The sequence below is a fragment of the Protopterus annectens genome, chromosome 3.part0, assembly GCF_019279795.1.
Source record: "Protopterus annectens isolate FY-2018-M chromosome 3.part0, PAN1.0, whole genome shotgun sequence".
In the NCBI taxonomy this organism is placed as follows: domain Eukaryota; kingdom Metazoa; phylum Chordata; order Ceratodontiformes; family Protopteridae; genus Protopterus; species Protopterus annectens.
This window is the reverse complement of record NC_056731.1, coordinates 1,351,951,786-1,352,023,874: the sequence shown is the minus strand read 5'-3', so window position 1 is coordinate 1,352,023,874 and position 72,089 is coordinate 1,351,951,786.

The window sequence follows — 72,089 nt, the reverse complement described above, 5'->3', positions numbered from 1 at the left end:
CAAAGCGGCCAATCAGAGAAATGTGCGGGAAAAGCGGCATATATAAGCCCCATAGGCGGGAATACACAGCATAACTGATTGTAGAACAGACTTGCAGTCAGCATGAGTGGAGTAGGTGAGGGCGTTGCTTTCGAGCACAGCGTTGGGGCGTTGAGGAGTCCAGATACATGGTCTGGCTCCTTGTCCATAATCACGAGGCCCAACTCATGCAGGGCCAGGTCTCATGGGGAGTATATAGGGCTGAGGCGTGGGACCAGTTGGCTCGTGAGCTGACCAGTGCGACTGGCATTCCACGCACTGGTGAGCAGGTCCGTCACCACCATGCGGACCTGAAGAGGCATAAGCAGGACCAATTGAACCGTTGGATCCAGGAGGCCCGGCAAATGCCCAGCGCCCACGACTGAGTAAGTCACATTTTACACATGTATGTAAGGATTTCAACCAGCTGATACCATGGAGATGTGTAGTCAATATTATTCCCTTTGTATTACAGCTGCAGGTGTCCGCTCTGCGAATGTCGAGATGCGCCAGAAGGCTGGTGCGGCTGCGCCACCATGCAGGTTAGTAACCCCACCCAGTACTTGTAAATAAATATTATTATGTACCATGTATCAGAACAGTGCAGTGTATTGATTAAAAGTAATATAATGTGCAATCAGGAATTGAGCGTCTGCAGGTATGGCTGCAACAAGTTCATCAGTATGCAAGTGTAACTGGAAATATAATTGATAGGATTAAACAGTGCTGTAATACAGATGTCCCATCATTAATTAAATATACTGTAACCTGCAGTATAGTCTCAAGAGTACAGCTTCAGAATCTGAGGTAGTCACATGTCAGATATATCCCTGTTGAAATGCTGAATCATGACAGAAGTGAGGCTGTTGGAAAGTGTTTGAATCACCACAGGTCTAATATGTGAACAAAGCCTAGAAGTACCAACCTGAACTGTGAAGTTGCAGAATGTGTGAGAGTGACAGAAAGGCTCATGTATGAATAAAGAAAGTAGTAATAACCCCTGAATATATAAGCCTCAGTGTGTTTTCACAGAACTAAATGCATGTGGGAAGTACAAATTAACATCCCAAACTGATTTCAGTGTGTCTGAATCTGAATGTCTAGCTCAAAATCTGTATATGGTGATAACAGTAAACAATTTGCAGATAGAATGAATGATTATCTGACAGACTAAACAGCCATAGTTGTCCCCTGTCCTGTCATCAAAGTGTAGCAGGATGATGTATCTGATCAAATTCAAAATAAGTAGGATAGTGATGTATGTGTAACAGGTGTAGCATGACAGTCAAATAAAGATTATTTTGAAACATCAGCCTCAACTTAATTGTGTATCTATGATAAATGTGAATTAATGTTTAACATATGAATGTGTCATCACTTTCTATCCCCACCCAACCCTGTAATTCCATATAACAACATCCACTAAATAATGGTATGTGAACATTTCATTAATCATGGACATTTGTCCGTTCAAACATATATGCATGTCTGTTCGTGCATGTGCCCTGTTTATACCTGCAAATCGATGGCCTGTTGCCATTAATCAACCCTGCATGTCGTTTGACTGTGTTTTGCTGTTCAAATAATGCATGTGATATTGATATGCCCCTTGTTCAATGGTGTCCATATCTGGGTGTTTGTTTGATGGGAATACCAATGCATGCTGTTACAACTAATCTGAATGGAATAAAATGCCACTAACCCAAACTAACATAACTACTCACAAACCTAGAGCGCTTGGGAAGGCAGGTCCCAGCGGACCCACCTCTCCCACCTCAGCTGGTGACTGCACCTGGCACTAGTGCCCAGGCGGACCCCCTCCGGTGGCCCTGTGCCACCTTGGGTGGAAGCGCTGCAGGGGATGGGGCCCGTCCCCCTCTGCAAGTGTGGCGGAGGGTTCGTCCACTCACCCTCCAGCGGTGTCCGGTCTGTGGTGCGTGGGAGATCCAAGACACTGTTCTTGGACCCCTCGCCAGCTCGAGGCTCGTGTGGCACAGCTAACGGCCCGGCCGTTGCCCGCCTACACAGCCCCAGCACAGCCCGTCCTGGGCTGTGAAGGAACAGTGGCAACTGCCTATGGGTGGGGATATCAGTTCCACTGTTGCCATCTGTGGGCTCGTGCATCTCAGATATCCCAACCTCCGTCCCGTCAATTGTGTAACCCCCGTGTGTCATACACCGTCCCTGTATCGTCTTGTCTGTCTTGTCTGTTAACCTACCCAACCTACCTCCCCAGCTTTACCGACTTCCTTCACCTGTCATACCACTCTCACCTGTAAAAAAAAAAAAAAGGGCACTCTGTCCCACAAAAATTCGCCCCATACATAGCTGTCCATGTCGCAGACATGTCCGCTGGACATCTAAACTGTTAATTACAATTGGCTGTACAACAAATATTAATGTTGTCCTGACACCTCTCTCAGAGGTGGAAGGTTTCAAATGTCTCACCAAAATACATAGAAATATACAGCTGTTGCTGCAAAAGACATGGGCATCTATGGGCCTTACCTACACCCTTCCTGCAAATCACGCTTCTTTCCCTACTGTCTTACCCTCTTTGTGACCCCTTTTCACCACTTTCCTGTCACCCCTTTTCTTTTCTTTCAAAGAAAATAAGCGGGTGTCTTGTGTTAAGCGGAGCTCACCGCCAGTCTTGCATCGTGAGCTCCAGCATAAGCGCAGACCTGGTTTAAAGTGCTTAAAAGTGCCTTTATGGCACTTTGATTGACAGGTCCTGTACTCAGTTCCAAAGTTTGCTAAGAAAAATAAATTCCCACTGTCAGTCTCGAACCCAGGACCTTGGTAACATTAGTCCGTATGACCTACCACTAAGCCATGCCTGCTTTACAAGAACACACTGCTAAAATAAATATAACATGTAATAGTAGGAATCAGTATAAAGGTAATATAGGAGATGTACTATTCAAAGCATGTTTGGTAGAGTTTTAATGGCCAAATTACTGGATTCCCATACTAGTTCAGTGTGAGCAGAAACAGCACTGCTACCTGTTAGCTTGTACATAATAATGTAAGGTAATGTACATATGTGAAGGTATGTATATCTACACATACATATATATAAATATATATTAATACATATGAAATATAATCGTAGGTCTCAGTAGCCATACACACTCACTACAGGAAAAAGTTAACATAATTGCTGCAACCTGAATCTGCAACACAGCCTGACCCCTGTGTGACCTACTTACCCTTCTAACTGCTTACAGGTGGCCTCAACACTTTGATTGACAGGTCCTGTACTCAGTTTGAAAGTTTGCAAAGTAAAAATTCCCACTGTCAGTCTTGAAACCAGGACCTAGGTAACATTAGTCTGTTTGACCTACCACTAAGCCATGCCTGCTTTGGAAGAGCACACTGCTAAAATAAATATAACATGTAATAGTAGGAATCAGTATAAAGGCAATATAGGAGATGTACTATCCAAAGCATGTTTGGTAGAGTTTTAATGGCCAAATTACTGGATTCCCATACTAGTTCAGTGTGAGCAGAAACAGCCCTGCTACCTGTTAGCTTGTACATAATAATGTAAGGTAATGTACATATTTGAAGGTATGTATATCAACACATACATATATATAAATATATATTAATACATATGAAATATAATCGTAGGTCTCAGTAGCCATACACACTCACTACAGGAAACAGTGAAGATATATGCAGCAACCAGAATCTGCAACACAGCCTGGCTCCTGTGAGACCTACTAAGCCCTTTAACTGCTTAAAGGTGCCTCTAGCACTGTGATTGATAGGCCCTATACTCAACCCAAAAGCAGAATATGAGCATACTAGTAGGCCCTACCACAAGACCATTGTAACACTAGTCTGTATGACCTACCACTAAGCCATGACTCTCATACAGGAATATAGTGCTAAATAAGTGGAACATGTAATAGTAGGAATGAAGATAAAGGCAATATAGTATGTCTACTACCCAAAGCATGTCAGGCAGACTTTTATAGTCCCAATTACTGGATTCCCATACTAGAGTAGTGTTAATGGAAACAGCCCTGCTAATTGTTAGCTTGTACCCAATAATGTCAGCTAATGTACATATATGAAAGTATGTATATGTACACAGATATATATATATATATATGCATATAGCAATACATATGACATATAGTTGTAGGTGTCAGTATGCATACACACTCACTACAGGGAACAGGCAAGATAAATGCAGCAACCTGAATCTACAACACAGCATGAAGCATGGGAGATGTACTAACCTTCACACTCACAGAACACTGTCAACAGCATACCAGCATGGTCCACGCCCTACAATCTGAAAGGGCATCGCCTATCTCACATACCCTTTTATAGCAGTGTCCTAAAATCACAGTGAGACATGCAATTAATGCGCACCCAGCTGCTTGCAATTAGCAAATGCTGCCTTACAATTGGTGCAGAGGCCATCACATGGATCCATGCAGATACCTACAAAAGTATTCAGTACCCACACTCCACTCATGCAATACAGTCATTGCACTAACCCAATGAGAAAGAGAGAGAGAGCGAGACAGAGAGAAAAAAATATATATACTGACAGCAAGCAGCAAAACAGCAGCAGCAGCAGCAGCAACAGCAGCAAAATACAAGCAGCACGACTGACTCACCAAAAGCTGCCACAAACACAGGTAATGCAAAGTAGCAGGTTAATCCTGTGTATACTGTGACACCTCAAATGTATCATAGTTCACTATCAATAGGTATGTCCATGAGATAGGTTGTGTGTAGATAGTCATGAAATATAAACATATGTAAAATTGTTGTACATGTGGGCCATAACTAACACTTCCATAGCTTAGAACACAAGGCCAGTTGTGCATATGATGCAGTAGTTCCCAGGGTCAGTAGAGGTTCCTCCTCATTGGTGTGGGACCACTGTGTATGTATGGCACTGTTCAGGTACATATCCTGTAGTATGGCCATGGATTAATATCAGTCTGTCATGTGGTGCTATGTCCTCCAGGGGTGAATGTAGCACACATCCAGGGATACCATTCCGTAACAGTGATGATATGTGTTCTGCAATGATGAGGTGGCTCTCACCTGGACATGTGAGAGGGTAGGGGGGTTACAGTCATCTGGGATAAGTAGTAACACATGTGTAGGACAATGGGCGGGTACCTGCACCTAAACTGTCTGCAAAATTGTTGGCAATATCTGTGCATTTGGTGAATGTGAAGCATCTTAACACTGCAGACAACAGATGCCTTCCCGTCATGTGAATCTGCCCTGTGCTGCAGTAGCCTCCTACTATTGTTATACAATATGCCTGTATCTGTAGTCCACTGGACAGGATTAATAAGTGGTGTGCAGTTGTTCTGGGTTAGATAACTGTGTGCACAGTACATGCAGTATGTGGGATGTCTGTGGTAAGCATATGCAAATGTGCTGGCGGTGTGTGTTGTGGCTTCCACTGGCCCAGTGGGCTGCATGGATAGCATCACTGTCATAACTACTGAATAACTGTGTAATCACATGCATACATAGCAAGGTAGTGTATTGTGCTTGTGGTGTTGTTCAGATATGTATATCCAGGCTGAGTAATTTGTGTCCACATCACAGTGTTGGATGGCAGCACACATCCAGTATGTATGGATGAACACCCAGAATGTGTCACACGTGTCACCTGTGCAGGCGTATCTGGCCGTTACCTGTGCATCCCCACAACACACACACATGCAACATATGGCAGAAGTACTATAGCAGTACACACATGTTCATAGGTTCATACTAGGCTATCTGCCGAGGGCATTTACAAGACTAGCCCATAGTTTTGTGGCTTATGCCACCCCTTTAGTATGGGGAACCATACCCATTATTTTGCTGTGCCTCTGTCGAGCAGTGACACTGAGGTAATCCCTGGGGTATATCTGCGATCTCCCATCCATTGGTCAAGATTTCTCTAGAACAAGGCCATCGAGGTGCTCTGCCTCACATATACCGTGATTTTGTTCCACAGCATAGGGAGTCTTTGGTTGATGAATCTATCCCTCCAGCATGTCCTATTAATAGCCGTGTGGAGGTTTAAGTCTCCTGGCCTTGTGGCTCTGATGGATCTAGATTTTTTAGGTGAAGCATATTCATCAAATCTGGGTCTGACATGGCCTTGTATGTTGGGCAAAGGTCACCTCTGAGCAAGCGGTGGCGACTGACTACAACATACATGGACATGCTGGAGGGGCAAATTCTAACTGAGAGGCTCCCTTTACTCTGTAATGAGCTCGAACAGTTGAGAATGAACAGTTCATAGGTTCATACTAGGCTATTTGCCCTAGGGCATTGGTAAGCCTAGTAGAATGTGTTTGTCTTTTGCCACCCAATCAGAAGTTATGCTGCTATGCCCTTGTCCGACTTTAGTATACTACGCCTCTGTCTAACAGTGACATAGAAGTGATACCTGGGGTACAACTATGATCTCCATCCACTCATCCAGATTCCTATGGAAGAGAGTCAATGAGGGACTCTGCCTAACCAGTAGTGTGAGCTCATTACAGAGTGAAGGGAGCCTCTCGGTTAGGAATATGCCCCTCCAGCATGTCCATGTATGTCAGTGCTGAGGTCCAGCTCTCCTGAGCATGTGGCTGTATGGGACTCTGATTGCCTGAGGTACATCACGTTCATTACTGCTAGGTAGGACATGGCTGTATATGGCATGCACAGATTGCCCCTGAACAGGCAGTATGCCACTGAGTCCAGCTGGATTCACTTTACCTGGGCAGCATATGACATCTGTGTGAGCCATTGCATCCCCTTGATGATGTACTGTTGTCCTGTACCAGTTGCTGTAGGTGTCTGGTTAGGTACATCCCAAAAGGTGCATTGTATGCAATTATAGGCCTGATGATGGATGAGTACAGAGGCACAATGACCTCCCCTGCCATACATGTGAATCAGTCATGATTAGCTGGGCTATATAACATGTCTGTCAATCCACGTTGCCCATGTGGTAGACAAATGACAGACTGCTACCATGTTTCTTCCCCAGGTCCCCAACTTCGTCTACTGTACTCAATGGCCTAACACCTATGTTGTACTGTGCCACCAATGTGGGCGTGGGAATCTGCATTGAATACTGATACTCCCCTCCCTGTTCAAGTGTTGTGGCCGACAAGAATGGTAACAGCTATAGCGTGGTAGTACTGGTGTGCTCCTGTGAAACCTGAAACAGGTTCATGTTACTGCACAGATATCGATGTCCATAATGCTAGGTAGGGTTTTGGGTGCGTGCATCCTTGGGTCTAGGCGTCCAGTGTTGAGTAGCATCACTCTTACTTCCTCATCCTTTGTGATACAAATGGATGTGGGTTTGCCTTATGAGCCTTGCCTAATACAGGCACAATGGGTGTAACAGGAGGCTCCGCCAAATGTCAATAGGACTGTGGTGACAGGTGCAAGCTGTCCCTAGCAAAACATACCACCCCAAGATGGCAGGGATTGGCACACCTGTGAATGACACCAGTATGTCAGTCAATTGTTGGAAGGGATAATTGTGCCTTGATATTGTGGCATTGTTCTAGGTGAGGGTAGGATGCTACTCAAGGTCAGGGTCAAACTGTCCTGGGCTACGTGCTCAGAGAGCTCTGTAATGTCTCATGTCATGTAGTCAGGGAGGAATGTGTCAGGCCATTCACAGCAGCATGGACATTGACTGAGTCATACCTGTACCTGCCTTGGGGTTACCTGACTGTTTGTGTTATGTGGCAGGTCATACTGCCTGACAGGCTGCACACCGTGACCCTCACCTCGTTAAGCCTGGTGAGCGTGATGTGAGTGTGCCTGATCATAGAGGCACCTAGTACAGGTGTATGAGGTGTGTTGTTAACTGTTAATGGCTGTGAGTGTTCAGCACATTGGCTTTGTGTGATATGTGTTGCACATGTTAGTTCATGTGGTAGTGGTTGCCTGGATGTCTGCATAGGAGGTCTCTGCTGCATAGGCAGAGCTGTGGTCTGAGCCTACAAGTATGATCATGTGTGATCATGTGTTAGGTCCACTGTTGTGTTAGGTCTCGTGAGACTGGAAGTGTAGTGAGTGATCCCCTTTGCCACGTGACTGGTTATGGCGGTATTGAGTAGACAGAGCCTAGCCTCCAGTCTGGTATATGGTTGCATCACTCACATGAGTTTGAATTTGTCGTTAGGAGGACTTGATTGTCTGTGTACATGCATCTGTTCTAACATTGTCTCTGGAGTACCACACTCACCAGCTGGACTGAGGAGGGAACTGACAACTGACCTCTGGACATGCTAGAATACTATTGTGAACTCTGTAATCACTAATGATTGAAAACAAGGTGCAGTGGGGAGTGAGGGTGTACTGACATTACCTACAACTGCTGACTGACATAAAAGCGTCAGTGAGCAAATGCCAGGTAACCTAAGTGCAATGTGTCACAATGAAGTAAATGCAACAATGACAAGCAGTCACTTGCTGTCATGTGTAACATGGAAGAACGTACAGTAAGCAATGCAGATAACAGTAGTGAGTCACAGATGTGTTTTAAAGATGTGTACTATGTGGAAGTAGCATACCAGTGAAATAACAAGCTAACAGATAACAAGCATATAAACAAAGGTAGATGCAGGAGGCCTGGATGTAGTGTTTGCTACAACAAACAAGGTGTAGCAATGTCAGTAAGATACAGCTCAGATATGCATGCACTATAAACCTGATACCAGATGTCCCCAGCTATGAATGGCAGAGTACAGCCTATTGTCACACATGACTGCAGACCACAAACCTCGTTAATGTTAAATAACTGGCCTAAAGGACAACTGCCCATACCAGAAGTAATACACTTGTACACTGGGCCCACAATCAGCAGTTCCCAACTTCAATGGATGAAAGATATGTGTCCTGCCACCACAGTGCTTGCCACCAACCTCCCTAATGTAAAACAACTGGTCTGAAGGCCAAGTACTTAGTACAAATGACATAGAATGATAGCTACACTGTAATCAGGTTTTAACCAATCAGTAATAAGTAGAAGTTAACACTCCCTGTATAGAATGTGTACCATGTATTGTTGAGATACTATGCTGATAACCTGTTTGTGTACCTTTCCAGATAGACATGGCACCGAAGAGAAATCCGGCGTACTCTGCTGCAGAGGATGGCGTGATCCACCAGAGCCTGGTGCGTGAGTATGCCATCCTGTTTTCACGCACCACCCAGAACCAGCAGGAGAGGTCTGCACTGTGGCAAAGCCTTGTTAGCAGGATAAATGATGTTGGCATGCATGATAGGACATATGAGCAGGTGAGACATCACTGCAGTGATTTGATTAGAAATGTCCGCCAGCGTGCTGCAGATATCCGCAGGCAACAGGCTGCCACAGGTGGGGGGGTGGCCACACATCCCCCCCTCACCAGACAGGAGGGGCTACTGCTAAGTGTTGTGGATCCAGCCCCAGAACAACATCTGCCATCATGCATCATGATGGAGGTTGGATCCACACATCAGCAAGACAGTGGCGTGCAGGTAAGATGCCATATTCATTTATTGTTATTACTTTTACATTTGTTGACCCATATAGTCTAGCTGGATATGAGTTCATTTTCAGTAGAGGCATGTGGAGAAAAGCTCCACACATATCGTAATAAAGGCAGACAGACAAGTTGTCAATACAGACAGCCAACATAATAGAATTGTACAGCAGCCTGTTAATTAAATAAACATACATGTAAGGAAGTCAAACAGTTTATAGTCATACACAATGTACCGTTGGTTTCAAAGCAATCCTACCTAAAGCATAATGGTTATGCAATAAGGCAAAAGCCATATACAAAATAGTTAGGGCTCAGAAGGGTAGAGAAGTAGGAGTATGACAGATACAATGATATGGAAGAGGCAGGAGTCAAGAAGGGAAGTGAGGAAAAGAAGGAAGACAGTCAAGAGGAGGTGGGAGGGATGGGAGAAGTAGGTCAGAGCATAGAAGGACATCAAGGTGAAAGAAACAGGGTAGAAGCCAGTTTCTATGCACAATGAGGGGTTAAAGGTGAATAGAGCATAGGGAGAGGGACATTAGCCTGGACTCCAAGAAGAACAAAGCCAGTGGTTTTGGAAGTACAATTTGAGTTGGCGTTTGAAGACAGATGCGGGTGAGATTAGAGTTAACTCCTGGTATGTACATATGACTGTTCTGTGCGCTGTTACTTCATGCACGCATAAGGTGTGCATGTGGTATGTATCTGTCATCATGATATATATACAGACATGATGTGCAGCTGATGTGTATAAGGGAACTAGTGTACTACTGTACTGTATCATGTGCAAAACAAATGGCACACATGTGCCCACTGACATTACTCTCTTCACACTTCCAGGTCCCTCCCATGTATCACCGAGGCAGGCCATACATGCTGGTGAGTCTTTTTAACAGTATCTGTAAAACAATTTATAAAACTAGGAAGAGTAGTGTAACTCTGTAGTAGACATGCTGGTGACTGTGTCCACAAAAACTGTAATTGACAGGTAGTAAATTGAGTAGTGTAACACGGTATTGATGTGTGTGTTTACTGTGGGGTGTGCATGTGTGCAAGTGTGCCTGTGCCCAAGTGTGCATGTGTGTTAGTGTCCATGAGTGCATGTGTCCATTTCTGAATGTGTGCATTAGTATTGAAGTTCATCTCTTTCAAATATGTATTGAGACTGTAATCTGTGTTCCATGTTTTCCTCCGTAGGTTCTGGTGCTGCTCTGGTGACCTGCAGCAGGGAACCTGAATCTTGTGCCCCAGGTACTGATGATGATGAAATGTCTGTAATGGTGCAGGAAGGTGTGTCTGGGTCCGCCATTGGTCAGCCAATTGACAGTACACAGCTTTCAACCCCGTCAATGCGCACAGTCATCCTGCCGTTACATCCTTTATCACCATTGTCCCTAGGTGATGGACAGTCAGCAGTGGGCATAGATCAGGGTAATGTGGTACCTGTGGCACATGCATCCTCACACGGCAGCCATGTGCAGAGTCCTCGAATGGTACCACGCAGACAGTCGCCCATGGGTTCTCGGGGGGGCATCCGTGGCCGTACTGCCTCTGGCCGACGTGCCCAGGGAGGTATGTCAACCTCCACTATGTTTAGAACTGTCATGCAGGCACAGGCACGTATTGAAAGGTACACCAGACAGGGTCTGAGGGAGATGAGAGCATGTCGCATAGCCATGACAGACAGCATCCGTGATGTTGCGAATGCTATCCGTAACTTCACAGATGTCGTTGACAGACGTTGTGGGGGCATACAACAGCTGCTCCACAACCAGATGTCCATGGGCCAGGGCGATGGTGTGCGTTTGCGGCGTCGACGTGGCCGTATGCCAGCAAGAGCACCAGCTGGCAGTGGCGCGGGCGACAACGGGCCCACTCGCGCGCCTCAAGTGCCAGCACCAGCCCCAGCAATGCTGGGTCTGTGCTGTCATCCAACGCCCCAGGAGACCACGTGCACGTGGCTCTGGACAGTCCCAACAGGGAACTGTGTCCAGTCAACACACCCCTGCTTCCGATGACAGTACCCAGTCTGGGTTAGTACGGATCTGACCCGTAGCACCCTGCCAGGCACAGGTACCGTGTCCGTGCCCACAGACACTGATTTGGATGACCTGACAGGTGCAGTCTGTGGCTGTCCACAAAACCCTGTACATGGCAGCCATTATGTGGGACTGTGTGCGTGCTTACACACATGCAGAAACCTAACACCTAGGGCAAACACATACACACACACACTGCACCAACAGCGGTCCACCCTGTACTGCTGCCCCTCACAAACACACATACACACACATGTCAATTGGTGTTACCAGTGGCGGCTTGGGCATATCTAACCCACACCCTGTGCATATGATGACACTGTGCCACCTCCTGCATACTACAACATCGGTGCAGGTAAAGGTAAACACGTTGCTGATGCACAGGGTGACTATAGATGTGTATAAGTAGTAACATGTTGGTAACTGTTGTGTGTTGCAGTATAAATGTGTGTATATCCCATCAGTCCTGCTGCAGTAACTGTATGAATGTCCTCAGTTGTTATCTGCACCCATACTACTTAACAAAGTGTACCTGCTGCACACCATCACATGCTAACATTGACTATGGCAATGTGCATCTTGTGCTGTTATGTAGATTCAGCTACATGTATCTGTTCTGTCACACATGCATTTATACACACCCTGCTACCCACACACATGCACACGCTCACCTGCCATTCCCATTATTTATCACCCTACATGAGTAGCTGTTGATACATGACAGGTACACATTTCAGAAGTGCACTATGTTGTTTACTACTGGCATCCCCTTCTCTACCTGTACTCACAGGGTGCAGGCAACCTCATCAGTTGGAAGATGTAATGTGCATCAGGTACTGTAGTACCCTGATTGCCACAACAAACATGCTTCCCATTCGGAAATGCACACACAGACACATCCCACATCCACACACTTGCCACATTCAGGCTTCAGAACACTATCTAGGTATATTCGGGTACATGTGCATGTTCAAGTAGCATGTAACACTATACTGAGTACTGGCACTTAGTTGTCTGTAGTCATGTTGTCTGTATAGAATAAAAGAAATGTTTTATTATCCTACTCCGTTTTGTGGACATTACTTGAACAAGTGTTACCTTACATGTGTTATCAGTACCAACACTTTCTGTTTTGTTTGTATAGGGTGCTATCAACATCACTGCTTGTTAAGGGTAATGACCACCCTGCAGTGCATAGCCCCATGTGGCAAAAGCCACATCCCACCCCATCATTGTGCACACACACTAACCCCACCAACAGTAAAACACATACTTTCCATTTGCAAGGTTCAAACCCACACCTAACTGTGCAATGACAGTAGAAACAGACACATTAGCAGAGTGTGCTATTTGCAGTAGTTGGAGAAACGTTTACTAATGCTGTACTTAGAGGGTGCTGACATCATCTGTGTGTAGGAGGAGGGATGTGCACCCTGTAGTGTGTTCTCCCAGTTGGCAAAGGCAGTTAACCCTCCCAGCATAGTGCACACACATAAACCACACTCATACATTCCCTTTGCAGGATTCAAACCCCCACCTAACTACGTTATGACACTGAAGAAAGACACATTAGCAGGCGCGCTATGCAAATTACTGGAGGACTTTACTACAGGTGATATAGTTATACAGTCCTGACATCATCACTATTTCAAAGGGGATCTGCATCCTGTGCGACGATACTGTCACGGTTGCTAATAGGGACATTTCCACACACACACATCGATGTGTTGGAGGTTTGCATATGTGGGGATCCAGAACACCAGTGTGATTAGTATATGGTTTGATTGCAACAATGAGGGATATACTCCCAGTGGTGATTAGTTTTTACTCATGTTTGTAAAGATCAGCTCTAGTATATCTGCCCGTCTTGTGGGAAGGTTGGTTACCTGTTCCATAGCCAAAGAATGTCTGATCAATGGGAATCTTAGAGCTTGGGTATTGTGGCCTGTGTAATGTACACAGTCTATGTTTGGGTAGCTGGCATCACCCAGTATGATGGTGTTTGCAGAGTAATCTAAACTCTCCTGTGTCAGCATGAAGGCTGTGTGGGAGACCTGAGTTTGAGAGGGTGCTGCAACAGCTCCTCTGTGTCTCTTTCCATGTGGTCCAGGGAGGTATGTCCCAACAGGTAGCTGACTGTGACCCTCCCTTGCTCTGTCTGGAGTGCGGCACGTCTGTCAACAGCTCATGTCAAGCAAGTGCACACCCCTCATAAATGATGTGGAAGCCTTCAAAGGCCCAAGGCCTGTTGAAAATATGGACCAGACTGCAGATACCTGTATAGAGGCATTCTGTGGACACATTCAGGAATGCATGGATCATGAAGCCACATATGAAAGCATGACCCAATTCTCCAAAGACAGATGTCCTGGGCACGGACACCAGCCATAAACACACTATACAATAGAAGGATGGCGCCACTACATGATACAACAACCTCCCAAAATGTGAAGGCACCACTGATGAGTATTGGAAGACAACTACAGGCACCCATATGATTGTCTAAGGCCATCTTTGAGAGAGGATTCCACAAGCCACTGAGGATAATCACAAGGCTGCCTGTAGTTATGTTAGTAACCTGGGTGGTACTACCCAGATATGCTCAGAGGTAATACAATATGTCACACAAAATATAAAACACACAGACATTGCCATCATCCTAGTGGACAGGTTCAATGCTGCCTTCTCTCCCCACCACACCAAAGGGAACATATGTCTCGCATCACAGTGCTTCCCCCTGACATCACAGATGCTCAGGTAAGAGATGCCCTTCCCAAAGCAGTAAACACTGCATCAATGGGACCAGACAGTGTCCCAGGCTGTGTCCTACATGAACCACAAGAAGAGCTACACCCAGACATAACACCACTGTTCAATCCCAGCCTTAATACATGATATGTGACCAGAGAGTGGCATACAGCAACAGTGGTCCCTCAACATGCAGGTGGTGCCGTCACGGATCCTGGACACTACTCGCCCCATATGTCTGACTAGCTTTGTCTGCAAAGCTATGGCAAGAATCATCAAGAACCTCACATATCTAGATATTGTGGACCTACAGACATGTCACCATACACAGTTTGGCTTTGTCAATGGCAAATCCTGCCTATCAAACCTGTTTGCTTTGTTTGAAACAGTCACCAAGGCCACTGTCAAGGGGTAGGAGGTCCACACAGCCTACCTGGACCTTGCATAAGCCTTGGATACAATACCCCACTTGTGCATTCTAGGGAAGCTCACCAGTGTACATATTAACCCCTATGTCACTATGGGTATTGCACAGTGGCTCAAGGGCAGAACACACATGGTAGAATTGCTGGAGCCATGTCAGCCTCCAACCTGGTACAAGTGGTGTCCCACAAGGCAAAGCCCTAGGGGCTGTCATGTTCATTATATATTTGTCATAGGTACAGGCCAACATGGAAGTACTGTGGCTCAGCACGTCACAGGTGACTGCAGACCGAACACCATAATCAACTCAACAGCTAACACCGCATCCTCCAAAGGGAGTCTTGCAAACACACGACTTGTGCCACAGCCATGGCCTCAACATGAATGACAGAAAGAGTATAGTCATCCCTTTGTCAAACAGTAAATGACCACAATGTACCACATATGTGTTAATCCAGTAAGTGCAGACCTAGGAATTATGGACCTTGGGGTGCGCGGGTTGATAGCATCCTACCATTTGACAACAACATGGACAAAGTGGTTAGGTAAGCATGTGATATGGGCCACATCATCATGGGATCCACATGTAGGCCAGGGGAGGACATTGTGCCCCTTTACTCATCCCTCATCATGCCCATAATTGACTATGATGAACCTGTCGGCATGCACCTTACCAGACACCTGCAGCAACTGGGGCTACTACATATGTACCTCGACAAGGTGATCAAAGTGCTCAAACAGATGCCACATACTGACTGGTTAAAGTAGCAGCAGCTCTACTCAGTGACATACTGCCTCTTCATAGGCAATCTGTGCCTTACATAGAAGGCCAGGTCATACCCTCACGTAATGGCCATGCTGCATCTCAGAATATCCAGATCCCACCAGGATACACGCTGGAAATACATGAACTTCAGGAGTGATATACATAGGACATGGTGGAGGGCACATTCACAACTCAGAGGCACCCTTCATTCCTGATTATTATCCCAATAGAGGTTAGGCGGACTGACTCAGTGACTATCCTCAAGGCGATATTAATGACTGGATGTGACATTGTAGGGTTACCCTGGGTATCACTTATGTGTCACTGTGAGAAAGAGGCACAGTATACTAACCTTGGAAAAGGGCATAGCAAGACAGATTCACAATGCATGTTGAAAGGCACGCACATTCTGGCTAGGTGGATACATGCCCTGGGCAGATATCCCTGTGCGAACCTATGGACCTATGTCTCTTTTTCACCATTGGCCCATGTGCTGTCAATCACCAATGTAATCTCAATACTCTGGTAGCATGTGCAAGGTCAGTTGTCAGTCACCTCTATGGTACAGTTGTGGAATATGTGTGTCATGTAGTAATGTCACAGCTGCACATGTACACAGTCAACCCTATCCCTACCCATTGATGTACATCACATGTATGAGATGGAAACACATGGCCAAACTGTAACAACAACATACAAGTCAGTCAGATGCATGGACACATATGACTCAGTCATCGTCCATGCCACCACAGCTGATGTGGGATGTTGCTCACTGGGATACGTGATAGGGAACATGGAAGGGATCACTGAGCAAGTGACACAGGCTGGTAGACCCCTGACCTTGGTTAGCATCAGACCCTCACCAGGGATTCCGACAAATTACTGAATGCTAATGAATAAGTGTATCTACAACACCCTAGCTGAATGGTTCTTAGCATGCAGTCACTGCATTGCTATGGAATACTGTCTTACCACTACCACAACAGGTGAAAACATGCAGCTCCTGTACATTAACAACATGTAGACCTTATGCCCCAGACCAGGTGTGCATCCCTCACTACTAGGCTGATAGCATCTACATCTCACACTGTATATACACATCCCACATGCAGCATCTGCACAGAAGACCACGGTCATAATGTTACCCTGTGCAAATACCATGTATTCACATGTGGCAGGCATCACACATGGTAACTATTGAAAGTCACAGGTACATATGTGTATTTGGCACACACATACATCATGTGTTCATTGCCATAACCGGTGTAATCAATGTCATGCATTATTGTGAGAGACAACCCACATACATGGGCATTCTGTGTGTGCACAACACACATGGCATGTCTGTAATCAAAAGCCATACATAATTGTGATATCATTTAGAAATGGGTATGTGCATCCTGTAGTGTGTTTTCCCAGTTGCCAAAGGGATATATCAATCATACACACTTACCCCCTACACACACACTTGTCATGTGCGGTTCAAACCCCTACCTAACTATGTTAAGACACTAGAGGCGGACGCATTAGCACAGCGCTATTCGCATTACTGGGGAAAGTCCTTTCCCCTGATATACTATAGGGTGCTGACATCATCAGAGTTTAGAAAGTGGAATGATCATCCTGTGGTGTGTTTTCCCAGTTGCCAAAGGGATGTTTCTTTCATACCCACACACTTACCCCCTTCACACACACTTGTCATCTGCTGGATTCAAACCCCTACCTAACTATGTTAAGACACTAGAGACGGACGCATTAGCACAGTGCGCTATTCGCATTACTGGGGAAAGTCCTTTCCCCTGATATACTTATAGGGTGCTGACATCATCAGAGTTTAGAAAGTGGAATGATCATCCTGTGGTGTGTTTTCCCAGTTGCCCAAAGGGATGTTTCTTTCATACCCACACACTTACCCCCTTCACACACACTTGTCATCTGCTGGATTCAAACCCCTACCTAACTATGTTAAGACACTAGAGACGGACGCATTAGCACAGCGCTATTCGCATTACTGGGAAAAGTCCTTTCCCCTGATATACTTATAGGGTGCTGACATCATCAGAGTTTAGAAAGTGGAATGATCATCCTGTGGTGTGTTTTCCCAGTTGCCAAAAGGGATGTTTCTTTCATACCCACACACTTACCCCCTTCACACACACTTGTCATCTGCTGGATTCAAACCCCTACCTAACTATGTTAAGACACTAGAGACGGACGCATTAGCACAGCGCGCTATTTGCATTACTGGGGAAAAGTTCTTTCCCCTGATATACTTATAGGGTGCTGACATCATCAGAGTTTAGAAAGTGGAATGATCATCCTGTGGTGTGTTTTCCCAGTTGCCAAAGGGATGTTTCTTTCATACCCACACACTTACCCCCTTCACACACACTTGTCATCTGCTGGTTCAAACCCCTACCTAACTATGTTAAGACACTAGAGGCGGACGCATTAGCACAGCGCTATTCGCATTACTGGGAAAGTCCTTTCCCTGATATACTTATAGGGTGCTGACATCATCAGAGTTTAGAAAGTGGAATGATCATCCTGTGGTGTGTTTTCCCAGTTGCCAAAAGGGATGTTTCTTTCATACCCACACACTTACCCCCTTCACACACACTTGTCATCTGCGGTTCAAACCCCTACCTAACTATGTTAAGACACTAGAGGCGGACGCATTAGCACAGCTATTCGCATTACTGGGAAAGTCCTTTCCCCTGATATACTATAGGGTGCTGACATCATCAGAGTTTAGAAAGTGGAATGATCATCCTGTGGTGTGTTTTCCCAGTTGCCAAAGGGATGTTTCTTTCATACCCACACACTTACCCCCTTCACACACACTTGTCATCTGCGGTTCAAACCCCTACCTAACTATGTTAAGACACTAGAGGCGGACGCATTAGCACAGCGCTATTCGCATTACTGGGAAAGTCCTTTCCCTGATATACTTATAGGGTGCTGACATCATCAGAGTTTAGAAAGTGGAATGATCATCCTGTGGTGTGTTTTCCCAGTTGCCAAAGGGATGCTCCTTTCATACCCACTTACTCCCCTTCCCACACACTTGCCTCCTGCTGGCTTCAAACCCCCACCTACCTATCTTATGACACTAGAGATGGGCGCATTAGCGGTAGCTATTCGCATTACTGGGGAAAGTCCTTTCCCTGATATACTATAGGGTGCTGACATCATCAGAGTTTAGAAAGTGGAATGATCATCCTGTGGTGTGTTTTCCCAGTTGGCAAAGGGATGTTTCTTTCATACACTTACACACACACTTACCCCCTTCACACACACTTGCCACCTGCTGGATTCAAACCCCTACCTAACTATGTTATGACACTAGAGGCGGACGCATTAGCGGGCGCTATTCGGATTACTGAGAGAATCCTTTTCTCCAATATACTTATAGGGTGCTTACATGATCAGTGTCTAGACAGGGGGCTGACCATCCTCTGGTGTGTTTTCACATTGCTAGGGGTAACATTTGGACCAAGTGTGTGAGCATGCCCAGTTCAGCCTTCCTGTGGCATGTTGTGTGAAAGATGTCTCATTTATCTAAGTGTGTGAGCATGCCCAGTGTGGGCTTTACATATGTTGAACTCTGCAGCCCATCACATTTGTGGATGAGTGTGACCTTCAACAAATACCTCCATTTTATGGTTGTGTGTTCTGTGCCATGTTGTGTAGTTACTGTCGAATGCTTTTGTGTGAACAAAACTGGGAGTATACTGTGCCTGCAGGTTTTGCATGGGATACTTTGCACACAATTGTCAACATCCGTTCATACTGACCTAACACTGTAGCACTGTCTAGTGTAGTGTTTCAGTACTTTCACTGTGGTGGTCAGTATCCTGGGCTTCAGTCCTATCACTGATTTACATTTCCATAGTGTGCACAACAGGCTGGTTAAGGTCCAGTTGTGCACATCTGCCTAAAGGCAGTGCCTCTACAGACCCTGTTAATTGCTGCCCCATAAGCAACAAGTGTAGTCTGCAAATCTATGGAGAGGATCATAATTGAGCTCATAAACAAAGATATAGGGGACATGCAGACATTGTACCCATCCCATTTTAGCTTGGTCAGGGGCAGATCATGCCTTTTGTACTGGGTTGACATCTTCAAATTGGTCACTTAGGCCATTGTTGGGGAAAGGCAGTCCATACAACCTACCTTGGCCTTGCTAACACTTTCAACACAATACCCCACTCAGGTATTGTGGAAAGACCTCACAACTGAAATGTAAACCCATATGTCACAAGATGGGTTGCAAACTGGCTTAGGGACGGGACCCACAGGGTTAGAGTTGCTGGCACTATGTTAGACTCAGGCTGGTCACAGGTGGTGTCACACAGGGCTCAGTCCTTGGCCACCATTGTTTGTCATGTACTTCCCATGAGAACAGGCCAACATGGGAGGACTTTGGATGACAATGTTAGCAGATGAGTGCACACTGGGCACCATAGTGGACAGTGCATCACACACAGATATCCTTCAGAAGGGACTCACAGTAACTGATAGCTGGTGCCAGGGCCATGGCCTGAAGTCAGAGTGCACAACATGTGTAGACATACCCTTCAGGAAAAGCAAGGTGACCCCAAGCTACCATATTGGTGGCAATCCTCTAAGCACAGAGGAGGTTATCACGGACCTGGGGACCCAGGTTGACAGTCGCCATTCTTCTGAGACTCACATTGCTAAAGTGGCTAGGAAGACCTTCTACATTGCCCACCTGATAAGGATGGGATTCACATCCAGATCTAGTGGGTCATTGTTCCCCTGTACTCTTCAGTTATCAGACCGGTGATCAAGTCAAATGCCCTATTCTGGCTGTATCTCACCCAACATCTGCAGCAATTGGAGACACCCTGACTGTCCCCACCTAAAGGATCAAGGAACCACAACAGCTGTCATATGCTGCCAGATTGAAGACACTCACACTCTATTCACTCACATACCGTCTTCTTAGAGGTGACATGTGCCTGACATGCGAGGCCATGTCCAAACAGAGATTAATGGACATGCTCCACCTCAGACTCAGAAGATCCACCTGAACCACTAGTGCAGGTGACTGACACCTTAGCAGGGATGTATGTTGGACATGTTGTAGGGATGGAGTTATCACTCGGAGACTCCTATGCTGTGGAATACAATCCTGGTCCATTTGAGGCAGAGCACCTTGCTGGCTGTGTTCAAGAGGTATCTTGACCTAATGCTAGTCGGAGAATGTGTTTGTCCATCAACACATTGTAGCGTAGTTTGACATGTCATATGTCTTGTTTAGTATACTGTGCCTCTGTCTACCTGTGACATAACATTGATACCCAGGGTAAACCTCCCATCTCCCATCCACTCATTAGGATTCCTGTTGAGGGGACTCAACCAGTGTCTTTATGGACAACCTGTAGTGTTAGTTTACTCATGTGTGGGTGTGGCTTCTGTGTTTTGGATAATGCAGTACAGCCTGTCCTATATATGTCAGTGCTGGGGTTCAGTTCCCTCATGTGCATAGCTACCTGCCATTCAGATTGTACAAGGTGCAGCATGTGCATTGATTCCAGCTTGGACATGGCTTTCTCGTCAGGCACAGCTTGCATCTGGGTGGACATCATGGCAGTGTGTGGAGCTGCACTCTGTTTAATCAGACTACACATTACATGTGTTCCAGCTCTGTCATACTCCTGGTGAGGTACTGTTGTGGACTTTACAGGTGCTGGATGTGTGTGCATGAGGTACACCAACAGGGGCTGTTGTGGTAATTTCTACTGGTGATGAAAGATAACTGCAAAACCAGAATGACCTCCCCTTAGCTAGATGTCAGACAGCATGGACCATACAATCACAACTGGAAATAGGATTCTACACCTACCACCCTAGAACACAGTAAAGGAAAGACACTACGGCTGATGCTGCTCAATGCCCAAGGTCTCTACCTCAAGCTGCACACACTCTATGCCCTTCTCAGTATGTAGCACATTGATGTCTGTTGTGTGCCTGAAACCTGGTTCACAGTTTCTGACAGCACCCCAGCACTATCGGGTGTTACCTCATCTCATGCATTCCGGCACCAGCATCCCGACAACAACAAGAAGGATGGTGGGTGTCCATATTCATCAAGGACACCCTCACCTCATGGTTGGTGGCAACACACTATGCATCGGAGACCATCCAGGTGCCAGTGACCGTAGGCAAGACTGCTCTGCAGTTTGTAGCATGTTACATGCCACCCGCTCAAACTCAGGTACCTCACACAGCTATCCTGCAAACACTGAAGGGGATAAATGTATCTCCAAACACCATCCTACTGGGTGATTCCAACTATCCACATATAGACTGGGATCACTAATCATGCCACAACACTCTAACACAAAGGTTCCAAGAGTTCATACACTGAAATGCCATGGAACAACTGGTCCCAATCCCCTCAAGTGGAGGCAACATACTAGAACACATCATCACAAACATGGGGTCACACTGTTCAACACCAGATGTATACCCATCATTGGTGAGATCAGATCATGGACTACTCTCAGTGGGAGTCCACATCCCACCCACACCCCAGATGGGAAAGGAAGCGGTGATGACCTTGTCAAATGCCGACTTCACATTTCTGAGCACTGGTGTGGTCTCTTTCAAGGCCCCAGGCCAGCGGACACCATTACCCAAGCCACTGTATCACTTAGAAATGCCTTCTACCAGCACCTCCAGGACTGCATGGTTCAGGCAATCCAAAATAATGATGACTCTTTGTACCACAGGCAAGCATCCAGTCTGGTGGACCCTAGCCATAAACAAGCTGTACAACACAAGGAAGGAGCTACTACACGATAGAGTGTAATCCGTATGGGGGAAGACACCCCTGCTCATTGTGAGTAAAGCTGGGTTCCCCATACAATCATCCGAGGCATGTTTAGAGAGTAAACCCACTCAGGACTCCAGGGACAATCATGAGGCCTTTTTACCTATGTTTGAAACCTGGGAGGAAACTCCCAGATATGCTCAGACTTAGTTCAGAATGATGTTGATATCACTGCACCTACAGACATTGGCAACATACTGGCTGACAGGTTCAGTGCAGATTTCTCCCCTCCCCAACTGGGGGTATGCACCAGAGGATTTTAGCCCAAACATCTCCACTGCTGGGGTGGGAACTGCTCAATCCAAGGCAGAAAACACTTTATCCATGGGACCTGATGGTGTCCCGGTTGTGTGCTCCATGAACTCAATGAGTAATTACACCCGCAGTTAGGGCAGCTGTTTCATGTTAGCCTCACCTCAGGATATGTTCCCAAGGGTGGCATACATCAATGGTGGACCCACCTCACAAAGGTGGTGCCTCCACCAACCCAGAAACTACCATCCCATCCCTTGACAAGCCTGTTCTGCTAGGCTATGGAGAGGATCATAATGGGAATTCTAAATGAAGACATAGGGGACTTGCAGACATTGGGTCCAATCCAGTTTGGCTTTGTCAAGGGCAGATCATGCCTTTTAAACTTGGTTGTCTTTCTCAAAACACTCACCCAGGCCATTGCCGTGGGCAAGGCAGTCCACACAGCCTACCTTGACCTGGCAAAGGCTTTCAACCAATACCCACTCAGGTATCATTGAAAACATCACCCGCTTAATTGTGAACCCATACATCACAGCATGGGTTGCAAACTGGCTAAGTGTGGAACACACAGGGTCAAAGTTGCTGGTGCCAGTTCACACTCCAGAGCTGTGACAAGTGGTGTCCCACAGGGCTCAGTCCTGGGACCACATTTGTTCAGTATCTACTTTTCAGAAATGCGAGCAAGCACAGGAGGATTATGGCTGACAAAGTTTGAAGATGACTGCAAACTGGGAAGCATAGTTGGAAACCCATCTGACACAGACATCCTTCAGAAGGGTTTCATAGAGATGACTAACTGGTGCCACAGCCATGGCCTTGCATTACACACTAAACAATGCATAGCCATACCCTTCAGGAAGAACAAGGTTACCACTACTTCCCATCTAGGTGGCAATCCTGTAAGCACAATGTACATTATCAGGGACCTGGGCACCCAGATTGACAGTGACATTTTGTTTGACACTCACATTGCCAGGGTAGTTTGGAAGGCCTTCTACATTGGCCACCTCATCATGCAGTGATTCACATCTAGATCAAGGGAGGTCACTGTTCCCCTGTACTCATCACTCATCAGACCAATGATTGCATACAATGCCCCATTCAGATTGGATGGGCCCACATATTCCTCGACAGGAGGTGAAAGGGTCTCAAACATATTTCTTATGCTGCCCGACTGAAGGAATTCCAGCTGTATTCAGTAAACTTACTGTCTGCTCAGAGGTGACCTGTGCCTGACATACAAGACTATGTCCAACCCAGGATTAATGAACATGCTTCACCTCAAGACCTCTACATCCATCAGAACTACAAGGGCAGGAGACCTAAACCTCAACACAGATATTAATAGGATGTGCTGAAGGGACAGATTCCTCACCCAGAGAGTCCATATGCTGTGGAACAACATCCTGGTACATGTGAGGCTGAGCACCTCACTGGCTTTGTTCAAGTGAGATTGTGACCAATGGATGGGAGATTGCAGGTATACCCCAGGGATAACCTCAGTATCACTGCTTGACAGAGGCACAGCAAAATAATGGGCATATTATCCATCAACTTGCACGGGTGGCAGAAGCCACAAAACTCTGGGCTAGGCTTATAAATGCCCTAGGGCAGATAGTCTAGTATGAACCTGTGAACATAGGCCTTGGGCAGTTCCTGCTATTAGGACAGTGGTCTGCAGCAAGCTATATAGTAGTAGTCAGTTTTAGCCATTGGTTTTGACCATGGCTATTCCATGTTGCTTCTTGTTGTGGTACAAACATGGGTGCGTGGTTATCCATGCTATGTATTGCTAGTCACCCTCATTTTGTATCTTGTTCCATGTGTTTGCACATGTACATCACTGTATGATGTGCAGCTGTATCCACAGGGTCATATGAGTGGATATGGATGTTAGTTGGGGTCCTCAGGTGTGCATATTGTACATGATATTACATTACTTAACACATGGCATTCATGCCTCAGGTGGTGCTGCAGGGCCACCTCTGTCGGATACACATACTACACTCCCTGTACGTTTGGAAGCAGGTTGTGTCATGTTAAGCATCCCTGTTACTGTATGAGTGAGTCAGGCGGGTATCAGTCCCAGTGTTCCTACTGACCAAGCATATGTGCTATCGTTGCCTCTTTGCCAAGGCCAAGCCATACTGGGCACGCATCCTTCTTCATTCATGCTAATGAGTGCAGACCTGGTTTAAAGTGCTTAAAAGTGCCTTTATGGCACTTTGATTGACATGTCTTGTACTCATTTTGAAAGTCTGGAGACAAAAATATATTCCCACTGCCAGTCTCGAACCCAGGACCTTGGTAACATTCGTCTGTATGACCTACCACTAAGCCATGACAGCCATACAAAAGCACTCTGCTAAAATAAATATAACAGTCAATAGTAGGAATTAGTATAAAGGCAATATAGGAGATGTACCATCCAAAGCATGTGAGGCAAAGTTTTAATGGCCAAATCACTGGATTCCCATACTAACCTTCACACTCACAGAACACTGTCAACAGCATACCAGCATCGTCCACGCCTTACAATCTGAAAGGGCTCGCCTATCTCACATACCTTTTTATAGCAGTGTCCTGAAATCACAGTGAGACATGCAATCAACACACACCTGGCTGCATGCAATTAGCAAATGCTGCCTTACAATTGGTGCAAGGGCCATCACATGGACCTATGCAGATACCTACAAAAGCATTCAGTACCCACACTCCACTCATGCAATACAGTCATTGCACAGACCTAATGAGAGAGAGAGAGAGAGAGAGAGAGAAAGAGAAAATATACAGACAGCCAGCAGCAAAACCATGAGTAGCAAACAGCAAGCAGCAAGCAAGCACCACTGACACAGCAACAGCTGCCACAAACACAGGTAATGCAAAGTAGCAGGTTAATACTGTGTTTACTGTGACACCTCAAATGTATCATAGTTCACTATCTATAGCTCTGTCCATGAGATAGGTTTTGTGTGCATAGTCCTGAAATATACACATATGTAATATTGCTGTACATGTTGCCCATACGTGACACTTCCGTAGCTTAGAACAGAAGGCCAGTTGTGCATATGATGCAGTACATACCAGGGTCAGTAGAGGTTACTCCTCATTGGTGTGGGACCACTGTGTATGTATGGCACTCTTCAGGTACACATCCTGTAGTATGGCCAGGGAGTAATATCAGTCTGTAATGTGGTGCCATGTCCTCCTGGGGTGAATGTAGCACACATCCAGGGATACCATTCTGTAACAGTGATGCTATGTGTCCTGCAATGTTGAGGGTGGCCCTCACCTGGACATGTGAGAGGATAGGGAGGTTACAGTCATCTGTGATAACTAATTCCACTTGTGTAGGAGAATGGGGGGATATCTGCACCTAAACTGTCTGCAACAATATTGCCAATATCTCAAACATGTTTTCCATGCGGAAATGCACACACAGTAACATAACACATCCACACACTTGCCACATTCAGGCTTCAAAACACTATCTAGGTATATTCTGGTACATCTGCATGTTACAGTAGCATGTAGCACTATACTGAGTAGTGTCAGTTGTCTGTTGCCATGTTGTTTGGATAGAGTAAAAGGAGCATTTGTTTATCCTACTTTGTTTTGTGGACATTACTTGAAGTGTAACCTTACATGCATCATTGGTAACAACACCTTCTGTGTTGTTGTTCTGTTGTACAGGGTGCTGTCAACATCACTGTTTGTTAAGGAAATGTGCACCCTGCAGTGCATAGCCCCATTTGGCAAAGAGACATCCCACCCCGCCATTGTGCACACACACCAACCCCACCCACAGTAAAGCATACATTCCATTTGCAAGGTCCAAACCCCTACCTAGATGTGTTATGACTCTAAAGGCAGACACATTAGCAGAGTGTGCTATTTGCATTAGTAGGAGCAATCTTTTCCAATGCTGTACTTAGAGGGTGCTGACATCATCTGTGTTTACGAAGAGGGATGTGCACCCTGTAGTGTGTTCTCCCAGTTGGCAAAGGCACCTTCCCTCCACAGCATTATGCACACACACAAACCCCACTCATACTAACACACATACATTCCCGTAGCAGGATTCAAACCCCTACCTAATTACGTTATGATACTAGAGGCGGACGCATTAGCGGGCGCGCTATTCACATTTCTAGGAGATTTCATTTCAGTTGATCTACTTATAGGGTGCTGACATCATCAGTGTTTAGAAAGTGGAATGAGCTCCGTGTGGTGTGTTTCCACAGTTGCCAAAGGGATGTGCTTCTCATACACACTTATACAGACACTTACCCCATTCACACACACACATGCCACTTGCTGGATTCAAACCCCTACCTAACTATGTTATGACACTAGAGACAGGCGCATTAGCAGGCGCTATTCGGATTACTGGGAGGTAGCATTTCTAATGATCTACTTATAGGGTGCTGACATCTTCATTGTTTGGAATGGGGAATGTGCATCCTGTGGTGTGTTTTCACAGTTGTTAAGAGGAACATTTGAACTAAGTGTGTGAGCATGCCCACTTCAGCCTTCCCATGGCATGTTGTGTGAATGATGTCTCATTTATCAAAGTGTGTGAGCATGCCCAGTGTGAGCTTTCCATATGTTGAACTATGCAGCCCATCACAGTTGTGGATGAGTGTGAACTCCAACAAATAACTCCTGTTTAAGGTTGTGTGTTCTGTGACATGTTGTGTAGTTACTGTCCAGATGCTTCCTGTGAACACAACAGGGATTATACTGTGCCTGCAGCTTTTGCATGGGATACTTTGCATACAATTGTTAACATCCATTCATACTGACCTAGCACTGTTGTACTGTATAGTGTAGTGGTTCAGTACTTTCACTGTGGTGGACATTATCCTGGGCTTTAGTCCTATCACTGATTTACATTTCCATACTGTGCACAACAGCCTCTTTAGGGTCCAGTTGTGCATGTCTGCACAAAGGCAGTGCCTCTATGGACTCTGGTAATTACTGCCCCATAAGCTTAACAAGTGTAGTCTGCAAAGCTATGGAGAGGATCATAATGGAGCTCATGAAGAAAGATATGGAGGACATGCAGACATTGTACCTGTCCCAGTTTGTGTTGATCAAGGGCAAGTCATGCCTTTTGTACTTGGTTGACATTATCAAAACAGTAACTAAGGCCATTGATGAGGAAAGGCAGTCCATAGAGCCTACCTTGCCCTTGAAAACCCTTTCAACACAATACCCCACTCAGGTATTGTAGGAAACCCTACCAACAGAAATGTACACCCATATGTCACAAGATCAGGTTTCAAACTGTCTTACAGACAGGACCCACAGGGTTAGAGTTGCTGGCACTATGTCAGACACCATGCCAGTCACATGTGGTCTCACACAGGGCTCAGTCCTTGGCCCCTATTGTTTGTTATCTACTTCTCAGAAGTACAGTCCAACATGGGAGGACTTTGGCTGACAAAGTTTGCAGATGACTGCACACTGGGTGCCATAGTGGACAGTGCATCAGACACGGATATCCTTCAGAAGGGGCTCCACGGACACTGATAGCTGGTGCCAGAGCCATGGCCTGAAGTCAACTTGCAAAACATGTGTAGTCATACCCTTCAGGAAAGCAAGGTAACCCCAAGCTACCATATAGGTGGCAATCCTCTAAGCACAGGGAAGGTTATCATGGACCTGGGGACCCAGGTTGACAGTCACTGTTCTGATGACACTCACATTGCTAAAGTGGCTAGTAGGACCTTCTACATTGTCCACATGATCAGGAAGGGATCCACATCCAGATCTAGTGGGTCATTGTTCCCCTGTACTCTTCACTTATCGGACCGGTGATCTGGTACACTGCCTTATCTGGATGTATCTCACCTGACATCTGCAGCAAGTGGGGAGACCCTGAATGTCTCCAACAAAAGGATAAAGGGTCTCCAACATCTGTCATATGCTGCCAGATTGGAAACACTACAGCTCTATTCAGTCACATACTGTCTGCTTAGAGGTGACATGTGCATGACATGCAAGCATGTCCAACCAGGGATTAATGGACATGCTCCACCTCAAAATCTTCAGATCCACCTGAACCAATAGTGCAAGTGACTTACACCGTAGCAGGGATGTACATTGGACATGTTGGAGGGTGGATTTATCACTCGGAGACTCCTATGCTGTGGAATACAATCACGGTCCATGTGAGTCACAGCACCTTGCTGGCTCTGTTCAAGAGGTATCCTGACCTGTGGATGGGAAATCATAGGTTTACCCGGGGATCGTCACTGTGTCACTGCTGGAGACAGGCACGTCAAACTAATGGGCACAGTACTGTTTCCATATAAGGGGTGGCGTTCGCAACCAGACTCTGGACTAGGCTTAGAACTGCCTTGGGGCAGATAGCCTAGTATGAACCTATGAACCTATCTGACCATGTTGCATTATGTTCAGATGTGAACTACTTACAACGGCCTCAACCAACTGCAGTAGTGTATTCCACAACATGGGTGTACATTGGCAAACACTACCGATGTGCCCAAGGCCATTTCTAATGGTTATTGGATAGTGTGTTTGTCCATCAACACATCATAAGTGCAGTTTGGCATGACATATGTCTTGTTTTGTATACTGTGCCTCTGTCTACCTGTGACACAACATTGATACCCAGGGTATACCTACCATCTCCCATCCACTCGTTAGGATCCCTGTTGAGTAGAATAAATGAGTGACTCTATGGATAACCTGTACTGGTAGTTTACTCATGCGTGGTGGTGGCTTCTGTGTTATGGATAATGCAGTACAGCTTGTCCTATGTATGTCAGTGCTGGGGTTCAGGTCCCTCATGTGCATATCTCCCTGCCATTCACATTGTACAAGGTGCGGCATGTGCATTGCTGACAGCTTGGACATGGCTTTCTACATCAGGCACAGCTTGTGTCTGGGTGGCCAACATGGCAGTGTGTGTAACTGCATTCTGTTTAATCAGGCGACACATTACATGTGTTCCAGCTCTTTGATACTCCTGGTGAGGTACTGTTGTGGACTTTACAGTTGCTGAATCTATCTGCTGAGGTACACCACACAGGCGCTGTTGTGGTCATTTGTAATGCTGCTGAAAGATAACTGCAAAACCACAATGACCTCCCCTTAGCTAGATGTCATAACCCTCATGATTAGGTTGGTATATGGATTGTTGCTGTTAACCCTACAGCCACATTTTTGTCCAATGCAGGATATCTATCACCTTGTGTCGCCCATTCTGGCATTACATGTTAGGAATGTCATGGGTCGACACCTATGTGGGAATTGGTGGTCACTTACTGGATTATCCACAGAGGCTGACTATACTGTTTTCACCATTTAACATGCTGACATGGCTATGGCACCAGCTGTCTGTTTCTATGTGGCCCTTTTATGGGATGCTTGTGTCAGCTGGTGTATCAGATATGTCAGGCGGCTTGTTGTCCTCTACAAACATGTTCCAGCACAGTCCTTACTTGTTGGCCTGTACCTATGGGGCATATATACCAGATGGTGAAGGTCCCAGGACCAAGCTTTGTGGGATGCCTGTTATATGTGGTTTGTAGTCTGACATGGCTGCTGCATGTCTGACCATGTCAGTTCTGTCGTTGGTCTGGTTTGCAACCCCTCCCATGACATTGGGGTGTATATATCAGCTGGTGAGCAAATCTATCACGGAACACATAGGGTATTGTACAGAAGGCTTTGCAAGGTCCGGCAACACTGTGTGGACCACATTGCCCTCATCACTGACTTCAAGTACTGTTTCAACTGAGTCACACATGTTTAGGGGTGGGGTCTGCACTTTGTAAACCCACACTGGGTAGGGTCGGTGTCAATAGATCCACAATATCATTATGTCTGTGGTACATGCTGGTCCTTTCCATAGCTGTGCAGACCAAACCTCTCATGATTCTGTGGTGGTTGTTTTCCCTATCCATTCAGGAGACACCTTTGTTGAGAACACCCACTGTTGTTGTACACTCCTCTTTGAGTCCGTACCCTGTGGTAAGGGTGACATAATGTCAGCGGCGCGGCAGTCTGCTGGGGAAGGTATTTGGCATTATGGGGGGGGGTTTGCACTGCACATGTCAGGATGTCTGTTGGCCATACCTGTGTGTGTCTGGTATGTTGTTTGTAATATCGGTGTGATCCGGAGCATATCCAGGAATCAACAACATGCTTACTACCATCATTTGCAACAGCCTTGGGGTTATCTGTAGTGTCCTGTACAATCTGTATCATAATGGGTTCATACTAGGCTAGTCCCCTAGGGCATCTGTAAGCCTGCATGTCCATTTTGTTTGATGGATTCTGGGGAATTGTTTACACCTGTGTCAGTGCTAGTATGATACCAGGGGTATAGTGACAAACAGCTCAGAAGCTGACTTCACACTTCTTCGGACTGAGATGGTATCCATTAAGCCCACTGGGCCAGTGGAAACCACAACACACAATGGTGACTCCTGCACAGACACTTTATGCGGACATCTCCGAGTAAGCATGGACCATGCAATCACAAATGAGAATGACACCTTCACCACCAAGGGAAAGTGGCCTGTCTGGTGGACCCCAGCCATAAACAACCTGTATAACAGATGAAGGATACTAATGCAAGACAGAGCTACATCTCCAGAATGTAAGGCAGCTGTGATCAGCAGTAGTAGAAAGCTACATTCTCACATAAAGACACCCAAGTTCAACTTGGGGACATAAATCACCACAGGCGATGAAGGTAACCACACTGCTTTCTTCAGTTATGTCTGGCCTGGGTGGGAACCCTCATATATGCTCAGATTTGGTACACAACAACTTATATCCCAGGGACCTGACAGATATTACTGACACCCTGGCAGACCAGTTCAGTGCAATGTACCCCTCCCTCACCCCCAAGACATGATAGTTATCACAGCTGTATGTAACCTCACTGTCATCCTGGATGTCCATGTGAGAGCCGCAGTCAGCAGAGGCAGTACACAGCATCAATGGGACCTGATGGTATCCCCAGTTGCATGCTATGTGAACTACAGATGGAGATAAACCTGTATATGCAGATCCTATTTAACCTTAGCCTTGCTACAGGATCTGTACCTGAACACTGGCGTCACGGCAACAGTGGTCCCACTCCACAAAGGAGATGCCTCCACAGACCCTGGCAGCTACCACCACACAAGCTTAAACAGCCTTGTCTGCAAAGCTTTGTGAAGGGTCATTATGGAGCTTCCACACAGAGACATTGGTGTCCTACAGACCCTTGATCACACCCAATTCAGCTTTGTACAGTGCAGATCCTGCGTTTTGCACCAAGTTGACTACTTTGAAACTGTCAGTAGAGCCGTTGATGAGGGCTACACAGTCCACACAACCTACCTGCGCTTGGCTAAGGCCTTTGACACAATACCCCACTCAGGCATCATAGACAAGCTCAACAGCTGAAATATAACACCATATGTCACAGCATAGGTTGCAAAATGGCTCAGAAACAGAACCCATAATGTCAACATTGCAGGTGCCTTGTCAGGTTCAAAGCCAGTCACAAGTGGTGTCCCACAAGGTTGTGTCCTGGGACCTCTCTTATTTGGTATTTACTTTTCAGATGTGAAAGCAAACATAGGAGGGTTGTGGCCGACAAAGTTTACAGATGACTGCAACCTGGGCACCATAGTGAATACATCAGCCAGCACACACATCCTACAGACTGCCGTCACACTGACAGATAGCTGGTGCTGGACTCATGGCCTAAAACTGACTGCGACTGATGTGTAGCCATCCCCTTTGGGAGGAACACAGTACCCACAGATCTGTACATAGACAGCAACCCAATGAGTACAGGAAACAAATCAGACAGCTGGGGACACATGTAGATAGTGACATCTCATTTGACACCCATGTTGCCAAAGTTGTTTGACATACTTTCTATCTTGGCCACCTTATCATGGAGGGTATTCCATCCAGACCATAGGAGGTCATTGTACCACTATACTTCTCCCTTATCAGGCCAATGCTTGAATACAACGCCCCATTTGGTATGTACCTCAACCAGCACTTGCAGCAGCTGGAGAGACCCCACAAGTACCTTACCATGACGATCAGGGATCTACAACACATGTCATATACTTCCAGAATAACTAAAAACAAGCTTTTTCAGTGTCATACCACATACGTACAGGTGACCTATGCCTGACATACAAGACCATGTCCGATCAGGATTTGGTAGACATGCTCCACTGCAAGCAATCCACATCCACCAGAAACATGGGAGCTAAAGATTTGAACCTCAGCACATACATGTATAGGACATGCTGAAGGGACAGAGTCATAACTCAGAGGCATCTCAAACTCTAGCAGAGTATCCCAGTTCATGTTAGACAGAGTACCTCACTGACTCTCTTCAAGAGACATCTGGACAGCTGCATGTGGACAGGGGCACAGACTGGACAGAGGCATAGTCACATTATTCAATTATGTAAGGTGGTCATAATGTGTCACTACTAAGTCAGAGGCACAATATTTCGTATCTATGCAGTACACATATTACCACTATGAGGGGTGGCAATAGCAATATTCATCAAGGACACCCTCACCTCATGGTTGGTGGCAACACACGATGCATTGTACACCATCCGGGTGCAATTAACCATAGGCAAGACTGCTCTGAAGTTTGTAGCATGTTACAGGCCATCCTCTGAAACTCAGGTACCTCACAGAGCTTTCATGAAAACAGTGGCGGGGATACATGTACCTGCAAACACCATCACACTGGGTGATCCCAACTATCCAAATATAGACTGGGATCAGTACTACAGCCACAACACTCTAGCCACAGGTTCCTACAGTTCATACACTCACATGCCATGGAAGAACTAGTCACCATCCCCACAAGAGGAGACAACATAGTAGATCTCATCATCACAAACATGGGCTCACAATGTTCAACACCAGAGGTATACCCATCATTGGTGAGATCAGATCATGACCTACTCTCAGTGGAAGTCCACATCCCACCTCCACCCCAGATAGAAAAGACCACAGTGCAGAACCTCTCAGAAGCCGACTACACACTTCTAATGACTGTTGTGGTCTCTTTCAAAACCCCAAGCCAGCAGACACCATTACCCAAGCCACTGTATCACTTACAACTGCCTTCTACCAGCACCTTCAAGACTGCATGGATGAGGCAATCCCAAACAAAACACAGACTCGTTGTACCAGAGGCAAGCGTCCAGTGTGGTGGACCTCAGCCATAAACAAGCACTACAACACAAGGAAGGAGGTACTACAAGATAGAAGCGATATCCGTGGAAGGGTAGACACCCCTGCTCAATATAGGTGAAACACTGAGTTCCCCATGAAATCATCCAAAGGCGAATATTGGGAGTAAACCCACTAAGGGCTCACGGGACAACAATGAGGCCTTTTATAGATCGTTACACACCTGGGAGGAAACTCCCAGATATGCTCAGAATAGGCTCAGAATGCTGTAAATATCACTGAACCTATAGACATTGCCAACATACTGGCTGACAGGTTCAGTGCAGATTGCTCCACCCACCCCTCCACCACAACTGGAGAGATATGTATGAAAGAGGATTGTAGCCCCCCAAACATCTCAAATGCTCAGGTGGGAACTGCTCTATCCAAGGGAAAGGACGCAGCATCCATGGGACCAGATGGTGTCCCTGGTTTTGTGCTCCATGAACTCACTCAAGAATTCAACCCGCAGTCAGGGCAGCTGTATGATCTTAGCCTCAAGTCAGGATATGTTCCCAAGGTGGCATATGTCAATGGTGGACCCACTTCACATGGGGTGCCTCCACCGACCACGGAAACTACCATCCCATCAGCTTGACAAGCAGGGTCTGCTAAGCTATGGAGAAGATCATAATGGAAGTCATAGATGAGGACATAGGGGACTTGCAGACATTAGATCCAACCCAGTTAGGCTTTGTTGAGGGCAGATCATGCCTTTTAAACTTGGTTGACTGTTTCATAACAGACACCAAGGCCATTGACAAGGGCAAGGCACTCCACACAGCCTACCTTGACCTGGCAAAGGCTTTCAACACAATACCCCACTTGGGTATCATTGAAAACATCACCAGCTAAAATGTGAACCCATACATCACAGGATGGGTTGCAAACCGGCTACGTGACAGAACAGACAGGTTCAGACTTGCTGGTGCCATGTCACACTCCACAACTGTCACAAGTGGTGTCCCACAGGGCTCAGTCCTGGGCCCACTATTGCTCAGCATCTACTTTTCAGAAGTACAAGCAAACACAGCAGGATTATGGCTGACAAAGTTTGAAGATGACTGCAGACTGGGAACCATAGTTGGACACCCATCTGACACAGACATCCTTCAGAAGGGTGTCATAGTCACGGATAACTGGTGCCAGAGCCATGGCCTTACATTACACACTAAACAATGCATAGCCGTACCCTTTGGGAAGAACAAGGTTACCACTAGTTCCCATGTAGGTGGCAATCCTCTAAGCACACAGGAGGTTATCAGGGACCTGGGCACCCAGGTTGAGAGTAACCTTTTGTTTGACACTCACGTTGCCAGGGTAGTTAGGTAGAACTTCTACATTGCCCACCTCATCATGCAGGGATTCACATCTAGATCCAGGAGGTCATTGTTCCCCTGTACTCTTCACTCATTGGACCATTGATTGAGTGCAATGCCCCATTCAGCATGTATATGACCCGACACCTATGGCAATTGGATGGGCCCACAGATTCCTCGACAGGAGGAGAAAGGGTCTCAAACATATTTCTTATGCTGCCCGACTGGAGGAATTCCAGCTTGATTCCGTGACTTACCGTCTGCTCAGAGGTGACCTGTGCCTGACATCCAAGGCCATGTCCAAACCTGAGTTAATGTACACGCTTCACCTCAAGACCTCTACATCCATCAGAACTACAGTGGCAGGAGATTTAAACCTCAACACAGATATTAATAGGATGTGCTGGAGGGACAGATTCTTCAACCAGAGAGTCCCTATGCTGTGGAACAACATCCTGGTACATGTGAGGCTGAGTACCTCACTGGCTTTGTTCAAGTGAGATCTTAATCAATGGATGGGAGATTGCAGGTATGCCCCAGGGATAACCTCAGTATCACTGCTTGTCAGAGGCACAGCAATATAATGGGCAAATTATCCGTCAGAGTGAAGGTGCGGCAGACTCCACGGAACTCTGGTCTAGGCTTATAAATGCCCTAGGGCAGATAGCCTAGTATGAACCTGTGAACCTGTGAACATAGGCCTGGGGCAGTTGCTGCTATTAGGACAGTGGTCTGCAGCAAGCTATATAGTAGTAGTCAGTTTTAGCCATTGGTGTTTGACCATGGCTAATGCATGTTGCTTCTTGTTGTGGTAACAACAGGGGTGTGTGGTTATCCATGCCATTTATTGGTAGTCACCCTCATTTTGTATCTTGTTCCATGTTTTTGCACATGTACATCACTGTATGAGGTGTGACCCTGGTAGTGTCAGGGTGCTGATGTGCGCTTTGACCCTGTTTTCTATTACAGCACTGATATGTGCATTCCCTATACTGTGTGCATTTACACTGCACACATCTTGCTGTTTATACCTTTGGCATTGGGTAGCATTACATCTAGGTTCCTATCCCTTGTGATAGCTATGAGGTGGGTTTGTGTTTTTGTGGTTTATGATTGGTGAGGGTGGATGTTAGTCATGGTCCTCAGGTGTGCATATGATACATGGTATTACATTACTTAACACATGGCATTCATACCTCGGATGGTGCTGCAGGGCTGCCTCTGTCGGATGCACATACTACACTCCCTGTACATTTGGAAGCAGGTTGTGTCATGTTAGGCATCCCTGTTACTGTATGAGTGAGTCAGAGTGGGTATCAGTCCCAGTGTTCCTACTGACCAAGCATATGTGCTATCGTTGCCTCTTTGCCAAGGCCAGGGCATACTGGGCACGCCTCCTTCTGCCTACTGGGACAAGGTCAGGTTGTTCCTCCTCCAAGTCACCCCCTGCCTGTGGTGGCCTTGGCAATGGTGGGGGGATGTTTGGCCCAGCCCTGTGCTGGTCCTGCTGCAGCTGTTTCCACAGGTTCATATTATGTAGCATAGCACTTATCATGATGATTTGCGTTCATCTAGTTAGTGTGTACTCCAAACCTCCACCAGACGTGTCCAGACAGCGGAACCGTGACTTGAGCAGCCCAAACACACGCTCTATGATATTGCGTGTTTGTGCGTGTGCCTCATTATGGCGTTCCTGTTCGGGTGTGTGTGCATTTCTGATGGGTGTCATCAGCCACGGCTCAAGTGCATAACCAGCATCCCCAACTAGGTGTCCGTGTGGGAAGTCCCCATTGGCAAATGATTGGTACAGCTCGTCAGATGCCAGATGTGGGAATCGTGGTAGCTACCAGGGCAGCCAGCACACACATTCATTATTATGCCCTGGGCATCACACACGACCTGGCAGTTGATGGAGGGTATCCCTTGCGGTTAATGTAGACTCTACCCGCTCACCAGCTGGTGCCTTGATGCGTATGTGCGTGCAGTCTATTGCACCCAGCACCTCAGGGTATCCGCTATTTGCTGGAAGTGGCGCATATTGCTGGCCACAACCTCACGGTCACTAGGGACATATATATGATCACTGACATGTGGTGACATGGCATCCAGGAACTGGTGCAGTACCCTGGAGGCTGATGCCTGTGATATCCCCATCATATCGCCAGTTGGTCTCTGAAAGGTACCTGTTGCTAGTATTCTTAGGCCAGCACATACCTTGGTTTCCACTGGGATGGGTTCCCCTCTGTTGGTTCTGTGTGTGAGGCGTGGCCTGCACAGCTCAACAATCTGCTGCAGGAGCTCTCTGTCCACTCTATAGCGCTCTACTATCTCCAGCTCATGTAACCCATGGTAGGTGACCCTAGGCCTGTATACTCTTCTCCTTCTCCTCACTCTGGGTTGTCTGTCAGCATCTGCATTATCACCACCCTCGGCAATTCGCCTATGTCTGATTATAACAGCTATGGCAGCCCCTAGCATTTCTGCTCTGAGTTCAGCTTTATTCAGGTTTCAACTCTGATAGCTTAGTTTCTGGCAGTATCTCTTGTGAGAAACAGCCTGCACTGCTCTTTGTTGTGTTTTAAGTGCTGGGTTGGGCTTCTAGTCTGCCTGTGTAATTGCCTGCTTCTAATTGTTTCCACCAATTAACTTTAGTAGTATCTTCTGGCAGTTTCCCTGTATTTTGGTTGTTTCCTATTTCCTCTCTGTTTCCTGAGGGGAGCAATGTGCACACCGGCTTAAACACGCTCACAGTAACTTAAGCGCGTGTACACATCCCTACGGTGTTACAGCGCACACATCCTTACACGGTGTTAGCTAGGCTGATTCATGCTAAAGCAGCGCACACCGCCTTACACACGTGCGCCAGCGCAAACCGTTGTAAACAGTTTGCAACACGCTCCCACATGTTGAACCTGCCTTACAGCGCTGCAGCGCGCATGCACGTATTTCAAGAAACTTAGAGTGTAGGGATGGCGTATGCCCTCAATTTCTTGACATTCCCAGTGTTCTGTTGGGACACACCTCCCTCCCTGATGTCTGTCTGTCATCTCTTACCTTACATTGCCCTCCAATCTGGTACATTTCTTTCTATCCTTCCCCATGATGTCACCTACCTCTTACTCTGTTCCTCCCCTTCTCTAACTCTTACACGACTCAGAAAGTGCTCATTACTTATGTGGCAGTGTGATTCAGTATTGTAAGCCTCATTTACATAGGATTGCCTAGTAATGCTTAGTTACATATCTTACAGGAGCTTCCCCTTGACAACCACTAAGCGGAGGCCATATTGTTTTTGCTCTGCAAGTCCCTCCATTGACATTTCATGTAATACATAAATCCCACAATTGTGGGCTTATAAGCCGGTTTTCAGTTTTAGGTAGCGCACCCGTTTGCAGCGGGTGTGCGCTACAGTTAAACACATAAATCCCGTGAAAAAAAAGTTATATAACTTTTTTGCAACACTTTCATGCCAATGGCCACATATTTGGCCATTGGCATGCTATATAACAAATGCACCCTTTATTTGGAGCTGACATAGCTCCGTTTTTAATTTTGCAGAAATGTACTCAGTTGTCAGCTGAGTACATTTCTGCAGCTAACACGTCCGTTACACGGACTGGTTTGAGCTTCGTGGATCGCTCACATACCTCATTTGCATATCTTGGAGCTGCAAATGAGGTATTGAGCATTTCCACGCCCACTCCGTGTAAGAGACGTGTTAGCTGTCTCTTACACGGAGATTTGGGCTGTTGCTGAATCAGGAGGCTTACACGGAGGCTTACACTACTCTTGAACTCCGTGTAAGCCTTCCTGAATCTGGCCCCTCAACTTTTTCTAAAATGCATCCTTTTAAACCATCAGGTTTTGCATTATGAACTATTGCAAAATGATTTCCCAAAGGGCTGACTAATTTTCTACTTTTAAAGTCTCTGACATGTTCCTGAAAATGGGTTTTAAAAGCTTGACCTGTCTCCCCCATATAAAATAAATTACAGGTACACTTTAGAGCATAAATTACTCCTTCTGTGTTACATGTATAACATGCTAAGCCTGATGACTTGAAAGGATGCATTTTAGAAAATGTTGAGGTGATTTTAGGGGAATGTACAAACCTTAATGATAAACTATTAAAAAAAGAAACTCTTTTTATTTTAAAGTATAACACCTGGGAGCCATTTGGGCTCAATAAAGAATTTAATTGGAAGTATATTATTTAATTACGGTTGTTGGATAATTGTTTAATTGAATATGGTTTTACACTATTTAAGACTGGATAAATGTACTCTTTGAAGGCCAAAGTGCTAAGTCTTTAATAAATTTATTTCACCGTGGCTCATGGCTGTGGTTTTGCTGCTACAATTAACATAAAAGCCCACTGTCCGCTGTCTGAGCAGCAATTAATGGCTGCAAAGCCATGCAGCACCAGGAAATCCAAATCTCACAAAATCCATTTGATTCATCAACTAAAATTAATGTTGATAACAATGCAAACATAAACAACAGTGTACAGTCAGTTATTCAAGCAACACCTCAGAAAGACAAATGGAAAATTTAACTGATTATGCCCCACATCCCAGTCAATCCATCAACATTGATAGCAATGCACACATGAATATCAGTGGACAGCACAGATAGTTTTTCAAGCTACCCCACATGTAAATATTAATAATAAATGATAATGCTTCCCTTCACCCTATTCAGTCCAACAGAAAAGATTGATATCAATGGCAATGTAGACATGAGCAGATATGGACAGTCATTTATAAAAGTTCACCTTTTTGCAGGTGAGCAGAAGGAAATAACTGATAATGCTGCCACTCCATGCAATCCAATATAAAAATAAACACTGGTAACAGTGCATGCATGAGCAGTACTGTAGAGCCAGTTATGGATATCCCCCACCACACATTGATAATATAGACATGCAAAGCATGGCAGCAACAGCATCATGCAGACACAAGGAGTAAACAGCATCCTGCTTGTAAAGTAGTACACATTTCCAAGGGAACCCTAACAGTTAAAAAACACAGCCAGAATAGAGTTACAAGTTTCCTTTATATCAGATTTCCATTATGAGCTTTCTCAGAGAAGCCTTACAGTAAGATTTCTCAAAAGCTTGGCCTTGTCTAATATTTCTGTATGCCACAAATTGTCTTATACTGTGCTAATATCTGTGCTACAATGCTTTCTCATTTTACGTTAAGGAGAAGGCATTATGTGTCCTTGGGGTTTTGTCCCCTGTGACAAACAGAAACATATCTCATTGTATAAGCATTTTTGCTGCTTAAGGGATTCATAAATAAACAGCATCCCATATGACAAATGAGTTCAGACAGTACACCTCATGTAATGTGAGGCAAGTAAGATATTTCATGATTATTATTAGAAATATACAATAAATAAGGAGATTGTAATAAAAACAGCTTCAGACATTACTGCTACTGAATACAGCATGCATTCATGAGGACCAGGTTGATCGATTAAATGTTCAAAAGTGTGTTTCTACAGTTTTTAGGTTCAAGTTATAGTGGGTTTAATACGGTTACAAATGTATGGTACAGCTTCAGACATCACTGCTACTAAACACAGCGTGCATTCATGAGGATCAGGCTGATCGATTAAATGTTCAAAGTGTGTTTCTACAGCTTTCAGGTTCAAGTCATAGTAGGTTGCATTTAATACGGTTACAAATGTATGGTACAGAATGACAGACACTGTGCATCTTCAAATGCAAAATTTAAATGATAAAACAGTACTTTTTTAATAAGCAACATTATGGGTCATTTGTGTTTCAATGTAGTGCACACAACTCAGACTGTCACCCTTAAAAATCATAGCATGAACTATCAAAAATCATGTCCAACAGGCCAAAATCATGGCACTTAAAACATTGCCTATGTGTAAAAGAGGGTGGTGGATAACTTCACATGAAGGAGGCACATGTAAATTTGCACTTCTGGAGGGTGGCAGTGTTGAAGCAAAGTAATGTTTAATATTGTAACACTGCCACCCTCCAGAAGTGCAAATTTACATGTGCCTCCTTCATGTGAAGTTATCCACCACCCTCTATTAAACATTACTTTGCTTCATTTAGCGACCCGCGGTGGTGGTGCTGCGGTAGCATTGTCACCTCACAGTAAGACACTTTCCAGTTCGATTCTCAGCTAGAGCGTCTTCTGCATGGAGACATGCGTGAATGGGTGTACCTTCGTTGAAGGTTGTGCATCAGGGCTGGTAACTCGGCACATAAAAATCAACTACCAAGCATTAGCGGACCACAGTTCCGCTGTGGCGATCCCTAACCAGGAAAAGCCGAAAGACACAACAACTTTGCTTCATTTAGCATACTTTACATATTTGCATTTTGTCACTCCTCCCACTGGAAATGTTTTCTATATTAACATTTTGCTTGCATTTATCAAGCAGAACACAATGTTTCTTGCTGATACATTCTCAGTTCTTGACACCAATATCCTGAACAAATTACCATTCAGTGTGCAAACACTACATTGCCTTTCTTGCACCCACATATATTGTTACTGCTGTACTAAGAAAAACAGTTAGTACAGAGCAGACAAAGAAGCATAATGTACTGAAGCATCGTTCCACTGCTGAGGTGGAATTATTGATGTCCATGTCTCAGACATATGATAAGCTGGTTGTTATTGGCATCCTCATTATAATCCTTTATGTTATGCAAGTCTTTCGGAGCAGTTATGTTCTAGTTTCATGCTACAGCATACACAGTGACCATGATGGAACAACAAGAATATAAAATAATGAAAAACAGCTTGGAAAGCTTATAAGGGCCTCTGGGCCAATAGCCTAGTATCATCCTATGAACCTTCCTGCAACACAAAAAGTCAGACCGACATGTTCTAACATCTTTTAGAGTCATTAGTGTTTTCGATCATACTGTGTTTCTGGCTATAGACTGCAATGTAGTGTTACGTGGCTTATGGAAATTAAAAGAGAATGCTAAGGTTTGTCAGAGGGAGTTTTCTTCACAACATGTCATGTTCACTTTCAAATGTCGGTCAGGCTCAACTCACCATAATGCTTATGGCTTGTCTAGATTCCACAATCTGCCTTTTAGGCCTGAAAGTCAGGGTTTCATACTCTGGTGGTCAGTGTGGCATATTATTGAGGACTTCTTCCTAAGAATGTGTTAGAGCTGATGTTGTATAAATAATATTGTGATATGCTGTGATAAAAAGGATGTGTTGGAAATAATTTTGTAAAAATTGCTGTGTAGAAAATATATTCTTTAAAAAAAACAGGTATGTGTCTGTATTAGGTAAACAGATTCCTTGTGCAAATGGTCTCACGACCTTTAGCAAATTAAATCATGAAAAGTTAGTATGTAAAACTAAATGAAATCAAGATAAAATTCTAATGCCCAAACTATGGAAATTATCAGCAATTTTTCAATACTTTTCAGGTTTTAAAGACAATTTAGATATAGAATCTAGGAAAAATTGTATGAATGAGACAAATATATGCATGCAAGAAATTGGGACAAATGAAGAAGGATATTTGTTTAATGAACTTGAAATATGGTCTCAACAAACATGGGACTTCTTAATTAAGTTCATAGGTTCATAGATAGGTACTAGGCTATCTGCCCGAGGGCATTTATAAGCCTAGCCAGAGTGTGTCAGCATTTGCCACCCCATTGATTAATTAACTGAGCCTCTGTCAAGAAGAACCAATGAAGTGATTCCAGGGCTGTATTTTCTGTTACCCATCCACTCGTCAAGGTTTCTCTTGAAGAGTGTTAGTGAGGGGCTCTGCCTAATGTAGTTAGGAATTTTGTTCCAAAGCATGGGGAATCTCTGTGACAGGAATATATCCCTCCAGCTTCTTCTATTTATTGCTGTGGTGAGGTTTAGCTCACTAGAGCAAGTGGCTCGCAGTGACTTGGATTTCTTTAGGTGGAGCATGTCCATCAATTCTGAGTTGGACATGGCTTTGTAAGTCAGGCAGAGATCACCTCTGAGTAAGCAATATGCCACTGAGTACAGCCGGAGTTTTTCCAGTCGGGTTGCATAAGACATATGTTTGAGGCCAGTAATTCTCTTGGTGAGGTACATTTGTGGTCTTTCCAGCTGTTGGAATTGTCTTGTGAGGTACATCCCAAATGGGGCATTGTACTCTATGATGGGTCTGATGAGTGATGAGTAGAGGGGCACTATAACCTCTTTATTTCTAGATGTGAACCCTTTAGTAATTAGATGGGCTACATAGAAGGATTTCCGAACTACTTTGGCAATATGATTGTCAAAGGAGAGATTACTATATACCTGGGTCCCCAGCTCTCCTATTACCTCTTCTGTATTAAGGGGGCTGCCACCTATGTGGTAATTCATGGGTGTTTTATTTTTCACAAAAGGGATGACTATGAATTTTTTGGCATTTAGCTTGAGACCATGACTTGGACACTGGGTGTCTGTCTCAGTAAGGCCCTTTTGGAGAATGTCCGTGTCAGCCGGAGAGTCAATTATGGCTCCCAGTTTGCAGTCATCGACGAACTTGGTTAGCCATAGTCCTCCTGTGTTTGCCTGTACTTCTGAGAAGTATATGCCGAACAGTAGGGGTCCCAGGACCGAGCCTTGTGGGACACCACTTGTGACTGGTTTAGAGTCGGACCCGGAGCCCGCTATTCTTACTGTGCAAGTTCTGTCTGTAAGCCAGTTGGCAACCCATCTCGTGATGTAGGGGTTTATGTTCAGGCTGGTGAGTTTTTCTATAATTCCCTAGTGGGGAATGGTGTCAAAAGCCTTGGCGAGGTCAAGGTAGGCTGTGTGAAACACCTTCCCCTCATCTATGGCCTTGGTGACTGTCTCAAAGACGTCAACCAGGTTTAGTAGGCATGATCTGCCCTTAACAAAGCCAAGCTGGGTCTGGTTAACTGTTTGGAGGTTCCTATCATCTCAGTTAATGAGTTCCATGATGATGCACTCCATAGCCTTGCAGACCAGGCTAGTCAGGCTTATGGGGCATAAGTTACCAGGGTCAGTTGTGGCCCCTCCTTTGTGGAGCGGAATAACCATTGCTGTGTGCCATTCTATGGGCACGTAGCCTGTGGAGAGGCTGAGGATGAACAGTGTGTTTAGGTGGGGGGGTTAGTTCATTCTGTAGTTCATGCTAGACACAGCCTGGGACACCATCTGGCCCCATTGATGCTGTGCTTTTATCTTTTGAAAGGGCTGTTTTCACCTGTGTCTCTGTGATTTACGGGACACTACACTTTCCCGGTATTGTTGTGGGCCCTTTTGGGGGTGAGAGAGGGGTGAAGTTTGCACTGATTCTATCTGCCAGGATGTTGGCAATATTAGTAGGTTCAGTATATTCTGTGCTATTTTGCACTAGTTCAGAGCATATCTGCGAGTTGCCACTTAGATTATTGACATAGCTAAAGAAGGCTTTGTGGTTATCTTTTGAATCCTTGGCTATTTTTCTTTGGAAGTTAGCCTTGGATGATTTTATGAGGGACCTTAGTTTCTTACTGATACTGATCAGGGATGTCTTTCCTTCTTGGGATTTGCTTTTTTTCTGAACTAGTTTCCTCCTTCTGTTGTATAGCCTGTTTATAGCAGGGCTCCACCAGACTGGTTTCCTTCTCTTAGGTAAGTGAGTCTTGGTTTTGCTAGGGATGGCATGATCCATGCATCCTTGTAGGTGCTCATAGAGTGCATTTGTAAAGGTTCCTGCATCTTGGACACTGTTATCCTTTAGCATGGGGGCTGTGAAACTTACCACCTCTGTCTTAAGTAAGGTGAAGTTTTCTATAGAAAAGTTTTTCACTGTGATTTCCTTAGCTGGTGGTGGTGGTGTGGTGTGGACATCCCAGAGTGATTCGTTTATGGTCTGATCTACCCAGTGACGGGTTGACCTCCAGTGCAGAACACTTTTCGCCTATGTTGGTGATGACCAGGTCCAATATGTTTTCACCTCTGGTAGAGGAGTTTACCAGCTGATCCAGGACATTTGAGATGATAAATTCCAGGAAGCGCTGGACCTGGGAGTTTGTATTTGAGTAGTTTTCTCAGTTAATGGTAGGGTAATTTAAATCGCCCAATATCAGGGTGATTGGTTGGACGTTCATGTTTTCCAGTGTCTCCAGAAAGTCGGTGTGGTGGTCCTGGGTCATGGAGGGTGATCTGTAGCAGGCCACAATTTGCATTGCAGATTTGCCTGATGTTAGTTGCACATGGATGATCTCAGAGGTATCATGCTGCGCCACTAATCTGGAGGTGTAGGTATCCTTGAAGAATATGAATACACCCCTCCTTTTGTGTTTTGGTCCATGTTCTGTGGCCGAAATGTGTGGTATGAGTTGTAGCCCCGTAGTGCTGGGGTGCTCTGTGGAGCCTTGAGCCAGGTTTCAGTTACTGCACAGATGTCGAAGTTCTCCATACTGAGGAGTGCTTCGAGCACATGCATTTTGAGATTTAAACTCCTGGCGTTGAGTAGCATAAACTTCATTATTTATTTTTGCTGTGTACTGAGGTGGGTTAGTCTTTTGAGCCTTGCCTAAAAAAGGCACTATGGGGGCAGCAAGAGCCTTGGCCAGTATTCAAAAGCCTAGGGGTGACATGTACAAGCTGTCTCTTGCAAAGCAACGCGGCTTGTCAAGCATGTTGTCCCAGGCTGACAGACACTGGATCCTCTTTGAATGACACCAGAAGCTTAGCCAATTGTTGAAATTGATCATATATTCTTTATACTGCAGTATCATTCTTGGTGAGGGCAGGATGCTACTCAGGGTCAGGGTCATACCAGCCTGGTCTACATGATCAGAGAGCTCTTCCATGTCTCTTTTCATGTAGTCCAGGGAGGTAAGTTTCAGGTCATTCACACCAACATGAACAATGACAGAGTCATATTTGTACTTGTTCTGGAGTGACCTGAGTGCTTGTGTTATGTGGCGGATTCTGGCTCCTGACAGGCAGCTAACACTAACCTTCTCCTTGTCCAGCCTAGTGAGTGGGAAGTCAGTGTGCCTGACTATAGAGTCACCTATTACTAGTGTGTTAGGTATGCTATTTCTCCTTAAGGGCTGTGATCATGTGGCACACTGATTTTGTGCTTTATGCGTTGTCTGGTTTGTTATGGGAGGTGCATGTTTTTTGGGTGTCTGCTTTGGAGGTCTCTGATGCTTTTGCAGGTTTTTATTTAGAGCCTCTGAGTATGATTTTTTGAATGTATGTGTATTTTTTGCCAGTTCTGGTTTAGTATGTCTATGTGAGGCTGGAGGTGTGGTGCAAGTGTTAACCTTCTCCTCATGACTGCCTGTTCCAATCTTAGGTGGAGAGAGCTTAGCCTCCAATTTAGCTATATAATTGCATCTCTTGCATATGTTAATGTTTTGTGGTAGGAGGAGAGGGTTGTCTGTGCACATGAGGCAGTTGTAACATTGCCTCAGTGTACCCAGGTTCACCAGCTGGACTGGAGAGTATACCTGAAATTTCCCTTTGGTCATGCCAGAATAGTAGGGTGAGCTGCTTAGTTGCTTGGTTGGTGAGGGGTGAATAATGAGCCTTGCCCTGCTGGGCAATCAAGTGTCGGGGTATATTAGTGATTGCTATTAGGTCTGAGCAAGTGCTGGACTGTAGGATGCTTTTTAAGTGCTTAGGTTGAGAGTTAGACTACTTTCAAGGGAAAAACTGAAGAGGGGACTTGGTGGAGCCGGGAATAATTTAGCCCTAGCTAACCAGCATTGCCCGGACATGCAAAACCATGCAACGCAGTTTTTACAGCGGGGAAATGAAAGAGATAGAAATTAGCCCAAAATGGCCTATAAACTACTAACTTCTGGGCTGGAACCACTCCTCCAGGGACAGATGGCTGCTCAAAGCTCCCTATCTCACAGGTGACCAGAGAAACCTCCTTCTATCCAAGTAAGGTATGGGCAACTCAGAAACTTGTAACACAGCCCTGAATTCAGCACTAGCCTGAAAACTGGACTATACTAGCTTAGAAAGGTGGGAAACAACGAAAAACATTTTTTTTTAAAGATAAGGCAAAAACAATAAAAAATACACTTAAAACAGCTTGAAACAACTAAAAACAGTAAAAAAATAACACTTACAACAGCTTTAGATGACTACAGGCAATCAGAAAAGGCTTTTAAACAAATTACCCAATTAACCAGTAAAAAAAATCTAAAAACTGAGCTCTGTTCCTGTAGTCTTCAATCAGACAAGTTTTAACTGCACACTCCTGCCACTGGGGTGCAGGGGAACCTTCTCCAATAAAGAAGGCCTGGATTAGTTCTCATGTTATACAAACAAAGCTAGATTCAGCAGGCCTGAATCTAGTTTATGTGACAGCAAACAAAGCACACCAATTTCAGTAAGAAACAGTTCAAATATGCAGGCACTATAAGCCTCTAACCAGAAATTCCCAGCTCAGAAGGGCAGAGTCCAGCCTCCCCTCCCACAAGAGTGCAGACCACAAACCTTCTTAATGTAAAATGACTGGCCTGAAGCCCAAGTACTTAAACCAGAACTAATACACTTTTAGAATAACAGACACTGAGCCTTCAATCAGCAGTTCCCAGCTTAGAAGGATATAAGCTATATGTCCTGCCATGACAGTGCAGACCACAAACCTTCTTAATGTAAAATAACTGGCCTGAAGCCCAAGTGCTTAAACCAGAACTAATACACTTTTAGAATAACAGACACTGAGAATTCAATCAGCAGTTCCCAACTTAGAAGGATGTAAGCTACCTGTCCTGCCACAACAGTGCAGACCACAAACCTTCTTAATGTAAAACAACTGGTCTGAAGCCCAAGTGCTTAAAACAAAAGGCTTAGAATGATAGTTACATGAAACAGTAATAAATACAATTGAGTACTTTTAAGATGACGCAAAAGCAAAATAAAGTAATAAAGTAGGAAAAAACACAAATACAGTAAAAGCAGATGAATGAAGTGCATTTTTTTTTGAGTGAGCAAATAAGATGGGTCCAGGAGGAATATCCAAATGCAAATTTGCAAGAGGGGTGGGCAGTTTCAAAGCCACCAAGATTAACACCAAAACAAATGCAGGGAGGGTTGGTGGGGAACTAACTGAAAAAACAGAACCACAACTTCCAGTTAGATAGTATTCAATGCAACACAAATAAATCAATTTAACTGCTGTATTATTTGAAAAAACTGCAAATAAATATTTGCTTAAATTCACTTATACGTCCAATTGATTGCAGGAACGTCTTAGCCGGCCAAAGCTCAGAGTTTAAGCAGAAAGTAATCCAAAATGTACCACTTATATAAGGCAGAAACTGAATATCAATGAAGTGAAACTTCCCCCACTTATCACTGGCTATGCAGGAATTCTATCTAGCACTAAATTCTAACAAGCATTAACTGACAAAACAGAGCTGCAACTTCCAGATACATAGTATTCAATGCAATACAAATACATCAATTTAAATGTTGTATTATTTGAAAAAAGTGCAGATAAAGATTTACTTAAATTCACTTATACGTCCAGTTGATTGCAGGTAGGTCTTAGCTGGCCAAAGCTCAGAGTTTAAGCAGAAAATAATCCAAAATGTACCACTTATATAAGGCAGAAACCAAATATCAATGAAGTGAAACTAACCTCATTAAGGAATATCGAGGAATATTAAGGAATACCCCAATTAAGGAATATGAAACATAATTCAAACATTTTTAATATAACCACAAATGTGTGGAACACTGGAACTGGTACATAAAACTTTAAAAATAAAAACAAAATAATCAGGTAGCTCGAGACTCAATGAACACTTTAATGTGACTAAAATAAAATAAAATATTTTATTTACATTAGTGTTCATTGAGTCTCGAGCTACATGGTTGTTTTATTTTTATAATTCAAAAATTGCTATTGAAGGAGTTATTAACTTGACAAGTTACAGAAGAATGGTGATATAAAGATATAAAAAAGGGTCAGCAAAATTTTACATAAACGGCCACAAACATCAGCAGAAAGATTGTAATAAAATCTTCCAGATTAAGTGGTACCAGGCTGAAATGCTTTGCAGCAACAGTGATATTTTGTCACTCAGAATATAAGATGTGTGATGCTACACATTTGTAAATCAAACTGCAGGAGGTTCACTTGCTACAGGTTTCTTAACCTAGCCTCTGATATGAACAGGTCATGCTGGAGAGAAACATCTCCCAGACACTGACACTTCTCTAGAACAAGCTTCAAATTCATGTGAAACAGAGCCCCTCTCTGACCCTCTTCAGACACAACCTAGATCAATGGATGGATGACCACAAATTCACTCTTGGTGTGGTGCCCATGTCTCTTATGGAAAGAAAAGTTAATATTAATTACCATAGACCCTTGCTTCTGTGAACTATAATCACCTAAAGACTGACAATTGGGGCAACTTGGGATAAATGTGGCTAGGCTTGTAAGGGCTGTAGGGCTGTTAGCCTAGTAACCTCCTATGAACTTATGAACCTTTGTTAGGGGTAAAATAGTTTATGATGCTTTGGAAACTTTAGAATCATTCAAAAATGTAAAGAACTGACATGGGTTAGGAAGAAATTTTTTAGTAAAGAGTTATAGTGATAAAATGTCTGCATGAGCATGAAAGATGAACACATTTAAAATTTGATATAAGATCATAGGATCATAGGAAATTAAAGGCAGGTGAGTCTTTTAACTATTTGTCCCTTGCCAGTACCAACCATTAAATAGTACCCCCTCTCTCAAGGAGGTTTAGACTAGTCGAGACAGGATCAGATTTGTGAGTCCCCATCCAACCATCCATGTTCCATCTGAAGGATGATCGTGCATAATACTGCTTAATTTGCAGAAGTAGTCTTCCAGAGTTGGGGCAGCTGCTGAGTGGCGAACCTCTCTCCACTGTGTTTTGCTTATCTGCTAGTAAAGATTTAGATCACTGGTTCTTGTACTGGTGGGGCTATTTGATTATGGAGATATAGGAGAGCAAGACCACTGGGTCCCCAACGGGATATAAGGCAAGGCATAGATATTCCCTCAGCAGTGTATACGATACTGAATAAAGGAACAGTGTATCCAGTCTTTTCTGGTAGATTAGGGTTTTTAATGCAGTGATCTCCTTAGCTAGGAACCTCTGGGATTTTTTTGAGTGGTTCGATATGTCTATTTAGATACATCCAAAAGGGGGCATTGTATTCAATAACTGGTCTACTCAATGCTGAGTATAAAGTCACGATGCCCTCTTTCGATCTAGATCATATGTCCTTGGTAAACAGCTGTGCTAAGTAGAATGACTTCCTGACTGCTGTTGATATATGATGATCAAAGGAGAAGGAGCTGTCAACCCTTTGTTTCTATAAACACACACACACACATGCATACACACACACACACACACACACACACACACACACACACACACACGCACAGAAACATTATTTTGAAATACTTTAATGACTAATGTCTTCTTATCTCCAGCAGAAATTACATTTCATATTATTAGAAGGTAGTATGTAATGCACTTGTCATATTGTTATCTGATTTATTGATACTTTTTGTATTTGTTTTCCCAATCTCATGTTAGGTACATAAGCACAGCCAGTGGAACAAGTATTGCCTTGTAGTCCCACCAGAGATCACACTTAGTGAACTGTAAGAAGTGGTACATAATGATAGTGCAGACACCTTCCTGAAGATTTTCATGATATCAAACTCTATGACTTTCTGTCTTCTGTCTGTGACTCTTTTATAAGTTTCTTTACAATATGTATTGACTTTCTCTTTTAGGTCTCTGCTATCAACCTTCTTTGTCAGTTTTTCTCTTTCAGCTTAAGAAGATGGCACATTCATCCTACAAAAGCCTTTTTGCAACCATGTGTTGGGAGAAAACACCTTACAGTAGTACTGACTGCTAAATGAACCTACTTAACAATCACATCAGTTAGATCAGAAGTCAGTGAACCTTCCGACATAAGTTGTCTGATTATTAAGGACAATCATCACCTGCCACAGCTACTGTTTGAAACTTAACCTCAACAGCACCTCTGCATTTTAAAATGGTTATAATGTATCACAGACAGTGACTGTGTCCTTTTAATAAACATTGAAGAATTTTTTCTTCTACGTAAGAGAATCTAAATTAAGCAGAAGCAGATGTTTTTGGGGGGGGGGAGTAGATACGGGACTTTTTGCTGAGTACAGTTTATAGCACTTTTAATGAATCCTGTCTAGAGAACATAAAGGCCACTATTCCACCTCCACATCCACCAACTCCAAGATTAATCCAATTCAGCAGAGCTGTTCTCTATAAAACAGTGTTGCCATCGACTGCAGGCTTTACTTAACATCAAACTCCTAAAAAGTTGTTATATAATGGGACAAGCTTTTACTAGGTATTATTTACTACAGTTATGCAAAGCACATGCTCTTTATCTGTATTTTTGATCACTTTCCTAAAAGAAAAAGTTCAAACTACTTTTAACTATCTAATAAACAATGATCCCAAATGAAACACAAAAGTTGTTCTGAGACACAGTGCAATGTCATTATTACTTTTGGCATTAGTTTTATTCACTCCAATGTCCCTCACAGCAAATAAGCTGTGATATTTAATTCTAATCAAAACTTCTGGCAGGAAAAAAGGCACCTTACAAGACACAACCTAAAGATGTCTCCACTTACCAGACATCTCTCTGAATTCTAAACTTAGCAATATTAAAATCACTATTTCTCTGAGAGTTTTATTTTTTGAGATTGTTTCCACTTTTTCCACACCCTTTTTAATTTTCTTTACTGTTGAACTACCCTACTAGGTTCTCATATAAACTTATATGCATCCAAGTCTCTCCATTCCAGTGATGTTAAAGCTGTTACTGCAAAATATGTGCCATCCTTACTTAATGATAAATTAAATAGCAGTACGACTGGCTTGCATATTTATCACCCTGTATTCTTTTAGATGTATTCAATGTTCATTTTAAATGCCAGTCACAGATATTTAATCTGTTACACATGATGTGGACAGTCTATTCCAAAAGCACCCCAGACCCATAATTGCAGCCTTGGATTTGAGCCTATCTCTACAGTTCTGGATCTTGTGGAGGCAGAAGATATTTGGCCTATAATCTGATTCAAGAATATGCATTTACAGTATGCTGCAGCATTGTAGTACAGGACTATATAATTATCAACAGTAGTATATGAATTAAGAGTAATTTGTTTAAGCCAGGTTATCCTTCTATTATAAAATTATTTGCATTATGAGTCTTCGATTAGGTATTGTTTAAATGTGAGTAAAACTTGGAGCAAGTGTGTGAAGATTTTATAGGGATTCCCAAAGTTTTTGAACTAATATGGAGAATCTGTAGAATCACCGTGGTGGTGGTGCTGCAGTAGCATTGTCGCCTCACATTAAGATGCTGTCCGGTTTGATTCTCAGCTATAGCGTCTTCTGCGTTGAGACATACGTGAATGGGTGTACCTTCTTTGAAGGTTGTGCGTCAGGCCTGGCAAGCTGGTACATAAAAATCAACTGCCAATCATTAGCGGTCCGGAGTTCTGCTGTGGCGACCCCTAACTGGGAAAAGTCGAAAGATACAAACAATGCTCTGTGGAATACTGGCTTTTTATGTGGTAGTTGAAGGTATGGGTGGAGGAGGAAGAATCTAAGGTTGTATGAGGTTGAGCTTGCTGAATCTCTACCTGTAAAGATGGAAATTAATTTCAGCTGAGTAGTTTCTAGACTTGACCTGCTAACAGTAGTATGGTTCTTTAGCTTTCTAGACGTCATTTGCTTTTGCAATAGGCAGGGCATGATGTGAATGAAAGATCATTTTAAGAAATGATCAAAGTCTGGCTAGAGAAATGTGTAGTGCTCTACTGGCTGGAAGAGGCATTACAGACATGACTAGAACTTTGACAACTGATGAGCGGGACTGGAACATGGAAATCTGAACATGTAAATGCCTCAGGCAGAACCAAAGTAACATGATGGATAGTGGCAACCTGTGCAAGGCTGGGCATTAATTGTGTGATAGCTGAGGATAAAGTGGAAGAGAAGACAGGGAACGCATCTCAGAAAAGATGAAGTTTAGTAATGTAGCAGGGGAGAAGAAAGAAGGGGTAAATATCATTTGCTGGATAAGTATATAATCCACTAAACTGACAAAATAAAGAAAATCTAAAGAATAAGAAGAGTGAAAAGTTGGGAAGGAGGGGAAGGCTGTGGTTATGGCAAAAGTTACTGTCCAGGAGGATGGCTAAAATATTTACCAAATAAATCTGGAATGAATAATGGCGTGATCAAAACATAGATCATGCAAGTTTGTTTAACCCAACTAGCACAGAAAAGTACAAAGCAGGAAGATAAATCATGGACATTGCTAACAAAGAATGGAAGAGTTAGAAAGCTAGAACCAATGGCAAACATAATCAGTAATGTGGAAAAGGAACAGGAGAATTAAAGTACAAATACACAAAAGATAAGACTTGAGGACACATTTTTGCCATCACTATTAACGTAACTTTAATATAGTGCTAAACCTAAAATTCTAAAATTGGGTTCCTTGCTGTTTGTTGGTCTCTGCTCAGGTTAGGAGAATAAACTTGTTTCATTGATACCTATGCTTTGTCAAAATATGGCAAGTTAAAAGACCAACCTGGCAGAGTGTGTAGTGTGTGTGTTGGGGGGTAAGGAATTTTTCTCTAACCCTCATGTTGTGCAGTTTCAGTTTATTTAGAAATGTGAAGGTGTGAAAATTCAAAGATCAAGCCTCCTTTCAAAAATGCTGACTTTGCTCCAACCCCTGGAGTTTTTGTTACTGAGGATGGCGTTGTAATGTTGACTATGTTTGTTTATTTATTTATGTATTTATTGTTGATGGACATGATTGAGATGAATATTGATTCATAGTTCAGCCATACATCCTTTAACAATGACAAGAAATCAATGTTTCTGAATAAATGGTTAGCATCCATGTTTACATCATTCTGCAGTTTTTTTCCCCCTAGTACTTATTTCTTTGGAATAATAATAATAAGAAATAAATAATTTATGGAAAAAATAAAATATAAGTATTACAAACTTGAATCCAGATAAAACAGTAAAACATTTAAGATGACTTATTAAGTTCTGTAGCTTTATTTCCATGCAGAACAATCTTCCAATATTGCTGTATAGACTCTTACCAACATTTCTCCGCCAACATGGCACTAAATAGTTAAATTCCACTTAAACAATAAGGAGAAAGAGTGTGCATGTGTGTGTTCGCTCATGCGCCTATCCACAAGTTGGGGGTGGTGGAGTAGCTCAAACGAGATGCAAACTATTGTATCACATCAGTTTTAACCCATGCAGTGCCAATGCAAATATAGGACATTTGTCAGCCTTTGTGGAATAAAGCCTTTGTGGAATAAAGGAAGAGACACCTATGGCATATTTACTTGAGATTATATTCAGCCAACAGTATAGCAAGCTCAATAAAGGAATATACAGAGTGTATAGAACGATGGACAGTTCATTTACAATTTCTACAGTCTGAGCACAGTAGATATGGTCAGTAGGTTAATTGGACAGAGTCTGTAGTCATGGATAAGCCTTTGGTGTTGAAAGTGATGAAAATAGTAAAGAAAAGATGTAATAAAGTATTGTACAATTCATCTGTTTCTTAATGAAATTGTTTGGGTGCTAAGGGTGGCTGTAGGTGAAACATCAAATGCTGCAGTACCGTTTGATTGCTGAAGGCACTGAAAAAAGCTGTGAAGCTGAAACAGCTAGCTGACAAAGCATTTAATCTCACTTCATAATAATTGGAAATGACATAACCTGGGACGCTCTTTTTGGCTTTGCTAAATCAGCTCTTAAGGTGGAACCTCGAAATGATTTCAAATCGCGGTGTGCATCGGTAGCGTTGTCGCCTCCCAGGAAGAGGTTCGATTCTCGGCTGGAGCACCTTCTGTGTGAAGTCTGCATGTCCTCCCCGCGGTCGAGTGGCGTTCGAAAGGCATGCGTAAATGGGCGTGCCTTGGTTGAAGGTTGGGCGTCGAGCTGGCACCGTAAAAATCTACTGCTAATCATTAGCGGACCGGAGTTCCGCTGTGGCCACCCTTAACCGGGAAAAGCCGAAACGAGCAAATATCCTATGAATTTTAGCATTGAAAAGGCTATCTCTGTTCTGCAGGATACAAAGCTGTATAATCTATGAGTCTATAAATTAAACAAATAATATTTATTAATACAATGTTGCAAGCTATTGAGAAACGCCTGTATTATTTAATCCACATATCTGATTACCTCATAAGAAAGAAAATGCACTGTTTATTGGATATACCATGTCTAATCTGAAGAAATACATCCTTTTATTAATATATGCAGTGTAACAACTATTTATCAGTTTATTATCCACTAATACAATTTGCACGTGTATGTCATACATGGTAAATATCACAAATAATTAGGAAAACGAGTTTAAAGCTGGTGAGGTTTGTGTAGGCTTATCTGCTGTATCTTGGCCTTTTGACAAAGATCAAATGCAGTATCAGTTGGGGAAATGTGCACATTTAGCAAGACAAAGCATGCATGTACTAGCTTTCTTAGTATATTATAACGTTTGTTTACTAATTGACTGACTGGGCTAGGTTGGTTTACAAGACTGATGTTATAAACGATGTTTATTTTATAGTTAAAATGTAGGCAAGATCCCCATTTTGGTTTAGCATTAGTATTACAATTTAGAATTATGATTTCTCTTAGGAATAGCACTATGTTTTATCTTGTTACTGTTACAGTTAGATGTTTGCAGGCTTAAAAGTGTTGATGACAGCATGTTAATGAATTGTGTGTTTTTTATCAATTTTGCTGACCCATTTGAGCAATCAAATGTGTTTCAATAAAAATAACAGATTTCACGGCAATGTGGGTTATATTTAGTTTGGGGATACAGCCCCCACCCTATATGAAAGTGGGAGTAAGAGATTCTGTCAACTCACGTGAGGACTCATCAGTAAGAATGCGGTGAGTATTATTTTCTACAAATCTGACTTTTGGTCAGCAATGTTGACATTTGTGTATTCATTAGTGATGTCACCACATCTAATATAGATTCAAGATGTTTCTGCACATACTGAGGTCACAGGTAAACGCAATATAATGTTGTATCTTTTTCTGCCCCAGTGTTCAAGGAGGTTGTATATCACTAAGAGTATAACCTAGCCAATTTGTTGCAAAGGCAATTGCATCACAAATTAATTCTTATGAGTTCTGTTTTTCATGAATAATGTATAATAAGCTGCATTCATCTTAAGGTAGGACGTGTATTGTTTTGTCCATGCCTTGGCCAGAAGACACGGTGCCATTAGGTTTGAATAGCTAACATTAGCCATAAACAAACAGAAACAGATCACACATAGCTATATTTAGTGCATAATGTTTTTATGCATAACTGTCTAGTTTTGTGATTATATAAGTGTGTGCTTGATTCCAGGTAGCACTGCTGTAGGTTATAAATAAAACTGCATCTATGCTGTGTAGCATACTGGTCCCCTAAGCCGTTATTTATGATTGCATCTGTCAATATAATGCATCTTCCGCATCACTGTAACTCAGGTGATAACATGTCATGGCATACATCCACTAAGGATACTAAGACCAGAAGTGCTAGCACTTTATTTTTTTTCTTGGTCTTATTCTGAAGATGTTCACTGGCAAATACTCTCAGTACAGAGATTATTACAAGCCTAGCCAATCACCAGAGGACAGAATCAAACCCTATACGCCAACCCCTCTAGTTGGAAGAAAAGGAATATGTAACTGTCTAGATGCACTATGAAGGCCATGCACAGTGCCTCTTTTGAGCTCACATGGCCATGAGTTTCTGAGTGACACTGCAAGCTTATATTCCCTTTACATACTCTGGGTAAATTAGCACTCTGAGTTACATGACTGAATTCTGCCTATTGATGACTGCCCATGATCAGCAGGAACATATTTACAGAAGTAATCTGTGGGTATGTTAGTGCTAGACATCAGCAGCAACATTTCTACAGAAAGCAATATGGCATTGTCATTGTGGAGAGAGAGTTTGCACAATCCTCCTCCAGTCTTAACCTGAGTAATTCAGCACTGAGTGTGCATTGCTGTAGGACAGCAGTGGCTTATTACTATTGCCACATGAGGGGTGACACCTATCCCATTATATGACCATAGCCCTATGGACATTATCACTGTAAAATACAGAGAATAACCCTCAGAGTATACTGCACTGTACCATTACTACAGTCGGTTTCATGTGTAGCAATATATTTCTCAGCTTGCCTGAGAATTCCTTCACATCCCACAGAATGAGCTGGAGAAAGCACTGGGAATGGGAGGTCTGATTTATCCCTCCACCATGATGTGTGCTCATGTGGTATATGGAATAGATGTATGATTTCCAAAGAGTATAATCAGAGTATCTATTTTAAAGCAAAGATCAATAGGCATTAAAATAGATGTACGGCACTGGGATAAAGAAATCACCTGACAGAACATACTGAGATGAAAGGCAAAAGTTCTAAGAAGAAATTATAACATTTTAAATAACCTACAGATTTTATTTTATTTATTTGTTTTATACTTGCTTACTGGGAGAGTCTGACTGGGCAAGAAGCCCATTTTCAGTGGAGGTTCGGGGAGAAAAGCTCCGCAGTGATTAGTACAATAAATGTAATGTTTATTCATTTATTTATTTAACATTTGTTTACTGGAGAAAGTCTGAAGAACAGCAGGAGGTTCTCTGGATAAAATCTCAGCTGGAGTGCCTTCTGTATGGAGTCTGTATGTTTGGAGTATTTCTCCCCAGGCCTTCGCTTCATAATAAATTAAGTACAGAACAAAGTAATACTGACTGAACATACAATAAAAGTACATGGACATATAGTACTGTTGTTGGGCATTACATTCAGATGTTTGGTGACAATTAATATAATGGTTAGTACAATAAAAACAAAACACATTATTTGAGTGCAGAGCAAAAGAAAGGAGGTGATGTATATTTACTCAATAAACATCAGCATAGGATAAAAATACATAATGATTCAACATTTGCAATTTGCTTACAGAACAGTAATACAATACAAACAGTATATGTTAACATACAGTGGGATAACATTGCACTCTCTTGTAGGTATATATAGTTCAGCAGTAGTAGTTGTAGAGCTTTATTATGTAATGGATGGTGATAGTGAAGGGTTGATAGTGACTAAGCATAGTTGATCACTATTATAAAGAAAATACTATTATGCAGGAAGAGTTTAATTGAGTACACTTATGTAGAAAGTATGCTATAGCTGTATTACAGGGATTATATTACTATACTATTATATTATTACAGTATTATACCCAGGGTGTGTACAGTTACACATACTGAACAAGTCATGAACAGTGGAAAGAATTTATATATATATATATATATATATATATATATATATATATATGTATATAAACTTATAATTGTGGCCATCATGTGGTAATTTTATTTTTATTTAATTTCACATTTGTTAACTGGGAGAGCCCGACCTGACACAGGTCCTTTTTCAGTGGAGGCCTGGTGAGAAAAGCTTAATTTATGAGAAGTACAAAGTTACAAAATTGCAAATGCTAGCAAAACATGTAAGTTTACAAAGTTACAAATGCTAGCAAAAAACATTTAAGATTACAAAGATGCAAATGTTAACAAGGCAAGATATATAACAGCGGCATTTACAATCCATAGTTACATAAAGAAGAATCAAACAATTGTTTGGTTGCAGCCGTGTGCAAAACAGTTAAATAACGATGAGCGTAATATATTTTGTACACATTTGCATCACAGTTACATAGTGATGGAATCTTTATTATTGTTTAGGAGTGGGGTGATTACTTGACACATCATACTTGAGTATTTACAATCTAGAGAGGATGGAGGAGCATGTTATATGCAGTAGTGTTTGAATATAGGTATGTTACACCTTTTAAATAGTAATATTTGGTTAATAAGACTGAGGATAAGGGACCTATCCCAGACAATAAAGAGCAGAGCCAAGTATCTTTTAAGTGTGATTTTAGGAGAATTTTAAATTGTAACAAGGAGGTGTTGGTGATCATTGGAGTTGGGAGTTTGTTCCATATTTTAGGAATGAAGTTTGAAAAGGGCGATTCCCGAGCTGAGTTGTTGACTTTTATAAAATCTAGAAGGTATTGAAGCAGAGTTATCTAGTAGTGTTGTATGGTTTTAAAGGTTTTGAAGAACAGGGGTTTAATTTGGTTGCTGGAGTGTTTTGTAGGCAAAGGTTAATTGATTGAAGTATAGCAACTGAAGAAGTTCTAAACTATTTAGCTGTTTAAGAGATGCACAGTGATGTGTATGAGGAATTGGTAGTGAATTTGGCTATTTTATTATAACAAGATTCCAGTTTTGTAAGATCAGTTTTGCGAAGATTGGTTAGAATTGGGGAGTCATATAAGAGAGTTGCCAGGAGGTGTGTATGTGCAATAATAGCTTTTGTGTTATCTGTCAGAAAGTGTTTATTTCTGTAGAGAAGACATAGTTTCTTGTGGACCTTTTCAATGGTTTGAGCTATGTGAATATCAAATTTTTAATTATTATCAATTTCTACACCTAGCAGTTTTGTGTGAGTTATTGGGATGATAATAGTTTTATTTTTGTATAGGATATTGAAAGATGGGGGAGATGAGGGAGGTCTGGTTGGGCAGAAAAGAAGGAGTTTTGTTTTGTTTGGGTTTAGAATGAGTTGAGAGTTAATGAGCTAGGTTTCCATAGATAGAAAGGACTCTTGGGTTATGGTATGAAGGTCTTGTAAGGTGGAGGCTGCACATATCAGAGTAGAGTCATTTGCATACTATATTACAGAGGCATGAAGTGTGGAGTTGTGGAGCTGGTTAGTGAAGAGAGAAAAAAGTAGAGGCCCAAGGATGGAACCTTGTGGAACTCCTACGGCTACTGGGAGAAGTGGGGAGAACTGGTGTTGCCACTAGATGGCCTGCATTTGTCCTGGTAGGTAGCTTTGGGACCAGGATAGAGATGAGTTAATAAGGTTACTTTGTGGTTGTCAGAAGGTATTTTTATTTAACCAAGGTAATTGCCAAAAAATATCAACGTTTAAAGATGTAATCACTTCCCTATATGCAGCATTGATCAAGCTGATTATTTAGTGCAAATCCCCTTTAGGAACTACAAAGCTTCCTAACCAGAAATATCATAGGCATAAAATCCCCCGGCACTACAAAATGAAAATGTAGTCATTGACCTTGGTACTTGGGTAATAGTCTTCTCTCTTTTGACAATCATGTGAGAATAGTTGTTAGAAAATCCTTTTATTTAGCCCAGCTAGTTGCCAAAGGAATATCATCAAGGTCTAAAGGTGTAATCACTCCCTTATTAATTATCCGTTGGTCAGGATAGTTATGGAGTACGAACCAAAAAGATCACAGGCTTAAAATTCCTGCACTATCAAAAGAAGCTGGAAACTCCATTCCTGTAGACTTTTGAAGGGATATCTTCACCTCGCTTGTTGCCCCTTTAGAGACCCTTTTGTCCTGGATATTCCGTTTCTCTACAAGTCCGATCTCAAACCATGGCCATGCAAACACAATACTGTCAGAGGTCCACTGCATGATACATTTACTATGATTGTGGTGATGGGTCCTCTACACGTTTCACAGTGCTGTACTCAAAGTACATGAGTTAATCTATATAACATGTCACAACATTGCAAAGGATGTGTTGGTTGTATTTACAGTTTAGCATGCATTAATTTAGTGGTCTGATTGCCCATCTTTGCTAGGATCATATGTGGGTACATCTGATATTTTCACACACAAAGACAACACTTGAAAAATTCTTCTGCAATAGGTCTCTACCATGTTGGATTGGGGAACACAAAGTTGTAAAATAAGGTTTAAATACATTCACAGCATTAGTGTAGCCAGTTCATGATAGGTCATGTATCAAGCTATTTAGGAGGCAACCCAGGATATTGTCTGGGCCCACTGAAGCTGTGTTTATGACCATAGCAAGTGCCACCATGACCTGCTACATGCTAATAGCTGGGGGATTATGCTAGTAGGGATTTCACAGGGGGACGTTAGGGAGAGAGTTGGGGTGAAGTTACAGCTGAATTTGTCAGCCAGCAGATTCACTATGTTACTTGCACAGTGAAGACGGTACCATTTACTACTAGTTCAGCACACTGCTGTGTGTTACCTTTAAGGTTACAGACATAGTTGTAGAAGGCCTTGTGGTTGTCTTTACCCTGAAAGGCTATTTTGACTTTGAAATTGGCCTTGTTGTATTTAATTAGTCCACTTAGTTCCTGTGTAGTTTAATTAGTGAGCTCTTGTTAGTATGAAATTTGCTCCTTCTAATTTTAGCCACTTTTTCCTTTTGCTATATACCCTGGGTAGACTTCACCCATCTGGTTTGTTTCTGGGATTTGTTTTGACCTTACTTCGTGTAGGTACAGCAGCCTCTATCAAGCCATTTATATGGTTGTTCAGGGTTTCTGTGTACAATTATGCATAGGTTTCTGTGAACTCAGGGTTTGGAGGGGCACAGAATTTTGTAAAGCTGTCATTTAATAAGATGTGCTTGCTTTAGAATAATTCCTAATTGTTACAGGATTTTCTGGGCTTTCCATGTTAATTTTTATTGTGAAGGAGATAGCTTTGTGGTCCGACTTCACCAATGGGGATGTGACTTGGCAAGGGGGGGGGGGTTGCAGTCTCCTGTGTTGTTGTGTACTATCTCCAGTATGTTTGAACCTCTGGTTGGAATGTGCACTATCTGGTTAAGGGTATTATTGTTAATAAAGTCCAGGAAACATTGTGCCTGTAAACTGAAGGCAGTGTATGTTTCCCATTCTGTAGAGGGATAGTTGAAGTGATCCCATTAATAGGGTATTTGGTTGCATGTTGAGTGCCTTCAGCAGGTCTTGGTAAAAAGTTATGGGATTCTTGTGGCATAGCTGGTGACCTATAGCTTGCTAGGATATGGTAAGGGACTTTATGGTGATTTGTACATTAATGAACTCCAGAGGCCTCATCCTGTTTAACCAACCTAGAGGTATACCTGTTGCTAATGTAGATCAAGACACCTCCATCTTTAGTCCCCCTTTTCGTGGCTGATGGTCTAACTGTGTGGAAGGTGCTGAAGCCTTGCACTGCCAGAGTACTTTCTGCAGCTTTAAACCATGTCCTGGTAATGGCACAGGTGTATATATTCTCCAGAATGAGGAGAGCTTGTGGGGAGTTGAGTTTCTTGTTAAGGCTCCTTGCAATGAACAGTAACACCTTTATGTTCCTTTGGGTTTTAGTTGCTCATTTGATAGATTTGTCAATTTGGCATTGCCTAAAAAGGCTCTAAGGACTGGATAAAGTTTTAGCCAATATCCAGAAGCCCACACGGGATATCTTTGGCAAAGTAATGTGGTCTGTTAATCATGTCCTCCAATACTGACAGATATTGGTTACCCCCTGGAATGACACCGGAAACTAAGCTAATTGTTAAACTCAATAATCTTTTGTTCATAATGTAGCATTATCCTTGGTGAAGGTAGAATGCTGTTCAGTGCAAGGTACATACTTGTCTGAGACACACATTCAGAGAGATCTGTAATGTCTCTCTTCATATAGTCCAGTGAGGTATGTCTCAATTAATTTACATCAACATGGATTGTAATAGAATACTAATGATACATGTGGTGCACTGACTTCTGTACATGCATAGCTTGACAAATCCTAGTTCAGGTAAGCAACTAACTGTTATCTTCTCCTTGTCCAGTCTAGTGAGTGGGGCATCTGTGTCCTAGGTAAAGTGTTTTTTTGCCTTATGAGCTTTGTTCTTGGGGGTCCATTTGGTGTAGGTGTATGTGTGGTGTTTAGTGTTGCTTTTGGTGTGTGCTTTAAAGGATAGGTTCTGAGTTTTGGAAGATTTCTTTTAAGTCCCTCAGCATAAGATAGTTTATGTGTGTTTGACAGATGTAGAGTGCATGTGTTTTTGACAACCTTGTTTGTAAGTGATATTTTTGCCAAGGGAATTGTGTGTGTACATCTTTGGCATACTGTGCAAGTTTATTTAAGAATTAAAAAGTTGCCTGTGAACATGAGACAATTACTACATTGCCTCATGATGCCCAAATCTACCAAGACAGTAATGGAGACATTTGGAGGTTGAATATCCATTTTGTCCAGACCTGTATTAGAGTAGGCTATTATGGTTTGAGGACTAGGTTATACAGAACTCTCCTAAGGCGGTCTCTAGGGTTAGGAACTAGGGTTAGATAGTGCTAGGATATGGTATTAGTGCTGTTATGCATACGTGCAAGGTAGATGCTCTACGCTTACCTCAGTGCAATGTCTCACTAAGTTACAGGTTACAGTCCTAATACTAGTTATATAAGTAAACTTACTGTTCAAGCATTTACATTGGTATGGGGCACTACAACTATTGTTGTGCAGTCAGCAGCTCCATACAAACATGCCTAATTTATAGCAACAGAAAAGAAACTAAAATCTAACTCCTGAGCCCTCTGGCCAGTAAACAACTACACCGTGAGCTCTTCGGGAGGGCTTCCCAATTCAGAAAGACTAGGTAACCACCTTCTGCCATAAGATGGATGATTTGGTCCTCTTAATGTAAAAACCCAGCAAAAACGAACCCTAAACTGTAATGCAAAAACAAACAACTCATTACCTGGCTTGATCACCCTACAGCAAAGTGATTTAAAAGCAAACAGTATTGAAAGCAACACTTAGGGAAGACAGGCAGTTTTTTTCTTTACCAAAAATATTTTAAAACCTCTTTAAATATAGGAAAACAGTAGTGATTAGTTAAATAATGAAGTGCAAGTTCATAGGTTTATAGGTAGGTACTAGGCTATCGACCCTGGGGCCTATACAAGCCCAGCCAAAAAGGTACCCTGGCTTCTGCCACCCAAGAAAATTATTTTCCTGTGCCACTGTCAAGCAGAGCCACAGAGGTGATCCCCAGGGTGAATTTCCTATTTCCCATCCAATCATCAAGATTTTTCTTGAAGAGTGCTAATGAGGAGCTTTGTTTGATATAGATAAGTAGTTTATTCCAGAGTATGGGAAGTCTCTGGGACAGGAATCTATCCCTTCAACATGTTCTGTTTATTGTGGTGACAAGGTTTAGGTCCGTAGAGCATGTAGCTCGGAGGGATTGGGATTTCTTTAAGTGGAGCATGTCCAACAGCTCTGGGCTTGACATAGCTTTGTATGTTAGGCAGAGATCACCTCTGAGTAGGCGATATGCAATGGAGTAAAGCTGGAGTTTTTTGAGATGGTCTTCGTAGGGCATCTGTTTGAGGCCAGTAATCCTCTTTGTTAGGTATTTCTGCGGCCTTTCCAGTTGTTGTAGATGTCTTGTGAGGTACATACCAAAAGGGGCGCTGTACTCTATAATGGGTCTAATGAGTGATGAGTAGATGGGAACAATGACTGCTTTTTTTCTGGATGAGAAACCTTTTGTGATGAGGTGTGCCACATAGATGGATTTCCTGACTACTGTGGTGATGTGATTATCAAAGGAGAGACTACTGTCCACCTGTGTCCCAAGGTCTCTTATCATACTTTCAGTGTTAATTATACTACCACCTACTTTGTAGTTCATGGGTACATAGTTTTTACCAAAGGGGATGACAATGCACTTTTTGGCATTGAGCTTGAGCCATGGCTTTTGACACCAGGCATCTGTCTCGGTGAGGCCCTTTTGTAGGATGTCCACATCATTAGGAGTTTCGATTATGGCTCCTAGTTTGCAGTCATCTGTGAACTCCATTAGGCAAAGACCTTCTGTGTTAGCCTGTACTTCAGAGAAGTAGATACCAAACAGGAGAGGACCCAGGACTGAACCCTGTGGTACTCCTCTTGTCACTGGTCTGAAGTCGGATTTGGAGTTTACTACTTTCACAGTGTGGGTTCTGTTAGTGAGCCAGTTGGCAACCCATCTTGTGACATAGGGATTTATACCTAGTTTAGTGAGTTTATCTATAATTTCAGAGTGGGGGGATGGTGTTGAAAACCTTGGCAAGATCTAGATAGGCTGTGTGAACCACCTTACCCTTGTCTAGGGCATTGGTGACTGCTTGAAAGAAGTCTATCAGGTTAAGGAGACATGATCTGCCTTTTACAAACCCGAACTGGGTGGGGTACGGAGTTTGGAGATTACCAATGTCTTTGTTTATAAGTTCCATGATGATATGCTCCATGGCCTTGTAGACCAGGCTCATCAGGCTAATGGGGTGATATTTCCCGGGGTGCATGGTGGCTACCCCCTTGTGGAGTGGGATAATTATTGCTGTGCACCATTCAGCAGGCACAAAGCCTGAGGTGAGGCTATGATTGAACATGGTACTTAGATGGGGTGCCAGTTCATTCTGTAGTTCATGTAGAACGCAGCCTGGGATGTTGTCTGGTCCCATGAATGCTGTGTTCTTAGCTTTGGAGAGTATGGTTTTTACCTGTACAGCCGTGATTACAGGAACTTTGCATTCTTCTGGTATATAGATGAACTCTTTAGGGGGTGAAGGGGAGTAAAGTTAGCAATGAACCTATCTGCCAGGATGTTGGCAATATTAGTTGGGTCTGTATATTTAGTGCCATTGTGCTGTAACTCAGAGCAGATCTGAGTGTTGCTATTGAGATTCTTGACATAGCTATAGAATGCTTTGTGGTTGTCTTTAGAACCATTGGCAATTTTGTTTTTGTAACTAGCTTTGGAGGATTTTATCAGAGATCACAGCTTTTTACTGAGGCTGACCAGGGAGCTCTTCCACTCATGGGATTTTACTCTCTTTTGCAACAGTTTCTTCCTTCTGTTGTACAGTTTGTTTATGGCAGGGGACCACCAGATTGGCTTCCTTTTTTTGGAGGATAGCGTCTTGGTTCTGTTTGGGATAGCACAATCCATGCACTCATGTAAGTGCTTATAAAGTGCAATTGTGTAGGATTCAATAGTCATAACTGTATTGTCCATCTGCATGGGTGTCATGAAGTTCACCACTTCTGTCTTAAGAAGCATGAAGTTGGCTTTGGAGACATTTTTTACCATGGTTTCCTTAATGGGGGGTGGGGGGCAGGATGTGGATATCTAGGGTAATTAGCTTATGGCCGGATCGGACCAATGAGGCGTTGACTTCAGGTGTGGAACACCAGTCACTCATGTTGGTAATGACTAGATCTAGGATATTGTTGCCCCTGGTGGGGGTGTGGATAAGTTGATCCAGGGCATTGAAGTTTATGAATTCCAGAAAGCATTGAGCGAAGGAGTTGGTACATGAGTAGTTTTCCCAGGTAATGGTGGGGTAGCTGAAATTGCCCATTATAAGGGTGATTGGTTGAACCGTAATATTTTCCAGTACATCAAGAAAAAAGGAGTGGGAATCCTGTGTCATGTTGGGTGATTTGTAGCAAGCTACAATTTGGATTGCAGTTTTGCCCAGAGTTAGTTGCACTTGGATAACCTCGGCTGCATTATGCTGAGCAACTAGCCTGGAGGTGTGGATATCCCTAATGAATATGGACACACCTCCACCTTTGGTGTTCCAGTCCAAGTTACATGGCCAAAAGGTCTGGTATGAGTTATAGCCTGGTAGTGCAGGGGTGCTCTCTGGAGCCTTGAACCAGGTCTCAGTCACTGCACAGATATCGATGTTCTCCATTTTAAGGAGTGCCCCGAGTGATTGCATTTTGAGATTTAGACTTCTAGCATTGAGTAGCATCACCCTCAGTTTTTGCTTGCCTGTTCCTGTTATGGTGGTGAATTTGTCATTTGAACCTTGCCTAAGAAAGGCACTATAGGGACGGCAAGAACCTTAGCCGGTATCCAGAATCCCAGGGATGACAGGTGCAGGCCATCTCTGGCAAAGCATAGTGGTCTGTCGACCATGTCATCCCAGGCAGACACTTACTGGATCCCTTTAGAATGGCACCAGAATCTTAGCCAATTGTTGAAGTCAATCATTTTGTCCTTGTACTGCTGCATCATTCTGGGTGATGGCAGAATGCTACTCAGGGCTAGGGTCATACCTGCCTGGGCTACAAGATCAGAGAGCTCTTCCATGTCTCTTTTCATGTAGTCCAGGGAGGTACGTCTCAGGTCGTTCACACCAACATGGACAATGACAGAGTCATATTTGTACTTGTTGAGTGACCTGAGTGTGTGGGTTATGTGGCAGATCCTGGCACCCGACGGGCAGCTGACAGTAACCTTCTCCATGTTTAGCCTAGTGAGTGGGACATCAGTATGCCTGACTATAGAGTCACCTATGACTAGTGTGTTGGGTACATTGTTTTGCCTTATTGGCTGTGGTTGAGTGGCACACTGAGTCTGCGGGCTATGTGTCATTTCGGTTGTGTTGGGGGGTGGAGGCTGCTTGCATTTCTGCTTTGGGGATCTCTGTTGTTTGAGCAGATTATTATTGAGAGCCTCCATGAATGTTTTTTTGTTTCTATGTGGGGATTTTGGTGGTGTAGATTTAGTGAGACTATGTGATGAGTGTAGTGTGGTGCAAGTGTTTACCTTGACCTCTTGATTGTCAAGTTCAGTCTTGATTGGAGAGAGCTTTACCTCCAGTTTGGCTAGATAAGTGCATCTCTCACAGGTTTAGTGTTGGGTGGTAGGAGGAGAGGGTTGTCTGTGTACATGAGAAAATTTCTACATTGCCCCAAGATGCCCAGATTCATCAGATAGACAGGAGAGAACACTGGGAGCTGACCCTAGGACATGCCTGAATAAAAAAATATTTTCCTCTAGATAAGAGAGGAAAGTGAGTACAAGAGCTGTTTTTCTTTAAGCAAGTGAGGAAAGTAAGTACCGAAACTGTTTTCCTCTAGGTAATGTGGAAGGTTGAGTGCTGTAGTAATTAATAGGTTATTTATTGCTTACAAGTTATGAACAAGTGCTAATCACGAATAAGCAAATTCAAGTGCTAAAATTAAGAATCTGTATCTTGACTAAACTAGTTACAGGAAAGGGGGGAAACAAGTGCAAATGCGGGCTTTTAAATCAGAAAGTTGAGAGAGATGGAAAAACTGCTCAAACGGCCAATAACGACAATGTCTGGGCCAGAACCACTCATTATATGGTAGATAGGTTACCTAGTGCTTACCACTCCCACTGATAAGCTAGAAGGCTTCCCTCCAACACAGAAAGCTTGGGGGGGCTCAGAAGCTTACACACAGTCCTGGATACAGCAAATCTGAATCTGGACTACACTAGTTACAGGAAAGGTATATATATATATATATATATATATATATATATATATATATATATATATATATATATATTTACAGAAAAAGTAGCTAAAACACAGCAAATAAAATACAATAAATGTGATTTCAAAGTACACTAACAGCAGTTAGACCAAGGAAAAGGAAATATACTTTATATTGAAAAAACAAATTGAGAAAATGCAGCAAATAATTTGAAAATACAGCAGCAGTCTTCATAAATAATATAATGGCCCTCTGTTCTTTCTTTCACTAAGCACAAAATAGAGGCACCAGTCCAAAACTGATTCTTGAAAAGCAGTTCCCAAGCTCTACAGCAATTGGTAGTCTAGTCCCAGGTGCTGCAGATTTCAAAAGTAAGTTGGAAAGAAGGGAATAAAACTCTGAATACTTCAGGGTACACTAAATGAGTAGAGTGATATGAAACAGAGGCTAATGCTGGCTTTAAGAGTCTAAGGGGAAGGCTTTCCCAGTTTGATCTTCTAGTGCCCAGTAGAATGAGTAAATGCGATAAGATGGAAAAGGGCTTGGTGCTCAGACTGCAGTATATCAGTGTTAGTGACCGAACAGGTAGCAGAAATATTTTGCTACATTCAGTGTTGCTACCATAGAATGGAACAATCTGATAAAGAGTCTCCTTCATGGACACAAGGCAAATTCTGGATGAGGCAGCTGGAAACCAGTTGTACAGACACAGGAGCACTTTAGATCCTTGTAAAATTAGTGCATGCCACAACTAGCGACACACGTCTGTAGAACTCTTTAAGGACTGATAAAAGACCAAATGGCACAGTTCAGAACTGATGGTGACAGGCTATGACTCTAAAGCACACAGATACCTTCTAGATTTCTCTGAGAAGTTTATGTATCGATAGGTGTTCTGGTGGTCCAAACAGCACATCCGATCTCCTCCTGCTAGAGAAGAAATGATTGACTGCACAGAGTCCAGTGAAAAGGTGTCTTTATGGATAAATCTCTTCAGACTACCAAGATCCAAAAATTATCCTGAGGTCCTTTGCCTTCCTTTGGGCTCGGAAAAAAACTTGGAGTAATACTTGGCCTTCACTGATCTGGTGAGATCTTCTGGATGTATGTTTTAGGAGATTTATAACCTCTGTTGCATGCTACTTTCCTCTAACATGGTCTCATGTCAAGCAGGGATGGGGCAGAGAAAACTATCTGTGGTGAATGACTTCCATGAAACAAGGTTAGAGATAAATGACCCTCCCCAGCTATCTCCAGACAGAAGCAGTCAGGAAAGCCCGCACAGTGACCTCTGCCACCTAAAGATGCACCATGGCTGCTGTGAATCAAACACTCTACTACAAGACTTACAGCCTTTCTGAAAGCTGCTTAGATTCCTTAAACTATTTCTTTTTTGCTACTATTGACATCTGCACCAAATCTGAGATGAGCCTCTCTACATTTCTGAAAACATCATTTGAACTGGTTGAAATTAGTCAACTATCCCTTTAATCTGAAAACTGAAACCATACCTGCTGTCTAGAAGTGTTCAACCTTATTCAAGCTTTTCTGTATTACAATGTGATGCAACAGTATATGGCTATATGTTTGATGGCTTCTTCCCTTTATTATCCTAATAATGAGTTTAGTATCCTTATCTGCATCTGTGATTAAAAGGCAAATGTTAAAAGTCTTTCATATTTGGAATGCAAAAGCATACCTTGAATTGAGTCACCAAATGAGCATTAGACCTAACTCATTCATCACAGGCAAGACCATTGGATAAGAAGAAATTAACTGACAGTCAGACAAAACATTAGCACTTTAGGTCAGAAACAAATTAACCTTGCCTTGGCACTACCTGTTTCACAGACTGATGACTTATGATATGAAAGTATTGCCTTTATATGTTCAGTTTTATGTGAATAGCAATTGAAATTCTTGCATGGTATGGATCCCCTAATATATATATATATATATATATATATATATATATATATATATATATATATATATATATATATATTTTTTTTTTTTGGTCACTCACCTCCATGCATAATAATGAAACATTTGTTGTTAACTGTTATCTGTGATTAGGCCTCTTCAGAATTGTTGACATAAAATATTCAGCGATTGCTTTGTTTTACAGTAACCTATCACTGAACTGATGTTGTTGTTAACAAGCATAACCTTTTGCATTTCAGTCCTTGACCTCATCTTCAGAAACATGCAACCTAAGATTTAATTTTCTGCTGTCACTTTTAATCCTGTAAGTGAACAGATGCCACATTTTGTCAATTTGATTAGTGATTCACATGCTAGTGTGCCCTAGAATGATTCCATTATCTTCAGAATATATTAAAGGCTATGCAAATAGTATGCTTTGCAGCTAGGACCAAATTCATGCAGGTCTTTGAGGTCCTCAGAATACATGTGTGAGAGAGAGAGCAAGAGAGAAACTGTGTATATGTGTGCGTGTGTGCGTCTGTGTGTGTGTGTGTGTGTGTGTGTATGTGTGTGTGCATTTGTGTGCGTGTGTGTGTGTGTGTGTGTGTGTGTGTGTGTGTGTGTGTGTGTGTGTGTGTGCCTTTGTGTGCGTGTGTGTGTGTGTGTGTGTGTGTGCGTGTGTGTGTGTGTGTGTGTGTGTGTGTGTGTGTGTGTGTGTGTGTGTGTGTGTGTGTGTGTGTGTGTGTGCATGCAGAGATGTAGTAAGGGAATCCAGTATCCTTGGCATCGCATCCATTTGGCAGCCACGACTCTGTATGTAATAGATCATAATTTTGTAATGTCATATTGCAAACTGTTTGCTTTTTGTAAGAAAAGCCTGTAACTTTACACTCTGTTATTAACTGATCCCTTTTAGAGAGTTTACAAACTGTCCATCAAATTGTCCTTTTTCAAATAAATAAAAACAAAATGGTTTAACAAACAGTTTGCAAGCAATCAGTCTATGTGACTATGATTGCCACTTATAGACAGCTTGCTAACTACTTGTGTTATACTGCTCTATTTTTAACTACCATAAAAATTAAGTTTCATATTTACAAGATGCAAGCCATTAGTAATCATGCTCACTTAATGGCAGCTTGTGAGTTGTCAATTTTTTAAAGGTTTGTTGCCCCCTTCTAATTTGCACCAATGGTATTTTTTCTCCCTGCTCAGATCTTTTCAAAATTGTTTAACCCAAAATGTTTGGTGACTGTTTTGTTTTACAGCAACATATTACTAAACTAATGTCATTAGCAAGCACAACCTCTTGAATGTCAGTCCTTAACTTCATCTTTGTAAACAAGGAATATAAGATTTTATTCTCTGCTGTCAGTTACAATCCTGTAAGTGAACAGAAACCACCTTTGGCAATTTTATTAGTGATTCACAAATTATTGTGCCCTAGAATTATATTACATGCTATGCCAGTAGCATGCTTTGCAGCTAGGACCAAATTCATTCAGGTATTTACTGCACTCAAAAACGTGTGTGTGGGAGAGACAGAGTGTGTGTGTGTGTGTGTGTGTGTGTGTGTGTGTGTGTGTGTGTGTGTGTGTGTGTGTGTGTGTGTGTATGTGTGTGTGAAACTGAAATGTTTGACTTAAAAAGTGTAAATGAGAGCAAACAATGTACGATGTAGGGTTTGCTTTCACTGCCATGGATGCATAGTGGATATAATG